At 41.6% G+C, this 60,948-nt stretch overlaps 5 protein-coding genes and 10 non-coding genes across 23 annotated transcripts in view; 5 read left to right on the plus strand and 10 right to left on the minus strand.

Moving 5' to 3' along the window:
- LOC115360269 (zinc finger DHHC-type palmitoyltransferase 7) overlaps nt 1–4,670 on the plus strand; it is an 11,083-nt gene extending 6,413 nt beyond the window's left edge. For 6 of the 7 annotated variants that reach the window (XM_030053070.1, XM_030053066.1, XM_030053067.1 and 3 more), the window contains 5 exons: nt 137–261; nt 710–806; nt 2,585–2,666; nt 2,796–2,926; nt 3,369–3,548. In XM_030053070.1, the coding sequence (XP_029908930.1) occupies nt 137–261; nt 710–806; nt 2,585–2,666; nt 2,796–2,926; nt 3,369–3,548 (615 nt within the window). Of the gene's footprint in view, nt 1–136; nt 262–709; nt 807–2,584; nt 2,667–2,795; nt 2,927–3,368 lie in introns of all 7 variants that reach the window. The other variant, XM_030053071.1, reaches the window with a different exon arrangement.
- Nucleotides 4,671–7,715: 3,045 nt separating this feature from the next.
- Nucleotides 7,716–9,882, plus strand: LOC115360962 (transmembrane emp24 domain-containing protein 6-like). Its single transcript, XM_030054174.1, has 4 exons — nt 7,716–7,928; nt 8,211–8,337; nt 8,805–8,980; nt 9,643–9,882. Exons 1-4 carry the CDS (start codon nt 7,716–7,718, stop codon nt 9,880–9,882), a joined length of 756 nt encoding a protein of 251 aa, XP_029910034.1.
- A 1,877-nt stretch (nt 9,883–11,759) lies between these two features.
- On the plus strand, nt 11,760–14,634 carry LOC115361020 (transmembrane emp24 domain-containing protein 6-like). Its single transcript, XM_030054257.1, has 4 exons — nt 11,760–11,960; nt 13,228–13,354; nt 13,862–14,016; nt 14,413–14,634. The coding sequence occupies exons 1-4, from the start codon at nt 11,760–11,762 to the stop codon at nt 14,632–14,634; spliced, it is 705 nt and encodes a 234-aa protein (XP_029910117.1).
- A 1,989-nt stretch (nt 14,635–16,623) lies between these two features.
- On the plus strand, nt 16,624–30,124 carry LOC115360126 (mixed lineage kinase domain-like protein). Its single transcript, XM_030052779.1, has 11 exons — nt 16,624–16,670; nt 17,301–17,754; nt 19,042–19,086; nt 21,192–21,369; nt 24,400–24,500; nt 25,377–25,512; nt 26,307–26,391; nt 27,316–27,461; nt 28,536–28,585; nt 29,411–29,548; nt 29,872–30,124. The coding sequence occupies exons 2-11, from the start codon at nt 17,307–17,309 to the stop codon at nt 29,919–29,921; spliced, it is 1,377 nt and encodes a 458-aa protein (XP_029908639.1). The 5' UTR covers nt 16,624–16,670; nt 17,301–17,306; the 3' UTR covers nt 29,922–30,124.
- A 2,825-nt stretch (nt 30,125–32,949) lies between these two features.
- trnad-guc (transfer RNA aspartic acid (anticodon GUC)) lies at nt 32,950–33,021 on the minus strand. Its single transcript has one exon. It is a non-coding gene; the product is annotated as a tRNA-Asp (tRNA).
- Nucleotides 33,022–33,590: 569 nt separating this feature from the next.
- Nucleotides 33,591–33,662, minus strand: trnad-guc (transfer RNA aspartic acid (anticodon GUC)). Its single transcript has one exon. It is a non-coding gene; the product is annotated as a tRNA-Asp (tRNA).
- Nucleotides 33,663–35,684: 2,022 nt separating this feature from the next.
- On the minus strand, nt 35,685–35,756 carry trnad-guc (transfer RNA aspartic acid (anticodon GUC)). The gene has a single exon. It is a non-coding gene; the product is annotated as a tRNA-Asp (tRNA).
- Nucleotides 35,757–36,505: 749 nt separating this feature from the next.
- On the minus strand, nt 36,506–36,577 carry trnad-guc (transfer RNA aspartic acid (anticodon GUC)). The gene has a single exon. It is a non-coding gene; the product is annotated as a tRNA-Asp (tRNA).
- A 619-nt stretch (nt 36,578–37,196) lies between these two features.
- Nucleotides 37,197–37,269, minus strand: trnav-aac (transfer RNA valine (anticodon AAC)). Its single transcript has one exon. It is a non-coding gene; the product is annotated as a tRNA-Val (tRNA).
- Nucleotides 37,270–37,712: 443 nt separating this feature from the next.
- Nucleotides 37,713–37,784, minus strand: trnad-guc (transfer RNA aspartic acid (anticodon GUC)). Its single transcript has one exon. It is a non-coding gene; the product is annotated as a tRNA-Asp (tRNA).
- A 691-nt stretch (nt 37,785–38,475) lies between these two features.
- On the minus strand, nt 38,476–38,547 carry trnad-guc (transfer RNA aspartic acid (anticodon GUC)). The gene has a single exon. It is a non-coding gene; the product is annotated as a tRNA-Asp (tRNA).
- Nucleotides 38,548–39,054: 507 nt separating this feature from the next.
- Nucleotides 39,055–39,127, minus strand: trnav-aac (transfer RNA valine (anticodon AAC)). The gene has a single exon. It is a non-coding gene; the product is annotated as a tRNA-Val (tRNA).
- Nucleotides 39,128–39,480: 353 nt separating this feature from the next.
- trnav-cac (transfer RNA valine (anticodon CAC)) lies at nt 39,481–39,553 on the minus strand. Its single transcript has one exon. It is a non-coding gene; the product is annotated as a tRNA-Val (tRNA).
- A 365-nt stretch (nt 39,554–39,918) lies between these two features.
- On the minus strand, nt 39,919–39,991 carry trnav-cac (transfer RNA valine (anticodon CAC)). Its single transcript has one exon. It is a non-coding gene; the product is annotated as a tRNA-Val (tRNA).
- A 3,189-nt stretch (nt 39,992–43,180) lies between these two features.
- On the plus strand, nt 43,181–60,466 carry rfwd3 (ring finger and WD repeat domain 3). 3 transcript variants are annotated; one of them, XM_030053177.1, is made up of 15 exons: nt 43,181–43,417; nt 45,583–45,758; nt 45,873–45,906; nt 47,282–47,580; nt 48,387–48,649; nt 49,628–49,683; nt 51,509–51,706; nt 52,331–52,422; nt 53,087–53,201; nt 54,017–54,251; nt 54,592–54,742; nt 55,623–55,799; nt 56,446–56,660; nt 57,580–57,794; nt 58,965–60,466. In XM_030053177.1, exons 4-15 carry the CDS (start codon nt 47,282–47,284, stop codon nt 59,106–59,108), a joined length of 2,160 nt encoding a protein of 719 aa, XP_029909037.1. In that variant the 5' UTR covers nt 43,181–43,417; nt 45,583–45,758; nt 45,873–45,906; the 3' UTR covers nt 59,109–60,466. The 3 variants fall into 3 exon arrangements, with proteins under 3 accessions (XP_029909037.1, XP_029909036.1, XP_029909038.1); XM_030053176.1 differs by lacking the exons at nt 45,583–45,758; nt 45,873–45,906; XM_030053178.1 differs by lacking the exons at nt 45,583–45,758; nt 45,873–45,906 and having other exon boundaries at nt 43,183–43,288.
- The last annotated feature ends 482 nt before the right edge of the window (nt 60,467–60,948 follow it).

Consider the following 60,948-nt stretch of genomic DNA (forward strand, 5'->3'; position numbering starts at 1 on the left):
TTCATCACTTTCCAACATCAAAGCTGTAAAACTACCACAGATATTTTAATTTTCAAAATTGAAGCGTCAGTGTGCAGCTGTCAGATGTTTTCTGTCGCTCTGTGCTCACCCTCTGTGTTCCTCGTCTTCTCCTCAGGGTGCTGTGCCCAAAGGAAACGCCACTAAGAAATACATGGAGAGCCTGCAGCTGAAGCCGGGCGAGGTCGTCTACAAATGTCCCAAATGCTGCAGCATCAAACCTGAGCGGGCTCATCACTGCAGGTCAGAGCCTTCACACCCCCCTCCCGGTCTGAAAAAACAGCAACAGCAAAAACAAAAACTGGACACGTGTTGTTTCTTCTCTGAGGTGAAATCAAAGCAAAGACACTGCCAATGGAAACTTTAAAACATTACACAAAAATACAGTACATTTTTTCCGTTAAACCTGGGTTCTTTTGGGAGTTTTTTCTTTCTGAGAATTAAGTCGGGGGGTGTTGTCCTGTCTGTTTTTGATAAACCTGTGGGCATGTGAAGCCCTTTGACACTGTAGGCAGTAAAGAAACATGAACTTGAATCAAAGTGACCCACCTTGTAGCTTCAGTATGAGCAGAGTTCACACTGCGGCTGTGATCTCAAATCACTTTCATCCTTCAGCTGTACAGGGAAGCTGTCAGGTTCTGCACATTTTAGGAGGTAACATCACTGTGTCCCTTCTGTTCCTCGTCTGCAGCATCTGCAAGCGCTGCATCCGCAAGATGGACCACCACTGTCCCTGGGTCAACAACTGTGTGGGGGAGAAGAACCAGCGCTTCTTCGTGCTCTTCACCGTGAGTCCACTCAACAAACTTCACCTCCCAGGTCAGGGCTTCTCAGACGTCCAGGTCCACTTTGATTAAGCCCCGGATCCCCGTCTGAAGTGACTGTGTGCTATAGACCCTGATCTGAAAACACATTTTGGTTTGTGTTGAGTATTAAATTGTTCCGATGTTGTACTTTAACACTGACAAAGTAGATACAGAGTGGTGAGATTAAAGTATAATATTAAAATAATAAATTACAATGAAATTAACTTTTTTGAAGCAAATTCACTTGGGGAAATGTGATTAGTCAATTAACAAAAAAATAAAATGAACAGTGGAAAATTTACAAAAAATAGTTTGAAAAAAATTCTAAAAAAAAAAAATTCGCAAAAATGATGTGAAAAATTATTTGGAAATCTGAATGTCTCGAATTGTATGGAAAATTAAAAGGCATCAAAACTTGTTCAGATGCCTTTCACCAGCATTTAAGCTGCTCCTCAGTTAGCACGAGACCCTCTGGAAGTCCTTCAAGGACCCCTGGGGGCCCCTGCACCACAGTTTGAGAACCACTGAGCTAGATCACACACATCACAGTCAACCAATCACACTGCTTTCCTCATCATGACATCAGGACCAGTCTGTTTGTTCATTCGTCCTCAGATGCCACTGGCCGGGTTTTGACAAATTGCAGACGATGGTTAGTTGGCCTCAAGGGGGCGCTACAAGCAGTGTTCAATTTAGGGAGGCAGGAGGATTTGATTTGTTGGTTGTGTTTCAAGACTGGTGATGAAATGGTTAACATGATATTTTTCTGTATTCTCTGACCTGCTGATCCAAACATCAACCAGTACCTGCCGGCTGTTTCATGAAGACACATCGGTGACAAATGTGTGTGTGTGTGTGTGTGTGTGTGTGTGTGTGTGTGTGTGTGTGTGTGTGCGTGTGTGTATTGATAGTCTAGCATTTTAGTCATTAAAAAGTAGAGATGTATGTAGAAACTAGAGCTGACAGGTCGCAGCACGCACCTCTCTGTTAGTGACGGGTGGTTTTTACTTTCCTAAACATCAACATGAATCCTCTCAAGCAGCAAGTGGCTGTTTGGAGGCCTTGATGATTCATGATGATTCATGTGTGATTCTGTTTGAGCTTCCTTTCATTCAGCTGATCTGTGATCTGAAGATGATATCAGACAGCGAGGCTCAGGCCTGCATGGCTGTGCTTAAAACTGATCACTGTCAGCAGGAATACATTTATCTCACCACACGCCAACACCGTGACCATTTACAGATGCAGAAAACCTTCCTGGTACAGTTTGAATGAAATTTTCTCCATATGACTGAATTCAACATTTTACTGAAGAATCTAAAAGTGCACAATATGATGGCAGTGGATGAAGTGTGTAGTCCAGAAAGTAGGTTCAGGTCCACTGCTGCTTTTTAATTCATTTCACATTTCTGTAAAAACCACATTTGTCAGCCAACCTTTTATGTAGTGTAAACTAGCATACAGGCAGCGCTCCTCTAGTAGAAACAACTTAAGTTTTTCTGTTTGGATATAAGATAAGATATGAACGCATCAGGATATACATGTGTCAACAAAACTATCAACAACAGAAAAGTCTGACGAGGAAGTAGAGGTATTACTCATGGATTTTTCCTGTTTGGAAGCTGGAAGTTCTAGTTTCCTGGTCTGCAGTGTTCTTGAATGCAGCATGGCCTGGTTGGGTTTAGTGTGGCTGAGGGCTGAAGCTGTAAATGTGTCGGTCCAGGCAGACGTTTGGTTCATGCCCCCTCCTGTCTCTGCAGATGTACATCGCGTTAACGTCGAGCTACGCTCTCGCTCTGTGTGGGTTCCAGTTCATCACCTGCGTCAGAGTCCAGTGGAGCGGTGAGTCCTGCAAAATATTTAAAATCATTTCTCTGTGTTTCATGTTTTATTATCACAGCCATACCTGAGTCTACATTTTTTGTCACTGTTTCTGACCATCATCATCGCTGTGTGTTTTTCCCTGAGCAGAGTGCAGCGACTTCTCTCCTCCAGTCACTGTCATGCTAATGATCTTCCTCTGTCTGGAGGGCCTCCTCTTCCTCACCTTCACAGCCGTCATGTTCGGCACGCAGCTGCACTCCATCTGCAACGACGAGACGGTCAGCACACTCTGATGTTTGTTGAATTGTCAGCACAGATAAATACTGCATTCAGACCACATGGGAAAACTGTCAATACAAGCCTCCTACCAGAAGGTTACTATGGATGGGGAAAAAAATCTTTCAATTACTGATTTGATTTAAAGTAAAGATCTTGGTGTCATATGAAACTAAATGACCTGAGGAATCCATGGTACCAGTCATGCCATGCTAGGTTGTTGGCAAGGTGGCTAAATATCACTCCAAAATTTGTGACATGGCTCAGTGGGGTCCCTTGACCTCTGACCTCCAGATCTCTGAATAAAAATGGTTTCTCTGGGCAGCCACGGCTCTCCCCTTTGCACACATGCCCACCTTCTAATCCCGTGCAGGTTGGGCCAGTCCACAGTAACTTCTACTGAGGTTTGGTGATGGGCTGTGATTTCTTTCCTCTGTCCATTAGGAGATTGAGCGTCTGAAGAACGAGAAGCCGACGTGGGAGCGTCAGACTCGCTGGGCGGGCATGAGGTCGGTGTTTGGAGGTCAGCCGTCGCTGCTCTGGTTCAACCCGTTCGCTGGACTCAGACTGCCAACCTTCATCCCCAAACGCAGCTGGAGGGGTGGGGTTGAGTTCTCCGTCTGACGAACTGTCACTCAACCCCCGGCGAGATCTCTCCGTCCAACTGAGCTGAACTGAACCAGGGAGGAGGTGATCACTCTGTGGGGGTGACAGTGTGAACCTGGTGGCTGGTGGAGAATTCTCCTCCTCCAAGGAGGAGAACAAGCAGTTTCAAGATGTGAGATTTTCCTCCATCTTCAGCGTAATCTTCTACCTGGAATCCTCCTGTGGCAGCAGGAGAGAGCGGCCTTCAGCCAGAGGATCAGGGATCAGAGTCCTGGAGCTGACACTGGAGATGGTTTGACTGATACAAAGCAGCTACAGTGGAGCAGCTTTAAAATAATTGATTTGTTATTAATGAGCGAGTCAGCTGTGGTCTGACAGCAGAGTGAAACTTTACTGGAACTCTGTCGATTTGACTCTCATGTCTGTTTCATCCTGGACAGACACAAGCTGCTATTAGAGGGATGTTTTAGTGCTTTCCTCTGTTTGTGCAGGAGGAAACTCACATCACAGTATCAGTTCATTTTACACAGTTCAGTCTGTCCACTGCAGTGCATGAAAGGAAGATTTCAGTGTTTTGGGCAAAATACTCCTTTTTCCTCCTTACCTAGACTGAGGCAAGATCTTCAATAACGTTTTCACCTCTGTACATTTGGTGGTTTGGTGCCTATGAGTAGCATTAGGTTTATTTTTCCACTTTGACGGAGCTAGGCTAATGACTACCACAGACTTCAAGTCTTTGTGCTAAGCTATCAGGAAATGCTACCCACAGGAACTGAACCACTGGATGTACAGAGGAGAAAATGCTGTCCAACATCTGGTCTCAGTCTAGATAAGTCATAAAAATATTGACGTATTTCTTTAAAGTTCCCATATTACACAGAATTGTTTATCTCATCACTTCATATCTCAGAATTTTAACTTTGTATATAAAAGCAGAGAGAATGTGAAATATGAAATTTAAAAGTTTTCGTGACATCACTCAGGACTGACAGGTAAAAAGCCCCTCCCACTCACTGGCAGGAAGCCCATCGCCATGTCTTTTCCTTTTGAATTAAACATTTGTCAAAGAGAAGAGAAAACTGTTGAATTGCAAAGAAGAACATTAAAGCGCCTCTCCACTCGCTCCTCTTCAACCTGAAATCATCGCCTTCGTCTTCACTCCTGCAGCTGTTTGTCAGGTTAACTGACTGAACGAAGGTGAATTAGCTGTTTACCTCCTGCAGCGTCAGTGATACAAACTTGTGCTGAAACATGTAATCAATTAATAGATTATTGATTTTCTGGTGATCAATCAAATTAAAGTTTTTTTTTTTTTTTTTTTTTTAAATTTTAGTACTTTATCAAGTAAAAAATCCCAAACAACTGACTCCCAGCTTCACCTGATTTTGGATACGTAAGACATTTGAAGACGTCACACTTTATTTTTCACATTTTATGAACAAAATAATTCACAGATCAATCTCAAAAATCATTAGATTAACTGACAATAAAACAAACAAACATGAGTTGCAGGATTACTCTAGAATCATGCAGATCCCCCAAACCCCACCTGAGCACCTTTACAGCACCGGCACACCTGTTGGGACGCAGCAGGAAAATCTGCATCAGAAATACTTTGTTGATTGGATCAGCTGCTGTTGCGCAAATTCTCAAGAGAAATATATATATATATATATATATATATATATATATATATATATATATAAGCATAAGTGAAAACGGGAAAAATAAGAAATTTGTAATATATACAGGGTGACCCAAAAAAACGGGAACTTTTTAACAATCCAATAAAACCAAGAGTGATGGAAGAAAAATATTTTATTCATAGTAACTGAAACCTGAAAACATGCCATTTAAGAAACAATGATGGAATTTTCATTTTTTTAAAAATTGTGCTGCCACTTGCTCATGTCTGCCAATGCGCACTTGTCACCCTGTATATATAGTTTCTTAGAATCACCAGTAGAGCTACAACTAATGATATAATTTTTTTTAATGATAAGCAAATCTCAGCATCACAGTGGCCTTTCCTGAAGCTGGAGTCACCAAATGTTTTGTATTTTTACTTGATAAATGATTCAAAAATTAAATTTAAATCAGTTTTCTCATTCGTGAGCTGTCAACTGACTCATCCATGAATCCAAGGACAATGATTAATCCCAAATTTAAAAAAAAAAAAAAAAAAATGTATAGCTCTCATATAAAAGGCTGCTGTTTAATGTTGCCAGCGACTGAAAGCAGGGATGAGTAATAAGAGATGAGTGGACTGTGTAGGAGTGACATTTGACCTGTGTTTAATTACATAGCCAACCTCAGTTACCTCTTTTTTTCACATTCCTGCTCTGAGTGGTGTGTGTGTGTGTGTGTGTGTGTGTGTGTGTGTGTGAGAGAGAGAGAGAGAGAGAGTGAGAGAGAGAGAGAGAGAGAGAGAGTTTGCTGTTTACCTGAGCACAGTCGCTCTGCATGTGTTTCTGTCTCTGGTGTTTGATGCTGCTCTCCCTCACTGGTTGAACACTGTGTGATGACAGAAGGATCCCCCTCGTGCTTTTCTCTCCAGGTGAAATCAGGGCGTCTGCAGGTCCAGGAAAAGGCTCTGAAAGCTCTCCGGTCCATTTTTAACTTCCCAGGCTCTCAGGAAGCTGTAATATTCTAGTTTCTTGAAAATGGCTTTGGAGCAATAGGCTGAAATCTGAAATATTGAAGAATGTATCTCATGTGGGGTGACTGTATCAATCACAGAGCCTGTTCTGTTTTCTTTGTATTAAATTATTTTCCACTTTTCTCAAACAGTCATTAAACCAAGTTCATCTTTACCTCTCAAAGTCTGTTTCAAGTTGTTATTTACTGTGTCTTTCACTCTGAGAGCTGGAAACATTTATTTACACCAGAACTGCTTCAGAACTGCTTCAAAAAAATAAAAACCCTGCATAAATCCACTTTCAGGATTCTGAAATACCACAGTCAAGTGTTTCAGAAGCTTGACTTTGTCCTCAAAAAAGAAACTATTTTGTCAACAACTGTCTAAGATGACTCTTTAATCAAAATCCAGAATGTGATTTACTTTTGTGTTAATTCCATCAATAATTTTGTCACATCAAAAAGGATGCCTTTCCTCCTCTGTTTTGGAGATGGTGCCAGGTCAGGATCAGAGTCCAGTTCTGAGTCTGTAATAAATCTCTATACTGCCCCCTATAGGACGTGATAGAACAAGAAGCTGTCAAATCAATCCCCAAGACGAGGGAACGGTGGAAAGTGTAAAAGAAATTTAATTTATTTAAGTAAATGTCCATAAGAGCAGCTGATCTCCTGGTTAATGCGAGACTTTATGTGGAAGGTTGTTTATTTAGTAAAAATATAAACATCATGTCTGTTTTAATCCAAGGTCAAGATGTAGAAGCTGTTTTTTTTTTTCTTTCTGACATCTTCACCACAATTTCTTTGTCACATGCAACACCTTTCCTGTCTTGAAATTAATTCTCAATCTGAACGCCAACTAGTCAGTTACTTGATTTTAAGCATCAAAAGTTCTCACCCTGTCTTATAATAATAAAAAAAAATTCAGTTAATAAAAAAAAGGTTTTCATCACATAATCCTGTCTACGGCAATGTTTTAGGGCTGTCGTCAGGAGAAAAAAACAGAGGGAGCAGGTGTAATATTCCCAGAGAAAAACTTCTGAGATTTCTGAATTTCTGAGATTTAAAAAAAAAAAAAAAAATCACCAATTCATCAGAAAAAAACCCTCAAAATCTGAGATCATAAAGTAACATTTTTCCTCACTGCAGTCGCCCTAATACACCACTGTTCCTGTCTGAATGACCAGTGTTTTGAAAAACCTAATATTCAGGTTTAATCTAACGATCTGATTGATTAATTCCTGGCTCTGGTCACTAGCAGTCACTTGCTGGTTCTTCTCTAAACCAGTTTAGCTGTTCGACTGGATTTCATCAGGAGGAGTCGACAGGATTTGGAACATTTTGGTCAACGCTGCCAGATATGAACTGGAGTTATTTCTCTCTATCAGTTTTGCCTCATGGCTCCAGCTGTGACATCAGCCCAGTTTTCCCACCACATTTCAGAGCTGGTTAATCATTTCTGTCCTAGAAACTGCCACACACACACACAAACACACACACACACACTCCCAGCTCGTTTCAGTCAGTCTAATAAAAGCTCCTGTTCCAGTCATGTTGTGCAGGACCTGCTCTGTTGCTGTTGTGTTGCTGTGTTTGGGCTTGGTGGGCGGCGGGCCCCAGACCAACCTGCACCCCGACATGGCCGACCAGGACCTGTTCTGGGGAGCCGACCAGTACGACTTCTCCATCGTGCTTCCTGCTGCGGGGATGGAGTGTTTCTGGCACTTCGCTCACCGAGGAGAGAGATTCTACCTCACCTTCATGGTAAGACAACAAGACAATGCTTTTATTACCTAACACAAGGAGGCTGAGATGATGCAGTGCCAGAAAAAGGTGCAGTGCTGTGTATCCACATGTTGTACGCATGTTTTCTGTCTGGCCTTCACACTAAGCAAAGCCAGAGTGTCAAAACGTGTTTACAACTTTTTAAGTTCAACTATTTTGTATATTTTACCAAAAAATATGGAGTTAAAATACTTTTGGCCTGTAAAATGTGATCTCCTTTGTAAATTAGTATTATTCACATTTGCTCATCTGTGTCTGCAGGTGCAGTGGGTGACGGGAGTCGGCCATGACAGACACTTGTCCGTCACCGTCAACGCTCCCAGCGGCCTGTTGGTGTCGACTGTTGATGATGCAACGGGCCAGATCAACTTTGAAGCAGAGGAAACAGGTTGCTTTCATTTTTGCTTCACCGCTGTTGTGACAAGGGCAAAATACTCTTTTTTTCCCCAGATGTTCCCCACCAGCATGTCCAGCGGTTCAGTTCCTATGGGTAGCATTTCCTGTTAGCTTAGCATAAAGACTTGAAGTCTATGGGAGTCATTAGCCTGGCTCCATCAAATTGAAATAAATTAATGTATAAATAAACCTTACAGCCACTCCGAAGCTGTCTTATTTGCACAATATTTCATGTGAATTTGAAATACAAAGCAGACAGAGAGCTGTCACCTCCTGCTTGAATTTAGTTCCTATAGTTATGTTCACAGAGCTATTATACTCTCAGTTTTATAAAATAGTCAGTTTTTATTATCGGTCAGTGGGTCTGCGTATTACTTGCTCTATCATTCTACCTTTACTTACATCAGTAAAGTTTTGTCTAAGCAGTTTTCTGCACTCTTCCTGTTCTGTATGGTCCAGGTTTCTACCAGATGTGCTTCAACAACTTCCACAACCGCTTTGGCACCATGCAGGTCTTCCTCAGCTTCGGCGTTTATTACGACGGCTCCCAGGACACCACCCAGAGCAAGGAGGAAGAGAAGAAGAAGAAAGAGGAAGTCAGGAAGGACCTGAACAACACGCTGACCACCATCGAGGTAGACTGACACCACTTCCTGTCAACACCAAGCAGTAAAGAAAACAGTGTGAAACAGCAAAAACCTCATTTCACCCTCTCTCTCTCTCTCTCTCTCTCTCTCTCACACACACACACACACACTTTTTCACACCTTTTCACACAGTTTCAAGTTACACCTCACCTGCCTTATCACACTGCCTTGTTTTCTGTTGATTTTTAATATACTTTCTTGAAACTCTGTTAAATCCTGCACTTGATGGCATTCTCGGATGAAAACCATGAATGTCCAGAAGGGAAAGTTAGTACTAACTAAAAAACACCACCTTGTTTTTGGCCTGGCGACTTGTTATTTCAGTTTGGTTGAGAAACAGTTTCATAATCCAAAGGTTGCAGAATTTTCTGACCCATAAAGCATCATGTAATCCTTCAACCGAGTTACAAGATTTTCCTTCACCTTCACTTAAATTCATTTGAATACAGCACAGTAATAGTAACAGTAGTATTCGTCTGTTTAAACCTAACTACTGGTAATGGTGGCAGCTGTTGTAGTAATTGCAGTAGTATTAACAGTAGTAGAAGAGGTTTTAGTAGTAGTTTCAGTGATGGTAGTAGCAGTAGTAGAGGTACTACTAATAGTGGCACTGATAGTGCTAAAGTCAGTATCACATCTTCAAACTGCAGGAAACGTCCTTCCGCGTGGAGAACCACATCTTCCACATGTTCCGCCACTACACCTTCAGCCGCATGCGGAAGAGCGCCGACTACTTCCTGCTGCAGTCCAACGCGCGGTACGTCACCTGGTGGTCGACGGCGCAAAGCCTCGTCATCGTCACCGCTGGATACCTGCAGCTCCTCTTCCTCAAGAGACTCTTCATCACCAAGAGCGGCAGCGGTGGTGAGGCTGAGAGGCCGCGCTGCTGAGAGTCCCTCGCTGTGAGGGTTAGGCTTTCAGTCCAGCAGAAACAGGCCACCTCAGCTTTGTACACAAACATCAGAATGTATACAGGTGGACACAGTGTGCACAGTCCCATACTCCAAAACCAACTGTGGCCATTTTTCTCCTCTGCCACTGTGGTTATGTTTGAAAATTGCAATCTCACTGTATTTCATTAGACAGCATCATTAAATTTGCCATTACATGATCACTTGAAAAGTTTAAGAAGTTTTCCTTAGGTCTGTCGTATTTCTTGGCCCCCAAAAGTAAAAGGTGTGTTTTTATATCTGACTATGGTTAATTCAGCACATGGACAAAAAACAAACAAACAAACAAACAAACAAAAATTCCTTGTAATTAGAAAAAAACATTTTTGCAACAGAACTGGATATGTTAATACCTATTTGGTGTTTTAATGCAAATTTGAATGATTGATGTACATTTTGCCTGGACTAATCACTGGGAAACTTTCCAGGCGTTCTGTTGAAGCTGAATAAAGATAATCTGTAGATTAACCAGTATATTGTTTTAATGGTGTATATTTTTAAAGAGCTCATGAAATGGATCAAGTTGATTTGATGTAATTCCTGTTGAAACAGGACATTTGGGCAGGACACCGTGCAGGGAAGGATCATTTACAAGTGCAAACCAACAGGACATCAGTTTGGGAGAGAAAGGAGAGAGGATGTTTAAAGATTTGATGCATGAATTATGAAAGCCTGAGTCAAGATTTTTTTCTTATTTGTTTTTAGTCTTCTTAGGGCATGAACACTTTTGTGAGTCTCCATACTTCTTTCAGGATGCAGGACTGGTATTACCATGTCATGATACTAGTATTAATATAATAATATGTTTTCAGCAACAGGAACTGACAGTCTCTGCATAAACCTCAATTTAGGGAGCAGCAGAGAGCACTCTAACAGCTGATATGCAATTCCACCATAGAAACCATTGCATTTAGGAGAAATGACTTTAAAACAGCTGTCCACTGTAGTGACCGCTATGCGCCAAAGGGTTAAAGATTTGTGAAGGTTTTATTGGTTGCAATTTTAATATACAGCCACTAGTGCAGGATGATGTCACTATTTAAAATTACAGAGAGTAGAAGTCACGTGAGGTCATTTCAAAGGGAATTTAAGTTAGTTAGTTAGTTAGTTAGTTAGTTAGTTAGATACTTTATTCATCCCGAAGGAAATTCACAGACATTGTGTAGTTAATTTTGTGAAACTTCCTAAAACAAAACTGAACTTTGGTAGTGTTAGGTTGCACGATTCCTGGGTCATGGACTCAAGTCTCAGTGAGCAAACATCTCCTAAAATAACACTTTGAGCACATACACAAGTGCAAACCAAGTGGATTATGACTATATAAATAACTGTACCCATTTTTTGAGATTAAACAGCTTCTCTCTTGCTTTTGACATTGGAGTTGGAAAGTAGATCCGGCAGGTCACGTCAGCAGGAAATTTCCACATAGTAGCCTATGTGGAAATAGCCTATTTAGCAGCCCAGGGGAGCACAGAGCAACTAATGAGATTTAACCACCATGTGGACTCATATCACACCCAGGAACTAGACAACACAACACTCTATCAAAGTTGAGTTTTACTCTCAAAACTCATGTGGTATTTCAATAAGAAAACATGCTTTGTGTTCGTCACTTGTAAAAATCTGACTGTGCAGATAAAAGGTTTTGGTGTAACCACAGCGATATGTTATCAAGCATCCTGCGTCTCAGCTCAGATTGTTGATGTGGTTAATTATTCTCCTCGGCTTGATATGTAAGAATCAACAGAGGAAAGCAGCGGCGGCAGGTCCTTCTCCTCCTGCATGGTGAAAGCAGACCAGCCGTGCAGCCTGCAGCCATGCTGGCCTTCATCCCACTCACACTCCTTGGCTGTCAGTGTGTCTGGGCCAGGAAGTCGGAGCCGTCCCTGAGCGAGGCCGGCCCGGGCTTGTTCAGAGGATCAGACAGATACGACTTTGCCATTGAGGTTCCTCCCTCAGGCTCTGAGTGTTTCTGGCACTTTGCCCACCAGAGTGGAAGCTTCTACCTGACCTACCTGGTAAGAAAGCCTGAATGTTGCCACCCTGCACGCAAGGGTAGAAATATCTAAAGACAAATAATCAAATCAAAGTAAATGGCTAATAGTAGACTAGTTTTTTGTGCACTTTCAGTCAGTAATTTCAGTTTTACTTAAGCGCTTTTGAAGTCCTGTTTTTAGCTAAAGTAACTTTACATTTTACAGTGACATTTTAGCTCACATCCATTATAGAGAATGTCTTTTGTGGGCTGCTCATAAATAATGCAGAATAGGTCATTCTAACCTTGTTGAGTGCACTTTGCAATCAATAATCGGTGCAAAGAAGGCCCTTATTTTCCAAATTTGACAATTAAAGGAATCCAGTTTGTCCTTAGTGCTTTCCTATATTTAAAAAATGCAAGGATAACATGTAACATTGTTTTCTTCTCCAATAAGTAACTCAGTGACTGTTACTCTGAGTATATATACAGTATTAAAGAAGCTTTTTTTGTTTTTACTTAAACAGATTTTTACACCAGTATTTCTACCCAAGTATCAGCAAAGTAGCAGTACTTCTACTTGTTGTGGACATTCAACTACTTTTCCACTGGTTGTCATCTTTTCTGCATTGATAAAACACATTTTAAAGCTGCTGGGCTCTTAACGAGCATAAGATACTACACTCAAGGTGCTGAGGTCTAGACCTTTAATAAACACCGTGCCTCTCTGGATTATCAGACTGACTTTTCAAGGTGAACCAGTTCGACTCTCAAACATGTTTGAGTCGTGTTATCCATGTCTAATTTAGCATCAATCAGTGTACGCACAACATGTTCTTACTGCGCTTTACATATGCTTCATGTGTTTCATACAATGTGCCAACAAAGTCCAACTTAATTTCAAAAACAGCATCATGACAAAAATAAAGTTACAGGCAAAACAACATGTTTGTTTGTCTGTATGTGCATAATAATGAGCAGCATTGCTAAACTGAACTTCTCTGTGTATAACAATCCTGTGAATAAACTGTGTTTGAGTATTTTAATACATGCCTCCTACATTTTTGTCTTGCTTAAAAGCACTTCCAAAATTCAGTTCTACTCAACTTTACATTTCCACTGAACACAAGAGCAGAGGGGGAAACACACTCACAAGAAAAAAACTCAGTCCAAATAGGAGTAAAACAAGACAAAGACTTTTTGACTGTGGGGACGCAAAGAAGAACTAATGCACCTGTGTGTGTGTGTGTGTGTGTGTGCGTGTGTGTGTGTGTGTGTGTGTGTGCGTGTGTGTGTGTGTGCGCACACAGGTGCAGTGGGTAACAGGGATGGCCAATGACCACCGGCTCTTTGTGACCATTACTTCACCGGATGGCTCTCTCATGGCTTCAAAACACGACGCCATTGGTCAAATTAACTTCCAGACCGAGGTCACAGGTAAATGACGAACAAGTAGAACAGAGTCTTGACTAACATTTACTCCAGTATCAAAATGGCACTGGGAATCCTTACAGTGACCAAGCTGATCACATCTTTGTATTATCACTGATTTTCATATGTCTCTTTATCTACCTGCATTCTGCCTGCACTGTCTTTGGGTCTTTTTTTGTCTGACACAGTAAGGCCAGAGGAGGGAACAAAACTACACTAGCGATGTTTTTAGCCTTGATGGCAACATCTCCAGTTGCAAAAACATGTTAATCCACAAATAAGACGTTTTGACATGTGGCCATGACATTCTTAACTGTGATGATGCCAATTCTACCAGCAACGATGACATTTCTACTCCATAATGCACTCTGTGAACTTTCTTGCTCATGAAACATTTTACATTGGTGCAAATACACAGTGGTTGTAGTGAGCTGAACCATCCGTTTGTACTACTGCAACATTGAAAATGTTTCCTTATCTGCTCTGATGCTAACTGCAGCTTTCTCCTGGCAGGTTTTTACCAGATGTGTCTCGGGAACCACAACAAGAAGTTCGGAGGCGTCAGGGTTTTTCTGAACTTTGGCGTCCTGTACGAAGGTTTCGAGGAAGTGAACAGAGAGCTGGAAGAGGAAGAGAAAGTCTTGAACACCACTCTGGCCAGTATCAAGGTGTTCCTTCAAGTTTAATTCACTTAATTTATGTATTCTTATTTATATTGTGAATCACTTTAATCACCCAAGCCCAGCACAAGAAAATCCAGGCAGAGGGCAGAGTCTCTGCAGATACACACCAACACACACTTCCAGTAGCTCAGAAGTGATTATTGAGAGGGATTATTTTGTCTGAGTCCTTACATTTTTTTTTTTTAGGAGAATCCTCATTCTGCCTTTAAATAGGATTTTTGATTATTTCAGCATCTAAAACTAATTATAATCATAATAATGAAGAATAAATGTTTAAGTACACAGAAAAGGTACTCAGTTACAGCGAGGAGAGTGACTGTAAATTGTTGGTTTTGCCTTTAACAACAGTGCGCTGTGTTACACGCTGTGTGTTTGGTGTAGGAGAGCACCGGGAGGCTGCAGGTTCAGATCTTCCACATGTGGCGCCACTACAACTTCGCCCGCATGAGGAAAGGGAAGGACCACTACCTGCTGCTGTCCAACCTCAACTACGTCTCCTGGTGGTCGGCGGCCCAGAGCGTCGCCATCCTGCTGTCGGGATACTTTCAGGTCTTCTTCCTCAAGAGACTCTTCTTCACGGACTCCACCAGGCCGCGATGCTGAGTGCAGAACACCACTGCCATGTCAGGAGATTTTTTAGGGAAGCACGATATTGTATTTTTTGTCGATATCTGATTTTTTCCAATTCTTTTGGCCAATTACGATACAAATATATGCACATATTTTTTCCACCAAAATTGCAGAGAACATCAAGTCTCCCCTGTAGTGAAATTAACATTTCATTTTGCCTCCTCTTATTGTGAAGGCTCACTGGAAGATGCAGATATAAAAATACAACACTTTTCAAAATGTACACATTCTCAGCAAAATATGAAAACTACTTCAACTTAGGTTATGTAAATCATGCCATACTTATTTTTATATAGCATTTTCTTTAAACAAAACTGTCACAATACTGTTTGACATATCAACATGTCATATCAGCAGGAATATTCATTTCTGGCCAATATGATATTTCATTTTAAAGCTGATATTGACTGATACAGATGATGTGCTGATTATTGAGCATCCCCAGACATTTTTATACTTTTACTTTTTAAGGATAATACCAGAGTGTTACACAAAGCAAGATAATCCATCACTTTCTGTAATAAACTTCCTGTTTCCTCCTCATTTCATGGTGAATTCTGTGTTGAGTGTTTTCATCTGCTTGTCGCTGCTTCCTGTTAATCAGCTGACAGCCACAGGAAGAAATGGGAGTCTCCTCCAGGAAATAATCCCTTATCAATATTGTTTTTAAATCCTGAAACTTTCTTTGCAGATGTTCGGGTTGAAAACAGTTAACATTAACCCCAAATAACGATTTCAGTTTTGCCACATCTGGTTGATTTATGGATTAATCAAAAAATGTTTGGCATTTCCAAGGAGCAAAGGCTATCATAATAGTTGTCTGCTGCACAAATTCATTTTTTTCTGGTTTCATAAATTATATTGTACGTCATATGCCCCATAAACTGTAATTTGTAAACTGTGTTGGAACTGCAATCCAGGCACTCAAACAACTGTCAGGGAACAAGGACCATAATCCAAGGGCATGGTTTACAAATCCGTCTGAATGGATTCATAATTTGAGAGCACAAATTATAAACCGCGCACACAGATTTATATACTACTACATATTTACACATGGGTCTTTTTTGACCCATGAGAGCCTCTGTAGCAGGCTGAATAAGTGATGTGACTAATGATTTGTTGTGAGACTGAGACATCAGGTGATGGTGCAGTCAGCTACTTCCACACACAGCACTTAGAAGGGTGCGTTTGATTTACTGTTCCCGTCCTTGCCAAATCTGTGGACTGTTTGACTATTCAACATGTCATTTGCATTGGGCAAAGACTGACCTTAATACTAATGTATGTATACACTAATGTATACTGTATACGTAATCTATAGCAACAAAATATATAAATATTAATAAAAATAATGAGAATATGAAAAAGGAAAAAGGAAACTATGGCACAACAGCTGGATTGCATTGGATTAGATTGTGCCGGTTGAGCTGATGAAGTGGCCACAGAGTGTATATTAATGTTTTACAACATTAAGTAGGGGGACAGAAGGATAGGTTTTCATACTAATTCACTAAAAAGTGTTGTTTTATTTGATGGTCTTGCTGTCTTGATATTTGGCTTTTGTGTCCTTAAAAAAACTGGCAACATTAAAAGCCAGGTGGCCTTGCCCCTGAAATGATTAAACTTCAAGCCTGGATAAGGGTATAGGTTAGGCTGATAAGTTGTTGCAAAGCTGAACCTAAGTTAATTATCAACATTAGGACTGCTAATTAACATTGTGACTAAACTGATATTGTATTTTCACGCTGTGTTAATGAGGTCAAATAATAGGAGTCTTCCTCTGTGTCTCTGCTTCATGGCCTGCAGCAAAGTGTGTGTGTGTGTGTGTTTGTGTGTGTGTGCTGTGTCAGTGTGGAGTGAAAATCCTTTAGAGGGGAAGCAGAGGAATAGGGAAGTGCTGAGCTGCTGTGGGAGGGACTGAAGGGCAGAAAGTCCGAACCTTAGTTTCATTTTGTCAGCCACAGCCCTGGGTCGACACCGGCAGCTCGTATTGACATCCTCTGCAGGTAAAAACTCTCTAAAATCTCTAAAAGCTCTCAGTGAAACTCTGATAGCAGTTTCTCATGTTTCCTCTTCCTGTTGAAATCTGGGTTAGGCTGCTGAGGCTGCAGTTTGAATGGAAACTGTGTGATAAAAAGGAGTCAGTTGTGATCCAGCACACAGACAGCTGGACGTCTTCTCTGAGCTGTAGCGCAATGCGCCATTCATGAGAAACATTTATGTGGTGTAACCCTGCATGGCGCCCCACCCTGAGGTGTGATCCGTCTGTAGGTGCAAACACAAAGACAAGTCAGAGCTCGCCCTCTTCTGAGCACAACAGTCGAAGTTACTATTGTGAGCACACGAGCGAACACAGTTTTGGAATTTTGTTCAAGACTTGACGTTTCCAGATCATTTTTTGATGTAACAACAAACCAGGTGCAGTTTTTGGTTCTGGTACAAAATCATTACAGCCCTAGCTTGGTTATAACCAGCTCGAGGTGTAATTCAGTGTGAATCAAGTTGATCTCAATTCAGCTCAGCTCCTCAAATCTGTTATATCAAGTTCTGCTCAGTTCACATCACTTCACTGCCACTCACTTCAACCAGAATCATTTCTCACTGAGCTTTGGTTTATTGTGCTCTGTCCCCTCCAGTTCGTCATGGATGTTATCGATCCCATCCTGTCCATCGCCTCATCCATCTACAGCCTCTGTGAGCAGGTGAAGGCCAACAAGAAATCCTGCCACAGCATCGCCCAGCGGGTCCACGCCCTGCAGGATGTGGTGGAGGCCATCAGGCGGAGTGAGTCGGCCCAGGCCTGCCCCGTTGTGGGCAAATCTCTGCGTGAGCTGCACATCACACTGATCTCAGCGCAGGATCTGATCAAGAAATACACCTCAGACAAGTTCTTGATGCGCATGCTGAAGACCTTCCGCCACAGAGATGACTTTGCCGAGGTGAACTGCCGCCTCACCGACAATTTCCAGGTTTTATGCGGCGCTCTGCAGGTTGACCAGCGCAACAAGCTGGGCCAAGTGTTTGATGAGGTGTCCCGAAAGGCGCAGGATGAGGTGGACAGGAAGCAGGATGACGAAGAGCTGAAGAAATGTAAGGGGAAACTTTTATTTTCCTCTGTGTGCAGAATGTGCAGTGAGGTCACATGGTTCATCTCAGTATGTTGGGTTATGGTGCTCTCTGTACCTCAGCCAATTTTCTTTACACTAAAGCCAATTTTTACTTCTGCATTTAAGTATCACTATCACTGTGTCACTTGGAGAGTCTGTGTGCAGATCACTGAAAACACAAAACAGCAGTGTCAAAATTTTGTTAATTATGCGCAGATGAAGCACAAATAAAAACACGAGCATTAAACATTTATTATACATTATTTTTTAAAAAGCCAATTCTTTGTGTTTTGGAGATTTCTCCCCATCACTTCAGTGACATCTGGAAGTCTTTATTATTTGGTTGTGATATGGTATTAAATGACCATCAGAATATATTTGCAAACTTCCACACCTTGTCCACTAGGGCTGGGACTATATGCTTATCTCACAATTTGACACTATTACAATACTTGGGTGCTGATTTGATACGTATTGAAATCCTTAAGTATTGTGATCTGATAATATGATTTATTGCGATTTCTGCTATTTGAATTATCCTCTGTTCTGGAAATTGCTCAGAAACTCCCTCTTATTGTCAATAAACCTGGAAAACCAGATATCCTTTGAATGCCCTCGATCTCTAGTTTGTGGTTGTAAAGTATGAAGCTGTGATTATGCTGGATGTCACTAGAGGTCATTTTATACAGTGATGTCAAGCTTCGAAACATGGTCTCGCTACAATGAAATGTAATGATACCCATAGAACCCATTTTCATTCAGGTATCTGGAGGTGAGAGGTCAAGGGACCCATTTGAACGCAGTCATGCCAGCTTTTTCCTGACCAAATTTAGTCCAACTTTGGAGTGATATTTTGAAAGAAACCAGCATATTTACTCTACATCGATGCAAGAATTTAAAGCATTTATTAATAAAATGTTAAAAAGTAATCAGGTTACTTTTTCCTACTCTGTCATATCTTAGAATTAAACTGTATATGTTAGAGTTATGATTTTTTCCCTCTCAAACATGCAACTATTACTCAAAAACTTATAATTTAGACATTTTTATGTGTCAGGAACAAGCTTCCCTGGACCCAAGCAACAAGTTTCCTGTTAACTGATAGCTGGGTGACTTACAACTGATAATTTATGGCACTGACCAAATGTTATTATTGCATTTCTGAAGTTGTGTGGTGAAGCATGAATAAGAAACTAGTATGACTGGGTTTGGTGTTTGGCTTGCTTGAGTATCATCAGATTAACATCTGGCGTGTTTGTCTGTTTCTCAGTGTTACTGGGCTGCATAGACCAAATGGAGAAGATCGTGGAAAACAGTGAGTAAAACATCGGTCAAGTCAATTTATTTATAAAAGACATTATAATACATACATACATTCAATGCGTTTTCTTTATTTTCATGACTATTTACATTGTAGATTCTAACTGAAGGAATCAAAACTATGAATGAACACATGTGGAGTTATGTACTTAACAAAAAAAGGTGAAATAACTGAAAACATGTTTTATATTCTAGTTTCTTCAAAATAGCCACCCTTTGCTCTGATTACTGCTTTGCACACTCTTGGCATTCTCTCCATGAGCTTCAAGAGGTAGTCACCTGAAATGGTTTTCACTTCACAGGTGTGCCTTATCAGGGTTAATTAGTGGAATTTCTTGCTTTATCAATGGGGTTGGGACCATCAGTTATGTTGTGCAGAAGTCAGGTTACTACACAGCCAACAGCCCTATTGGACAACTGTTAAAATTCATATTATGGCAAGAACCAATCAGCTAACTAAAGAAAAACGAGTGGCCATCATTACTTTAAGAAATGAAGGTCAGTCAGTCCGGAAAATGAAAACGAAACTGGCACACATGAGGACCGACCCAGGAAAGGAAGACCAAGAGTCACCTCTGCTTCTGAGGACAAGTTCATCCGAGTCACCAGCCTCAGAAATCCCAAGTTAACAGCAGTTCAGATCAGAGAGCAGATAAATGCCACACAGAGTTCTAGCAGCAGACCCATCTCTAGAACAACTGTTAAGAGGAGACTGCGCCAATCAGGCCTTCATGGTCAAATAGCTGCTAGGAAACCACTGCTAAGGAGAGGCAACAAGCAGAAGAGATTTGTTTGGGCCAAGAAACACAAGGAATGGACATTAGACCAGTGGAAATCTGTGCTTTGGTCTGATGAGTCCAAATTTGAGATCTTTGGTTCCAACCGCCGTGTCTTTGTGAGACGCAGAAAAGGTGAACGGATGGATTCCACATGCCTGGTTCCCACTGTGAAGCATGGAGGAGGAGGTGTGATGGTGTGGGGGTGTTTTGCTGGTGACACTGTTGGGGATTTATTCAAAATTGAAGGCACACTGAACCAGCATGGCTACCACAGCATCCTGCAGCGACATGCCATCCCATCCAGTTTGCGTTTAGTTGGACCATCATTTATTTTTCAACAGGACAATGAGCCCAAACACACCTCCAGGCTGTGTAAGGGCTATTTGACCAAGAAGGAGAGTGATGGAGTGCTGCGGCAGATGACCTGGCCTCCACAGTCACCGGACCTGAACCCAATCCAGATGGTTTGGGGTGAGCTGGACCGCAGAGTGAAGGCAAAGGGGCCAACAAGTGCTAAACACCTCTGGGAACTCCTTCAAGACTGTTGGAAAACCATTTCAGGTGACTACCTCTTGAAGCTCATGGAGAGAATGCCAAGAGTGTGCAAAGCAGTAATCAGAGCAAAGGGTGGCTATTTTGAAGAAACGAGAATATAAAACATGTTTTCAGTTATTTCACCATTTTTTGTTAAGTACATAACTCCACATGTGTTCATTCATAGTTTTGATGCCTTCAGTGAGAATCTACAATGTAAATAGTCATGAAAATAAAGAAAACGCACTGAATGAGAAGGTGTGTCCAAACTTTTGGCCTGTACTGTACATAAATAAATAAATAAAAATAGATGTTCACCAAAGTGCTGTGCAGAGTTTAAAAAAACATTAAAGATAAAAGGATATAAATGAAAACATATAAAGTTAGAATAAATTAAATAATGAATTAATGTAAATAAATGTAATGAATGTAATAAATGTAACATTAATAAATGTATTGTTGTTGTTAATGCAGCTTTAAAGTAATTTCTTATCAGCTCCCTCTCTTCCTTTTATTAACTCTGTTACTTACACATCAATGATGATGCAATTTATTTATTTTAATAATAATTTACAAGCTTCTGTCAAAAATAGTCCAGCCAACACTTTGGCCATAGAAACACCTGTACCTGCTGGATAATCAATTAGAATGAATAATCTTCTTTAAGCTACTCAGTATCTTTGTACGAACATAGATCTCAAGCTTTGTGTAAGAAAATGTTATCTGTCAACTTGTCTCTGTGGACACCTTCTGGATTCTTTTCAGAGTGTTGTGCATGTCTTTGCAGTAAACAAGCCCAGTATCACTAGTTGCGGCATCCGAGAGATAAAACTGGATGAGCTGGAATTCAGCTTCCCCAAGAAGCCCTTCTTCACAACGTCCACCTCAGAGGTCTACAAGGGAAAGTACTGCGGCTTCACTGTGGCCATCAAAAAATACACTGAGCCACTGAGCCACACACCAAGGTCTGTGGCTCTCCTCATCCCACAGGGGAATGTTTCATGTCAGTGAACAGTTTTGGCTCACATTTCTGTCCAGTGCAGAAACCCAGACCACTAAAACAGTCTGTTTAAAGCTAGGCAGCCAAAGTAGTTAACTGGTCAAATCAGCCACCGTGATGGCCTATTTACTACAATTTACACATATTTTACATCGTAACAAATCATTTTGCAAATCACAAGGGTGTACTGAGCACTTCACGACATACACTGTACTAAAAATTTTCAAATAGGAATTTTTGGTTGAAACAGGCGCCTTCTAATATTCTGCATCTGCAGCTAACAAAGTCCTAAACATTCATAAACCACACAACTGATAATCAGCTGTGTAAAGGAAAATGTTCCTCCAGGACTACTTTAATTGGCAGAGGGAGCATTTCTCTCAGCCCCCAATTTCAAGTCATCAAAACACAACAGTGCTGCTGCTTTTAGGAAAACTAATGTGGAGGACTTTATTTCAGTGATAGAAAACTGTGAAGAAAGTCTTAAGTCTCTGAAAGTTCCTTTTCATATTGTAGTGAAATGAATGGAAACCAGTGGCTAGAGAAAAGGGAGGAAAATGATATCACAGTTCTAAAAATACCACTGCTTGCTTCGGGAAGAGATTAGCAGAAAAGTTACATTTATACATCTTGTAGACATTAAAAATGGAACATCACTGGCATGGCTGTAGTGAACAGACCTCCCCATGCACAGCCAGTATTTTCAAGCAAGTGCTGATCAGTAGCAAGGAAATCTCAGTGAAAACAAAATAAACAGCCACACACTGAAATAACTGTACTGTAACAACGCGTTTCACCCGTTGCTTCCTCAGGTACAACCAACCATTATCATTGGTATGGTCCTTTAAACCAGAAAAAGGAAAATATTCCCCCTACAACAATACCTGGAGGCACCTCCAGGGGGCAACTTTTAGCACTAAAACTGGGCTAGACAGTAAAATGAATAGAGATCAGTAGGATGTGGAGGAATAAAAATACAGGAGGTTATTCAGGTTAAAGATCTTTTATTCAAAGACTTAAATGTTGTCTGCTGCAGAGAAGACCAAAAATTCGAAGTAGGCTATGTCATTGGATTATATAGACAGAAATTACACAAACTGCTCTGGCACCAGCAAATCTCTTCCTTTAGTTAATATGATATCTTAATTAAGCATTATGCGATTATACAACTATTACCAACAAAATAAAATGTATAATCAAAATGTATTCATACTGTGGGTATTTCGCTGCCAAAATGTGAAAGTTTTTTTTTGCTAGTAGGCCTATTCTCTCCGTTTCAGTGGAGATCTGAGAGATCTGACGTTAACTAGTCCGTGTCAGCCAGCCAACTTGGACTTACCATGTTTTCTAGACATCGTGATTTCCCAAAACTGAATAAATACCACAGATAGATAGCAAAAAACTGCTCTGATAGCTCAATCATGTTGTTACTAGAATATCCGCTGGGAAAAAATATTTTTTTCATGGACTGATAGTTATACTTCTGCCGACTTCTCAGTCATTTTTAATCTAACAGGTGCCGTGACAGCGACTCAGCAGCATAGCTGATCTTTAGTCTATCTACAACCATGTTATATGAACAGTTAGGCTATATTTAAATATAGGCTACTGCTTTCCAGTGTCGGCACCACAACAAACAATCTTTTCATAAACTCACCGGCAGATGTTTTATTTCAGCTGGCGGTGTGTCACTCCAGTTTAACGTCAGCTCCGATTAATGTGGCTAAGCAGCAAAAGTAACAGTAGGCCTAAACAGTAACATTAAGACTGAACAGAGTTATATAATTTCAACCCCACCTTTCAGGGGCTTTTGCTAATCACCTTTTCAGGCTGTTATCAATTTACCTCTGAAATAAAGACCACAGTTTTCACAGATGTGTTGCTTTATTAAATGTTCACTTCAGTGTACAGATGCAAACAAATTGACAAATTAATTCAATCAGTGGCCTAGGCAACTCATAAAGACTAAACAAATTAATAACGATTAATAGGCTAATTAATAACTGATAACATTAACACATTAATAACAAGAAAAAAGCTATAGCCGCACATCTCCGTGGAAAATCTTACAGGTACTGTCCGTGGTGCTGACTCCGCATTTCATTCTCTATTGTAGAAATTAAAGCTCCATAAAATTCACGGAGGATCTTGTTTAGCTCTTCTTTCCTGACAGGTGAGAAATCAGCTGTCTGCCCGGTGTTTTTCAGGTAGTCTTGTAGACATTTGACGGCCCAAGACGTTGACCGGGCCGTACCGGCTTCATTTCCTGACCTCTCCAGCTGATCCAGCTCTTCACTCGTCACTCTCGCGTATCTCTCCTTTTTCTCTTCTGTCTTGTCTTCCTCGTTCAGCCGTTTATCCAAACTTAGGTCGCCAAATAAATCAAAATTGACAACAAAACGGTCCAATATGTAGACTAACAAAGTTGACAGCGGCTTTTGATGCGGGTTTCCAGTGAAACGTTTCTTGTTGCCATGGAAACCACACAGACTCGGGCAATAACATTGCCGGGCGGAGTAATATTTTCAGTGAAGAGGTTTTTTTCATTTGAGCACGGCTAGCCGTGCTCAATTGCTCATTTGAGCACATTCTAAACATCTGATTGACCAATCAGATTGCTCGGTCGGATCTACGTGTTGTATAATGGCTCTTAAGCCATGGCCCAATGACTGTGATCAGCCCCCCCCTTCCTCATACCAGACTTCCCAGAAACCAAAGACATACTCTGCCAAAAAACCCTGCTCTGCTCTTCTGCGAAGTTGATGACAGCACCCTGACATCAATCACTTTATAACACTAACTCTAATGACTTTGTTTGCCTAAGATCACGCTGGTCTCATGGGTGTTTTGTGTCAAACTGAGTGTTTTTCTCTACCAAGCTGAAACAATCCGCTTGGCTCATTCTGTTTAAGGCATAATGACTCTAAGTTACCATGAATGGACACGAACATCTGAACAAAAAACAGTAAAAATGAAACTACTTTCTCCCCTATAGTGAGGTGCGGAGTGTTTTCTGGAGTGAAGTTGAAACAATGAGACGCTTTGAGTCGCCCAATATCCTGCGAATGTTCGGCATCTGCGTGCGGGAGGATAAAGGTGAGTGAATTCAGGATCAGTCCAGTTTTAATGCTGTGTTAAAGGTGCACTACACAGTGTTTTAAATCACATATTGATCTTGGTAATCAAATTAATCTTGGTATAATCTCTGATCGTAAATGAGATCATGGTGCAGACGACTGTCAGCCTCTCTCTCCCAGCAGTGATACATTACCCCATTTCCTATCAGCCCTATTAACCCCCCCTAAACTGACCTATAGGTACCACTGTGTTAAATTTTAATGTGTGCCGTAAAATTTTCCAAGTGTGTAGCACAAAAAATTTTAATGTTTACACGTGGGACTTCAAGCTGTAGCCAATCACTTGAGTGAGTCAATAATAACTATAATGCCAATTCAATAAGGAAGTGACATATGATGGCAAGTTGCCATTTAGGTCTTTTTAAATAAATAGAAGCAATGCATGTCACATCTTACTGTTAGAGACAGCCACCCAACCTTTCCATACAAGAAACAATGAATCGATCCTCCCCCCAATTCATACAATCACTTGATCCAGGATAACATTACTCGTGCCCATCCCTAGTTGGAAGCGATTTTTCCACTGGCCTGTCATTCCTTCCACCATCTGCCAGTACCAGAACCAGAAGCTTAAGCTGAATTTGCTCTAAAAGTAAAGTGCCCTCTACTCTTCCTGTTTTGTGCTGTAAAGGAACACAGCAGATTTCCTGATTGATCCCACCTGCTGACAAACTGGAGAATAAAGAGTAGAGGCTGACAGAAGCTGACAAGCTGCTCACTGATGGTGTTAACAATGCTAATGTGTATGTATCAAAATTAATGTGATTAAGACTTATTGATGTTACATACGTGGCACTCCTAAGTTCTATGTGATGCCCTCTCCCACTGCCTGAAGGACCAAACCCACAGTTCCTCCTCATCATGGAGTACTGTGAGAAGGGAAGCCTCAGACAGGTTCTGGACTCGGGATGCCAGCTGTCCTGGAGCACGAAAGCTTGTATGTGTCTGGATGCTGCGCAAGGACTCTACAGGTCAGTCTGCAACTACATCGTTTTTATTGATTTTATGTGATATGTGTTGTTATGTGTTAAGCCCTGATGAAATAAAATAACACTAATTTAACATAAAATAAAAAAGGAACTTAGTACAAGTACAATAAAATGAAATGAAATTAAAACAAACTGTCAACCTCTGAGAGAGATTGATATTATAGGTTTTACATCTGTGCTCTCATAACTCAGTGAGACAGAGAACAGAACAAAGTGCCACTAAAAACATATATGAAAATATAAAGACACAAAAAAATGTGTTAAAATCTAAGACATATCACCTGGTTCAGAGCAAGGTTATTATAGTTATGCATTTTTCATTAGTTTTTATTTTTATTTAGTTTTGCCTTTTTTTCAATTTCAGTTTAGTTTTAATTTGTTTTTAAATCAGGTTTGTCATTTGGTCTTTATTTTTAAAAAACTGGTTAGTTCTAGTTTTGTTTTTATTAGTTTGAGTATTAGTTTTAGTCTTTTTTGTAATACAGGATATTTGTCAAAGGTGAGAATCAAAAAGTAAAAAAAAGTATTGTATAATAAGAACTCAACAAAATATAACATCTTTTTCCTCTGTAATTTCAGTTTGTTTTAGTTAGTTTTATAAACACACAATACAATTTCAGCTAGTTATAATTTTTTTGGGGTAAAGCCTTATCTCTATTTTTACTTCAGTTAACAAAAATGTTTTTCACACTAGTGTCTGTGTGTTGTCTCTGTGCTTTAGCGTATTAGTTATCCTCAGTGATGATGTACTGATGAGCATCACCTTCTTCTCTTAGACTGCACCATACAGAGGAAAAATCTAAGGTTCATGGATGCATCAACAGCAGCAAGTTCCTGGTGGCTGAAGGCTACAGAGTGAAGGTACTCAACAGGGGTGTAACAATCAGTCTGGATCAATATATCGATGTAATGATCAACAATCCAATATAATCAATACTAACTGAAAATATCGATCCATTTCGTCATCTCAGAGATACACCTTTAGTTTGAAATTCCCATGGCACAACTGTGTAACCATGTTGGTTCAAGCACACCACCTTCCTAAATGTTGAAATAGCGCCCGCACCAGGCACGTAACAGCATCTAGCAGCCAAGAAAAAGACAATAAGGATCTACTCGGCTCTCTGGAATATATCAACAGTGTCTGTACAAGATAAAATACTCAGTAAACATGGCAAACCTGGCCAAGCACCAAAAACAGAAATACAACATTGTAATGTAACTGACTGTGTTAAATGGGCATGATGATATTATCTCATATCGATTGTATGTCCCTGAATCAAATCAAATCAAAATCGTATCAGGGCAGACTGTGATATAGACAAATATCCTGTCATGGTCCAAAGAATTTATATAATATCGTATTGTGTTAAAATTTGTGATTTATACCCCTGGTGCTGAAGCATCTCAACCTTAAGTGCTATCTGTCCAGCCAGATAGTTTCTGTGCAATTTGGCAAGGTTCCTAATTCCTTCTTTTATATTTCGAGTGTACTGCACCTTTAAATGCTATTCCTTTACTAATTCATTTATCATGTGGTGGATTTTTCACTTTCGAGTTTAGAATGGAAAATTTTAAAGTTTTAAATTTACCGTAAGTATAAAAGTTATCTTAGTGTCTGTCCATCAGAACTGGCAATCTGTTCAGGTTGTCTTACACCCAATGTGTGCTGGGACTGACACCAGTCTTTCACCACCCAAGAAAGGAATTATGAATAATCATAAATAATCCTGGATGTTTTTTTTTGTTTGTTTGTTTGTTTTGCTGTTGTTGTTTTTGGTACAGCTGGGTGGTTTAGAACTGGCCAAAACAGAGACATCGCTGAAGAAGAAGAAGCCAGTGAAAAACAAGATCAGCTCACTGTGCTACATCTCTCCTCAGCAACTTAATGACATCAACTACAGCTATGACAAGCAGTGTGAGATGTACAGGTCAGACACGACAAATACAGTAGTGGCACTTACATGGATGATATTTTCTTCAACCTGACAGAAATCATTCAGATTAGAGATTCCAGCTTAACTGTTTGCATAGATGCTAAATACAGTGATATGATAAAATGTGTGATTACATGTCCCAAAGCATTTAATCAGAATAGAACTTTTTTGACTTGTGCAAAGTGGCTCCGCCTGCTGGAAGCCATCTAATCTGCTGGAAATATAAATATAATATAATATAATATAATCCAGGGTAAATCATGTTCCCCAATGGACACGCTCCCATCAGGTCTGTAAAAATAAACCTGGCTGGGTGGTTTTGACATTTAGCCTTCTAACAGGCAGCCTTCAATCTTTTCCAGCAGCTGATGTTCCCCCGACATAGGGCAAACACGCAGAAAGAATAGATTTATTTCAGGTAGAAAGAAACAATCAGATGAAGCCATTACATGGTTATTAGGCACTAATATTTTCCTATTGAACAGATTATCAAAGGTTAACACCAGTCCTTTCAACCTGATTGAAAATTCCTTCTGATCGGGCCAGACTGGTCTGGTCTATTCTGATTGAGGCGGTTACATGAGGCATTTTTATTCCGACTGGGCTGATAATCTGATTATTAGTGAAATATTAGGGCCCAGGTAAACGCTGCTATTTTCAAAACTATTTTAACCCTCATCTGTCCAGGAAAGGTGGGCTGTTGGCTGGTTGGTTTGTTGACATTGCTGTTTCTCAACTCTATCGTGCCTCATTCCGTTCAACTCATTCATACTGGGAGCTGTCCAGTTCACCCACAGATGGTACAGCCTTTCTCAAGGGCACCTCAACCCCTGAGGGTCAATCTACTTAGGGAAGGCAGCTTGTTCATTATTCACTTTTCCCAGATATTCTCAGCCTTTCTGTAGATTCATTTTGGAGAATTTTCTGTCTCAGATCTGCTTTCCTAAGTTCCAGGCTGCCTCCAACTGAGTGTATGAATAAGTGAATGAGTTAGTGAATGAATGAATGACATGATGAATTAATAGATCAATCAGTCAATCCTCACTTTTCTGAATGCTTGTCTTTCAGTTTTGGAATCGTCCTGTGGGAAATTGCAACGTGTAAGAAACCTTTTGAAGGTGTGTATCTGCATATCAGCACCCACAACACAGACATAAGTAACTAGAGGCTGCTTAAAGGGAAATGCCACCTATTTTTAACAATGAATATGTCTATATCCACTGACATGTGCCATATGTCAGTGGATACTGTGTCATGACTATTTATTTAGGGCTAATTTAGCGTAATTTTATTGTTATATAAATAAGCTTTATTGTTAGGCTAGTATTAGGTTAGCTATGCAACCATTTTAGTTGCAGTCTGGACACAGTCTAGTGGCTCAGGCTTGGTTAATGTTCTAGAAAACCAATCAAATCAGGTCTGGCTTCAGATGAGAGAGAGAGAGAAAGAGAGAGACAGAGAGCACGAGAGAGAGAGAGACAGAGAGCGAGAGAGAGAGAGAGGGAGAGAGACATAGAGAGTGACTGAAGAGACTGCATCGACTCCACACAGGCCTCCGCCCCCAGAGTGTTACTTTTTTTCAGAAAGACAAACAGGAAAAGGCAAATATGTCTCTTGAAGATTCAGCAATATTCTAGGTTTTTTTTTTTTAAGTATTTCACTCCTAAACCACGCTAAACACCTGTTCACATTGCATTGTGCTGAAAATGGCATGTGCCAAAGTAACATCCAAGCTATATAGGATGGTCATGTGACCCAACCCAACCCAGCTGGACCCGGCATATCCAGGTCTTGAATGAATCACACTTTTCGCCTGTGATTTCAAAACTTCCTGAGGAATAGAGGAAGTTAGATTTCATCACCCAATATTATAGACAACTTTGTCTTTTAAGTAAACCACTATCCTCAACCACTATCCCTGCTTCTTTTCACTTTTTCCCCAGGTTGTTCACCTTTACAGATCTACCAGAAAGTATATGAACAGCGACTTCAAGAGGAGATTCCTGGCTGTCCTGCAGACCTGGAAGAACTGATCAACGCCTGCCGTGCCTTCGAAAGCTTTGAAAGGCCATCTGCTGGAGGTAAAACCACAATCTTACATCAGTCCCCTAATAAGTTTTTACTTTTACATTTAGGTGTACTGACTAACAGTGAGTGTGCATGTAGTTTTCCTCAAGCATACTGTGACACAAAACCTTTTAAGATATTTGATGTTTGTGGAGATAAAAATGTGGTCTTTACACAAGTGACTTACACGAGTCTCTTAAAAGCAAAATTCCACACTAAATCACTTCAGTACTATTAAAAAACAGGTAACAATAATAATATTAACAGCTTATTAGCATTATTATTAGCTAACAGCTAGGAATAATACCAATTATGTGTTAATGTTTCTTTTCCACAGTGCTGGTGGATAAACTGCGCAGCGTGGTGGAGAAGTTAGTCGAGAAATAAAACACTTCTTCCAGCTTATGTGTCAGCGGTACATCATGCTTCTGGTTGGCGGTTTTAATGAAAACTACTGTTGTGACCTGTTTGTTGAAAAAAAAAAATTTGAATTCAAAAATGTTTACAACATTAAAAGCCATGATCAAAAGCTATAGACTCAGATTTGTGCCAAAAACATCAAACATAACTTCCTCACTATCAAGCAAAAACATGAATTTAAGAGAGAAAAAAAACACAGAAGAAAAAAAGAGTCATCTCAAAATTAAAACTTATCACTTGCAAGCAAATTGTTTGTGTAACTTATTGCAATTCTGACTCAAACATCTTGCATGGGCAGGTTTTTTCAGGGGGTGCATTCCCCATTGGCCACTGAGTTTCTGAGTGACAGCTCAGTGTCCCAGACATTTTTCTTTTGGCGGATTGGACAACCTAAATGGTGGTACTGGGCATTCACTACTGATCTTCATTGGGTTCCTAAGAGATTAATAAAGTGACCTGATCTGGAGGTTGTGTTCTGTTGTTGTGTAAAGTTACAAGTAAAGCTAAGCCACTGATACTGAGGAAGTTTTGTTTGATCTTTTTGACACAAATCTGCTTCCATAAAAAGCTATCAAGATAACAACACACAGGCTAGCTAATCCTTCAGTTGACACTGATTTAGAAAAATCTGCCTTTGGACACTGTTCTCCAAATAGGCCTATTGAAGCTTTGTTCTCTGCTTGTCTTTGGTCACTTCAGGGATCTGACAAAAATTTTAAAAATAAATAAATGAATCTACCTGTGAGTGTTAATGTTGATCAGTACTCATAAGATTACATAATGTGTCAAGAATCTGATTTCTTGTGTGCACATAAACATGCTGAGGGGTACAGTGTGCCAACAACACTAGCTGATCACTGGGTCTTTGCAGCTTTTACCCTGCTGTGTGTGAATTTCCACCCATCATGCTCCTGACCATATTGACAAACCACACCCTGCCTTCACATGACTGTAAGAAATATCTGTGTGCATGAATGTGTGTGTTTGTGTGTGTGCAAAATGTGCATGATTTTTTTGTATGAATCCTTTCAATTTAGGGTATGAGCCATGAATGAATGAATCATTTTGTTAAAAAAAAAATGTGTGATTGGTTATATTTTGGTGTTGTTATTCATTAGTGATCATGGTGATTGTGGAGAGAGTTGGATTACACAGATATGGGCAGTGACAGTTGATATTAAGCACCTCTTCACCTGTGTGTGGTTGGTGGGAGAGAGGGTGAGTGGGTCACCGCATTTTTTGTTGACCACAACTAAGCTTACTTTTGATTGTTACGATTATTTTGATAAGAATTCTGTGCACATTATAATAAGCTGATGGGTCATTCCATGTCATTTCACCAAATTTCAGGACATCCCACGCATTTGGGTCTCAAAAAATTCTGAAAAATTCACCAGTTGTTCCTTATTTATCCAATAGGCACACTGTAAAATTTTAGTTTGCTCGGATGGATACTTTTTGAGATACGGCCAATTTAGTGAGAGGGTTATGTGTCGATTTTGGCACGATTTTTGTGCGTCCTTATTTTTCCTCCATTTTTAGGTGTCAGTATCTCAAGAACTACACAACACAGGAAACTGGAATTTGGTACGATGATACACCTCCACCTACTCTCTCGGAATATACAAAAACATCTGTTATACATCATAACTGTTAGGCATGCCAGCCCATGTTTGGGCCTTCAGAAAACAACTTTGTATATGCCCCAGCTTGCTGATTTTTTTCAGAGCTTTGAGATACATACATGGACTGTTCAAAGCATTAATGCTTAGATATATGCACTGGTTTCTGGATGGCAGCCTCTCCAAATCCAAAAAAAAAAAAAAGTTTTCATGTCAGATTTTCATTGGCCCATAACTGTGTGTGGGAATGTCTTAAAAAATCTGATCTCTGTTTTAATTTAAAGTTCAAAGCTTACTCTTTCTTGGGATGTAAAACAATTTTTCTTTATGCAAGTTCTTCATTTTTTTTTTTTCTAAATTGTCCATATCTCAGAAAGTATTCATCCGAGCAAACTAAAATTTTACCATGTGCCTATTGGATAAATAAGGAACTGGTAAATTTTTGAGAATTTGTTGAGACCCAAGTGCGTGGGCCATTTGTTAAAATGACAAGGAATAACCCCGATTCTTTCCAGGAATAATGGTCATTAAACCTATGGTGGATCTCAGTGAAACTTTATTGGTAATGCATCAGACAAACCAAACACCAGGCCCGATCTCAGCCTCTCAACAGCTTTTAGTTATTTTGTGATGTCACTACATTTCGTGTATCTTTCATCTTTTTCTATTTCATTAACTGCAAGAAGGCTAAGAAACCACACAAGCAAACATGAAGCTATAATCGCTATATTGCAAACAATATAATACTGGCTTGTATCATACAAGAATCTCACTGAATGTGTCAGAGCGCGAGGCTTTTTTTTTTTATGGCAGTCACATCCTAGAGCACAAAAAAACACGTCAAGGAGTTCATAATATTCTTCCATATTACCCCATATACTTTTTGGTAGGTCCTTTTTAGAGTCTCTGTACTGCTTCAGATTTTTTTTAACTTGTTGATAACTTGGTCCTGAGTTCTAACAAGCCCAGCCTTTGCAAATTATTCAGTAATTTTGAGACACAATTTACTTTCAATAGTATTCCCTTCCATCTTTTACAGAAATTCAGGAGACATCCAAATTCAAAGCAATAATTTTGTGTCTTCAGCAGACAAATACACTCTGATTTTGTCATCATCACTGTCTTTCCCTGTAGACTGATATAATCCTACTGTTCTTCTGGTCACGGTTCCCACTTCAGGCCAAATATTTTTTGGCTCCAGCTGGGAACCATCTTCTTGGGTTTTGAACCAATTTATTTTAGGTGGAAATGCCAAAAATGATTCAAAATTAGGTCCACAAAGTAGAAAAACAGTAGTACCCTGTTAACCGAAGAAGGACTATGAGTGTTCTCAGTTCAAATCGTCTCCCTGTAGTATGAAATAAAGAGCTCTTCTCCCCGTCGGGGAATTGAACCCCGGTCTCCCGCGTGACAGGCGGGGATACTAACCACTATACTAACGAGGAGACACAAAGGTGTGCTGGACTATGTCAGATCTCAGACGTCATTCATATTCCGATCCTTTTCTATTCATTGTTACAGTAAAGTTCCCAAATACTATGGATGCAATACACTTTTTGGCCACAATGTAAGAGTCTATGGGCTCCCAGCGCTGTTCTGATTTTTACCATGCTAGGAATAGAACAGAGCAAAAATCAAAATACCAACAGAGCAGGAAAGCGAATACATCGCACTGGTATTTACATGTTTTGAAACCACACAACTTAAATGGATGAGGCTGAAGGAGAAAGCAGTAGCAGCATCTGGCTAACACTTTGGCTAAGCCCCACACACAGGATATATTGCTTATCTGCTGAACAAGATGATATATTAACAAACAATGAAGTAGTAATTCAATTCCTGGCTGGTTTTGAACAGATGATTCACATTCACTGAACACAGGCTATTCTTGATGACTGATAAAAATCCCAATCATTTCTTCAGGAACTTGGTTTGATTAAACTTGTTCACAGAGTATTTTCAGTTCAGTTTCACACTTGGTCCAGTGTGAAAAAAAGAAAATAGGTGAGCTTTTCTCCCCGTCGGGGAATTGAACCCCGGTCTCCCGCGTGACAGGCGGGGATACTAACCACTATACTAACGAGGAGACACAAAGGTGTGCTGGACTATGTCAGATCTCAGACGTCATTCATATTCCGATCCTTTTCTATTCATTGTTACAGTAATGTTCCCAAATACTATGGATGCAATACACTTTTTGGCCACAATGTAAGAGTCTATGGGCTCCCAGGGCTGTTCTGATTTTTACCATGCTAGGAATAGAACAGAGCAAAAATCAAAATACCAACAGAGCAGGAAAGCGAATACATCACACTGGTATTTACATGTTTTGAAACCACACAACTTAAATGGATGAGAAAGCAGTAGCAGCATCTGGCTAACACTTTGGCTAAGCCACACACACAGGATATATTGCTTATCTGCTGAACAAGATGATATATTAACAAACGATGAAGTAGTAATTCAATTCCTGGCTGGTTCTGAACAGACGATTCACATTCACTGAACAGAGGCTATTCTTGATGACTGATAAAAATCCCAAATCATTTCTTCGGGAACTTGGATTGATTAAACTTGTTCATCACAGTTTACAGAGTATTTTCAGTTCAGTTTCTCACTTGGTCCAGTGTGAAAAAAAGAAAATAGATGAGCTTTTCTCCCCGTCGGGGAAATGAACCCCGGTCTCCCGCGTGACAGGTGGGGATACTTATCTGAAGAACAAAAGTCAAAGCATGTAAAAGTCAATCATTAGTTTAATGGATTTGCAGTGTTTCCCACACGTTACACTTGGATGGCCTGCCCAGGAATATTAACGGGCGCCCATGTAAAATTTAACCAATTCAGGGTTTCCCATTGGCATCACAGTTCCACATCACCCCTACCTACTTCCTTTAGTGGTACTATCAACAAGTAACCAGCACTTACGTTTGCTGACACAATAGTCGAGCTATTTGGTACCTTTATGACACCTTAACTGCCTCGCTACTACAAAGTATTGGACACAAAGACACAAGTTGTATTTTTGAGACAAGCAAAACTGATGAGACCAGCAGAACCAGCATAATTAGAGACAAGGAACAGCCATGGTGGTGACCAACACCCACTAGGAACAAGCTTGACTTGCCAAGAATGCAGACATAGCTCTCACTGCAGTTATACAAGGGCTAAATGCCCTGCAGAAGCGAACCTTGTACCCACACTCCCGCTCATCCCCCACAGAACCCCTTGGGAGACATGGTTGTAAGCCTTCTCCAAATCCACAAAACATATGAAGACTGGATTGTCAAAGTCCCATGATCCCTCCAGTATCTGTGCAAGGGTGAAGAGCTGGTCCACTGTTCCATGGCAAAGAGGGAATCTGCATTGTTCCTCCTCAATCCGAGGTTCAACAGTCGGCCGGAGTCTCCTTTCCAGCACCCTGGAGTAAGCTTTCCTAGGGAGGCTGAGCGGTGTGATACCCCGATAAATGGAGCAGACTCTTCAGTCCCCCTTTTTAGAAATGGGGACCACCACCACTATCTGCCACTCCATGGGCACTGTCCCTGACCTCCATGCATCACTGAAGAGACATGTCAGCCAAGACAGACAGCCATGACTGAGAATTGCCTGGATGAGGCCCTGCCTGCCCCTCCTGAGTCTCCTGACCTTTTGCCAGAGCCTCTTTGAGGCCAACCAAAAGTCCTTCTCCATGGCCTCCCCAAACTCCTCCCATACCCGAGTTTTTGTTTCCATGACTACCTTTCGGCCTGCCAATATCTCTCAACCAATTCCAGAGTCCCCTGTGCTAACAAAACCTGGAAAGGCTCTTTCTTCAGCCTGACAGCCTCCTTCACCAACGGTGTCCACCACCAGGTCCTTGGGTTGCCACTACTACAAGCACTGATGACTGTCTGACCACAGCTCAAAGCTGCAACTTCAACAATGGAGCTTTTGAACAGGGTCCATTCCAACTCCATGTCCTCAGCCTTCCATCATGCAGGAGGATCACAGAACCTTCCTAAGATTTATGTGGTGTCAGTGACAGAATAATATTCATTCAACATAGCTGCTAAGTGTTTTATGTTAAGTTCCTCAGGTGAGAGAAAAAAAAAAAAAAAAAAAAACAGTTCTCCCCGTCGGGGAATTGAACCCCGGTCTCCCGCGTGACAGGCGGGGATACTAACCACTATACTAACGAGGAGACATGAAACCAAAAAAAAGGGGACCAGGTCAGGTCTCACAGGTCATGCATACAAGACATCGGAGTCTTCAATATTTCTGCTTTTGCATGAAAGGCAGAAACGCTACGTCATTCAGGCTGAAAACCATGAAGCTTTTTCTTGGTTGCTAGGAATTGTCATCATTCCAATTTTGTTTCTAAAGGTCGATTTATGTTTCTGCAGACACTCGACGGCGGGTTCACGCAGTTGCTATGCAAATGGTGTGTGCCTCTCATGCTTCTGTGTACTGTAGGTCTATTCCCCGGCAACTAAATTAAACAACGGCAACTTAATTCCCCGCCGATATATTATTATCATATTGTTACCTACACTGACAAGCCTTTTCAAAAACCTTATTTGTGGCATTGTAAATAAACAGTCTTGTTTTTACAAAACTTACTTGTTTTATTTTCTCAAACAAATAGTGCGAAACAAGGTGCAAAATAAGTGAAATTCGCAAGTTAAGTACAAATGGTCCAAAAGAATTGAAATGCGCAAATCAATACAAACAAAAGGTGCAAAATAGTGAGGTGAAAACTACTGGAATGTGGTACTACAGCAGGCAGTGAAGCTGGAGCGGCGAAATGCCAGACATGATGAAGTTCGGCGGACCAATCATAGCTCTTGTGGTCTGCATAGTTACAATTGTGCTCGCAGTATGCAGTCAGCAGTTGTTCTGCTGTATTTTCAGACCAATCTTGACTTCCTGCAGGTAGAAAACACATACTAACTCCCCGTCGGGGAATTGAACCCCGGTCTCCCGCGTGACAGGCGGGGATACTAACCACTATACTAACGAGGAGATGTTAAATTTAAAAAAATAAGAAGACAGGAAAAAAAGACGCTGTCCCCTCATGGTATTGAGCGAACACGTCTTTAAAATATGTATTGACAATATGCACATTTTTTTTCTTCCACATAAAATTCAATTTCGTGACCTGGCAGAAGAAATTTTCTGTTGTAATACTACAGTAATATTATAGGTGGCACCATGCATATGTGCATGTTGCAGTTACTACAGAAATACCACTGAAGTGCTGAAAAACTGCAAATTTCCTGCGGGATGAATTGCTGAAAAACTGCAAATTTCCTGCAGGATGAATAAAGTATCTATCTATCTATCTATCTATTACAGTTCGATTTATCCACCTAAGCAAGAACCCTCTCAGACCTGCTGGAATAATTTAATAATCTGAGGCTAAATATGATCGGGTTGGGCCTGCAGCAGATGTGAAATACGTCTTCGGTAACTGACAGTATATTAAATCCTTTTTTCTTTCTTGTAGATAAGTTCTACAACACTATGGATGCAACACACTTTTTTGTCACAAGTCAATGTTTGATGCCGGTGTTCTGACTTTCACCAGTAAGCAACAGAACCAGAGAAGAAACTCCACATCTACCTTGTGTTGCAAGAAAGTTGTTTCCGCCCGGTTTCGAACCGGGGACCTTTCGCGTGTTAGGCGAACGTGATAACCACTACACTACGGAAACTTGTGGCATAACAGACATCTGCCTGTTGACAAAATAGTGTATACCTTCCTACAGCACTGTCTTGCTCAGTCAGCAATAGTCTGGCTTACTAAATAAGTCATATGAGAATTTTTCCCAAATAAAACAAAACCAAGCAGCCAGGGTTGACTATTTCAGAGCAATCAGAGTAATCTCCACATAATCTGCCCCTCTGGACCAACAGAGTGATATGTCTGCAGGCTTCTCAGTAGGGCAACAACAACCTTTGACATGGTTGCTAAAACTGACACATTGCAATCGTAAAAGGATTTTCTTTCGTTTATGTCAGTCATTCCTAATTAACAAGAAAAACCAACTCAGTCAGCCTGTTCATAGTTTCTGTATCTCTGCCACCCGCAGGCTGCAGTCAGCAGTTCTTTTTTCAGCTCAGCTGTGTCTTCCTGCAGGAAGAAAACAAGCACTCACTCCCCGTCGGGGAATTGAACCCCGGTCTCCCGCGTGACAGGCGGGGATACTAACCACTATACTAACGAGGAGAGATGGAAGAAAGGAAAAAAAGGTTCCAACTTATTTCTCACAGATCATCCATAAAGGACATTGAAACGTTTCTTTCTATCCTTCTAGATAAGTTCTAAAACACTGTATTGTCTTCACATTCAAGACAAGTCAGTGAATCCCCTAACTGCAGCAAAACACCACATGGATTTCATTGTAAAATTTAAAGAAATTAAAAAACAAGCACATTATTTCTAAGGCAAATGGTGCTGGAGGGAAGGTCATAGAATCACCCAAATGGACAGATTTGGCCATAATAAGGCCAACACAAATACTGTCAGAAAATCTCAATTGTTGCTAAAGGTGCTAAAGGAAAGACCATGGCATCACCAAAGTAGCCAGTTTTCATCCTCTAGCCAAAATGAATGTTACCACCAAATTTCATGCTTACCATTTGGAAATATGCCCCTCACGACCGACACAGTGTCATGTCTGCCCCCACTTCCCAGTAGGCAAACAAAGACCTTTGACAATGGCTGCTAAAAAAGACCCAGTGCAATCTTATTTTCACGTGTTTAAAGGTGGTGTCAGTCATTTCACATTAACATCAAAGCAGTTCAATCAGCGTGTTCATGGTTTCTATGGCTCTTCCACCCGCAGGATGCAGTCAGTGGTTGTTCTGCTGTGTTTCAGCTCAAATGTGTCTTCCTACAGGAAAAAAACATGCATTTACTCCCCGTCGGGGAATTGAACCCCGGTCTCCCGCGTGACAGGCGGGGATACTAACCACTATACTAACGAGGAGGCACACTACACAACAGGAATTTGTGGAATGTAAGTGTTGTCACAGTTCAGAAAATGTACTTCCATCTTGAACAAACGTTGTAAAACACTGTGAATATTGTATTTTGGCCACAGTGTGGGAGATATGGAAAGGTGGGGCTGTTGTACCTTTCAGTTCAATGTCTCAGTTCTTCCAGCTAATTGAACCCAGTAAACCATGTAATAGGAGGGATACTATCCACTGTGCTAGCAAGGAAACACAGTTAAAGAGAAACCAGGTCAGGTCTCACAGGTCACTCAAATCCATTTCTTTTCTTACTTGTTCTAAAACACTATGAATGAAATACACTTTTTACCACACCATGGGAGTCTATGGTTTGATGGTGCTGTTCTGACTTTCACCTGCCAGCAACAGAACCAAAGCAGAAACTCTACATTGTTATTCAGAATCAACTGCATGAAAGCTTTTTACAGTTGCTAGACTGCGTCATCTGAGTAAATAATTTCAAGTTTGTGTGGCAATAAAATTGTTTCCGCCCGGTTTCGAACCGGGGACCTTTCGCGTGTTAGGCGAACGTGATAACCACTACACTACGGAAACTCGTGGCATTAATGCCATCTGTCTGTGGAGAAAATGGTATAAACATTCCTACAGATGTGGACTAATAAAAATAATTGAAATAGCAATAACAACAATGATAATGATTTAAAAAAAAACAAAACATCAAGAAGAACAGATAGGAATATATAGACTGCTGATGAACATTTCTGTTAAAAGACAATGTTCAATGGGAATATCTTTGTTGTTTCTTCTTTATTTTTTGGGCCTCTTCTGCACAAACTCCATGTATGCTATTATTCAAAGTGAACAACATAGAGGATTGCGTTTGGTTAATAAGCATTTAAGTTCTGTGACTGTCATTCAAGGTCTATTTGAAAAGTTGAAAATAAAACTGTTTCCGCCCGGTTTCGAACCGGGGACCTTTCGCGTGTGAGGCGAACGTGATAACCACTACACTACGGAAACTGGTGACACAGAAGGCATGTGTCTCTAAAGAAATGGGCGTAGACTACTACGTGGGGACTATATGTATGGAGGAATGTCAGTCTTTAGGATGCATGCACTCAGATGTTCCTATTTGTTTCCAAATAGGAACATCCTCAACTAATATTGAAAAACAGTACCCCCTTTAAAACTTGAAGTGTCTCAGTTCTAAGTTGAATGAGTGAGATTTTAGGATTAATTTGTTATGGCCACAACAAGAAACAACTGCAGCAACATATAAAACAAGAATACAGTGTAGCGGCGTTTAAGTAAGACATTACAGCTATAGTAATAGTAAAACTAACAAGACTGCAGACCTGAACAAACTTTTAAGTTAACAATAAGGTTGTTTCCGCCCGGTTTCGAACCGGGGACCTTTCGCGTGTGAGGCGAACGTGATAACCACTACACTACGGAAACTGACGTGACGGGGGTTCGGCGTCTGTGGAGAAGAGAGCATATACCTTCCAACAATATGGCCCAAAGTTTATAAACAGCACGTCTGGACAAGGCAAAATAAAGTTTCTTCACACCAGAGCTAACTGGCAACTCTGTTTTATGTATGCTGCATTTAAAGTAAATCAGACATTTTGTAAAATGACTAAGGCTAACCTCAGCTGTTTTAGAAAGATAACAAATTGCTTGACATTAGACTGTGCCTTGCTGTTTCTAAATTCAGTGGTTTTCTAGCATCTGCCTCATCTACCTGGTCCCATGCAAAGCTGTGTCTGTACAGTATACGTCTACAGTGCATCTACAGTCTTTACAATCTAGCTTTGAAAATCTTGGGCTAAAACCAACAAAGAAACCATCACATTTTAAGCCAATATAAATTTTATGTCTCGCATAAAAACTGACAACTGCATCTGTTAACTGTCTCCAGGTATCTATATATACTCTGCCCGTTCCTATCAAATAAAACAGAAATAAACATAAATGGCATAACAAATAATAATGAATAAGCGATAAAGAAGTGTGTAAAGTAAGAAACTTATTTCGTTCATTTAGGTTTTCCTACGCTACAGTAAAACTGAAATGCTGTGTCATCGCTAGCTAACTTGACACAGGGCTAGCTAGCTAACTTTACTTACTTGCCACGTCGTCGCTGGCGCTGAAACTTGTTTTTGAGTGGCTCTGCTGGAAAAATCCACCACTTTAAAGCATTTTTCTTCGAGAGTTTTCTATTGTTTCCTCCGTCGCCTTTTCGTTTTTTGACCGGACTCCTTGTTGAAAACCGCCGAGCCACGAACTTCCAGCTGGTTCTGCTAATTGACAGGAGGTCACGAGCCGCCAACGCGCTAATCTTGAACGTGAAGAAAAATCAACCAATCACGTCTCGAGTTATCTCACCAAAAACATCGATTGCGTATTTCGACCAATCGCCACCTTCTGTGCGAGTGCGCCAATAAGTGATTTCAAGCTAAACCGACAACAAGCAGCGCCAGTACGAAGTTGTTTTTTGTTTTTTTGTTTGTTTGTTTGTTTGCCCACGGGCCTGGAGGTGGTCGTTAGGGAGCTGTGAGGCGTTCAAGTCAAGAAACAGTAATATGAGCTCCAAAATATAGTAAGGAGGTAGCAAGGTAGTGCTCTTTATGAAACGGTGGTGTGATCCTGCAATATGTAGAAATAGCATTATTACCATCAGTTATTTGCACGATTTATGCACTGCTGTCTAAATAATAGCTATATGTTAATGTTAGAGCAAAACAACAATTTTTTTTATCTCTTCCTTCAATCTGTGGTGTTTTTTCTTTTCTTTTTTATTTCGTGCCAGTCAAGAAATTAGGATTAAGAATATTGACAGAAACCCCAATTCATGGTTCAGTTGCAAGATTTGACAGTAAACATCGAGCTATTATCTTCACCCACATGCTGACTAGTTTTCTCCCTTGGTCTGCAGTCACACTTGTTGTAGAAGCAGAATAAGCAAGACTATCAGCAGGTCCACCATTCTGTTTATTGACAAGAGTTATATACACCCACACCTTTTCATTTGTGTATTTATTTTGTTTCATTTATTTAATTTTTTTTTTATTTCACATTATCATCACTTACTTTTTTAATTAATTGATATCTTGTTTTAATATGTCTGTAAGGTTATTATTCAGACAGTAAACTCTTCTGTGTAGTGTGATTATAAAACATGTATTGTCTGTTATATGTTTGGTGATGATGTTTCCTCTAGTGCCACCAGCATGCAGAAAGTTTTATTTTGACCATAAATGTCCAAAAAACAACTTTAGCGTTGCGATGAAGTTTGGGAACACAATTCACATTGGCAAGATGTGTTACCTATCAGCTTTGGTGACCGTAGAGACCCCCTTTCTCTAGCGCCCTCAGCAGGCTGAGCCAAGCATAATATGCTTGTTAGGTCTGTATGTGTGGGCGTGGTTGTCACTTACATGGCTGCACTCTTCATACAACATGCAGCAAAATGCTTTTTCTGGTACAGACTATCATTCAGTTACTAGATTTGAAAATAACCATCAAATTATTGCATAAATAAAAGGACTGAAACAAGCCAGTGTCTGACCTAGCTGCTTCTCTGGAAACACTGTAATATACTGCATGACTTTCACTGTAAAAAGAAATTAACATTCAAAGACTGTCTAAATCCTGATTATTAAAGGCTGGAAGTGACTGACATGTCTCAGTCTTGGTTTCTGACGAAGTTAGTGTGCTATTCAATGCAGTTTGAGTCACAAACTATATAGGTTTTTGTATACAGTACACATGTGTTCTTGTGGCCTGTTGTAAAATGGTGTGTTTGTGCAGACTGGGGCCTAAACAGTCTTGGAGTTGCATCAATTGGCTTTGACTGGAAAGCTGAGACTCTTGTGGACTCAATGAGCCACATTTGATTCATGTGTGATGATGTTCGCCCCCATAGCAGCCATTTTGTTGAGGTGAGGGCTTTTTTTTTTTCTTTTTTTTTACTTGACCTCACTGTATAAAATGACCTATAGTGACCTCTAGGATAATCATAGCCTCATGAAGCTTTACAACCACAAACTAGAGACCAAGGGCATTCAGAGGATGTCTGGTTTTCCACATCTGTTGACAATAAGGGCGGGTTTCTGAGACATTTCCAGAATAGAATTCTCACCATAACAATTGCTGAAAAATGCAACTAGGAAAAACATGTTTTTTTTTTTTTGTTTGTTTTTCTATACCAAAGCATGAATTCTTCTGTGGTGTGCCTCCAGGTCTTGGTGTCCTAATGTGGTATTTTGGAGGGATTTTTGACCATATTCATTAATTTTTTAGTGGTCAAAATTTGCTCCAATTTGGTGTAACAAATGGAATCAACATGAAAATTGCTGCAACATGACACATAATTGAATGGCCTTCATACACTTCCACCATAATGTTCTACCCCTTATACACACTAAAATTTAGAGTGTATAAGGGGTATTATTTAGAGTCTAAATAATCATTTTAAAATGCGCCTAACCAAAACACAATATTTATCCCCCCCTGTCCATCTTCTAAAATGGACCTAAGAAAGGCAGGCAATACCAACCAGTGTCAGGCCTCTCAAACTGAGCAGGAAAGGCGGTTTCTTCATGGAGCGATGTTCTTACTCCGGAGTGAACCATCTTATCAAGACACGATCTTTGTGCGTGACGTCGCAGCTGGCCGAGCGGGAGGAGACGAGTGGCGCCGGGAGATTCGAGCCCAGGAGAACCTGAGCAACCTGCACACTACCGAGCTAAGATAAGTGTAATTAACGAAAAAACCCGTTCACTTTGAAACTCTTCAGCCCTCGGATTTCCACATCGTCATGTTGGTGTTCCGCACGCCCTGTAGGAGAGGAGTCGGCAGCAGATAAACCATCACTTCCAGGTCCGTGTTTGTTTTCCCAGCTTTATCACTAACGTTATGCTAGCTGCCTAGCATGCGGAGCTAGCCGCATTAATGAGCTAATCATCCTAACGCCTGTCCGTTATAAGTAATCTTTCTCGGAGAAATAACCTCCGAGGCGTCAACATTGTTCACTTTTCATGTCGTGACAATCGCAATGCAAGATAGGTATCATGTGTTGTTAAATAGCATGGTAACCACCTTAGCCTGCTTGCACGGTGTGTAGCTAATGTGTGTTTGGTAACGGGAGCGGAGCTGTATGTGGAACAGGTAGATTTTTCTTTCTTGGTGCTTTGGCTGTACTCTTCTTTACTGTCACGTCGTTTAAATGCATTAAACTGGACGAGAGAGTGCACTGAAATGGGGGAGCTGATGTTATTGCATCACGAGGCCTTAATATGGACCTGGGTTCAAAGTGTCGCTGTGAGGCGCAGAGCGCAGCAGCTGTCCCGGTCACGTTAGCGCATCACAGCCGCAGGTCGAGTCATCAGGCTGCAAACATTTAATTCACGAAAATCAAATACAGAAAGAGCTGTTTACCGGTGGTTAATCAATGCTAACTCATCGATAGCTGGCGGGCACAGCGTGCAGGTTGTGTAAGCAGTCAGTAGTGAGTTTGCAGTGCGCCAGCTGCACTTTGGAGGTCTGACTGTTAAAATGAGCTGCCAGCTGTTTCTCCTCTCACATTAAATCATGTCTTTACTGTTCAACTCAGTTGTAATTGTGCATTTGCACCTCATTTTATTTGTTTTTGCTTTTGTTCGAATTTTAAGTTTGGTTGTTTTTGTCAGTGAGAGTTATAATGAAATTCTATGTGGGGTTGATTTGATTGAGTTACACTTTTTTGTCAGCCAGGGCTGAATTTTTTGTGTGTATCAGCAGCAGCTCCATTTGTAACAGCACATAACAAAAAAAGAAATTAGGATACATAGATATATGTACTTTATTGATCCCAAACTGGGAAATTCTTACGTAACAGCAGCAGTGGAAACATAAAATAAAATTAAACAGATTAAATGCAAAAATTTATACAATATATACTATATACACTAGAGGTGGGAGAAAAAAAAATCGATTTTTAGATGCATCGCGATGCGGACGTGGGGCGAGCCGGCATCGATGCATTAATGACAATAATCGATGCTTATAAAATGATTAAAAAAACGCGGAACTGAAGTAGCCTACATGAGCAGCGTCTAGCCGGGCAGTTACAGGACGCACACAACAGAAAACAATCACGTGAAGATGGCGGAACAAGCTAACATCAAAGCGACACCCTCTGCATTAAAAGTCAGTGTCTGGAAACATTTCGGATTTTCTGAAGAGGAAGGGACAAAAGAGCTGGATAAGAGCCAAACAGTGTGGAAGTTATGTCACACAACACAAATATTTTGGCAACACGAAATTACAGTAAATAACAGTAGATTAAATTTAGTGTTCTTTTTAATCATAGTTCACTACAAATACACCTTGTTTTAGTTGTCACACAGTAAAAAAAACAATTGTCTGAAAAATGATTTTTAAAAAATGACTCAATGAAAATCGCAAAAATATGCATCAAGATGCATCGATAATCGCTTTATAATCGCATGGTTGGCCTCATAATTGTAATCGAATTGTTAGGTGGCCAGATTCCCAGCTCTAATATACAGTAAAAAATATAAACATCTAACAATATGGAATATACAGATGGTAAATATGAAATACACAGGTGGTTGCAATATTTAAAAACAGAATGAGTGTATATTAACTAAGATATAAATAATATAAATAATAAATAAACAGTTAAGCTGCTGAGTAGTGGACGACCAGTGTTAAAACTAAACAGCCGAGAGTTGTGAGTCTCTGTCAGACCAATGTGAGTTGTTGTACAGTGTGATGGCTTGTGGCAGGAATGATTTCCTGTATCTGTCCCTTGGACAGCAGAGCTGTATCAGTCTGTTGGAGAAGGAGCTCTGCTGTCTGTCACCAGTGTGTGGTGGAGAGGGTGATCAGGGTTATCCATGATGGATGACAGTTTGTTCAGTGTCCTCCTCTCCACCACAGCCTCCAAAGTGTCCAGTTTGCAGCCGATCACGGAGCCAGCCCTCCTGATCAGTTTGTTGAGTCTGTTGGTGTCGCTGGCTCTGATGCTGCTTCCCCAACAGACCACAGCGAAGAAGAGTACGCTGGCCACAACAGACTGGGAGAACATCTCCAACATCTTGCTGCACACATTGAAGGATCTCAGCTTCCTCAGGAAGTAGAGTCTGCTCATCCCCTTCTTGTACACAGCTTCGGTGTTGGATTTCCAGTCCAGTCTGTTGTTGATGTTGACACCCAGGTACTTGTAGTCCTCCACCTCCTCCACATCCTCTCCCATAATACACAGTGGCTGTGAAACCGTCCTCTTCTTCCTGAAGTTGATCACCATCTCTTTTGTCTTGTTGACATTCAGTCTCAGGTGATTGCGTCGAGCCCACTCCACAAAGTTATCCACCACTGCTCTGTACTCCCCTTCCCTTCCCTCACTTATACAACCAACAACAGCTGAGTCATCAGAACATTTTTGCAGGTGGCATGAGTTAGGGTTGTACTGAAAGTCTGTGGTGTATAAGGTGAAGAGGAAAGAGGACAGTACAGTCCCCTGTGGAGCTCCTGTATCACTGACCACCGCGTCAGACAGAACACTGCCCAGACGGACAAACTGTGGCCTGCCTGTCAGGTAGTCAGTAATCCAGGAGACAATGGAGGTGTTGACACCCATCACCCGCAGCTTCTCACCCAGCAACATTGGCTGGATGGTGTTAAAAGCACTGGAGAAATCAAAGAATGTGATTCTCACAGCCACCACCATCCAGATGCATATGAGCTCGTTGCAGCAGGTAGATAACGGCATCATCAACTCCCAAATGGGGCTGGTAAGCAAACTGTAGAGGGTCTAGCACACAGGTGTCAAACTGGTGCCATGGAGGGCCAAGAGGCTGCAGGTTTTCATTCCAACCAAAAACTCCACCAGGTGATTTCACTGATTAGTCCCACCTCTCTGTTTGGAGGTAGGGTGATCAGTGAAATCACCTGGTGGAGTTTTTGGTTGGAATGAAAACCTGCAGCCTCTTGGCCCTCCATGGCACGAGTTTGACACCCCTGGTCTAGCAGCTCCTTCACCTGCGGCCTCAGGTGGGCCAAGACCAGCCTCTCCAGCACCTTCATCAGATGAGATGTGAGGGCAACTGGTCAGTAGTCACTGAGGTCCGATGGAGTCAAGTTCTTCGGGACCGGAGGTGTTGCACAGGAGTGCTCACCACAGGGGGGGAGGGGTGAGGGGTGGATGCAGTGGGGGTGTGTGGGGGTCTAGATGTGTGAGGGAGACAGAAGGCTGTGAGCTGAACCTGTTGAAGAAACCGTTCAGCTCGTCGGCTCTCTCCAGGCTGCCTGATGGTTGCCTGTCTCTCCCTTCACATCCGGTGATCTGCTTCATCCCAGTCCACACATCCCTCACATTGTTCTGCTGGAGTTTGGCCTCCAGCTTCCTCCTGTAGCTGTCTTTGCACTTGTATTGCTCTTTAGTGCACTGATTTATTATGCCTCTGTCTCGCTGAAATAAAGTTCTGCTTTGCTACATTAAAAGTCATGTTGAGACAAAAAAGTATGTGAAATATATTCACCAGGAAAATATGAGGTCCTGAGGTCTCTGGCCCAGATAGACAGACAGACTCATTCATACCCAGTTACAGTTGTTTCTCCAGTCCAACTGAGTAATGCAGGATCCAGGAGAACATGCAGACTCAACACATAGCGTGCCTGTGACGTTCTAGCTGTGAAGCGTAGTAAAAGAGTAAATGAACTCACCTGTGTTGGTTTCAGATGGAGCTGATGGAGGTGGAAAGCCTGCTGGACGTCCTGCAGGGAGCAGTAAGAGAGCCAGAGGCCAGCGCTGCTGCGGGCCGGCAGGACAACACCCCCACTCCCCACGTCATTCTGGACTCGGGCAGCAGCACCGAGGTGGAGGAGGATGATGACGATGAAGAGAGAGCGGGGCAGAGAGAGGCAGTGGGACGAGACCCCCCTCGACTCCCCACCACCTGGGCCTTCAGTCAGAGAGCGGTGGGCGGTGGAGCGGCCACCAGCTCCACATCTCAGGGGGCGATCAGACGCAGAGTCAGGTAGCAGCAGAAGGATGTAAATAATTTTTGTATTGAACAATACGCAGGTGTACGATACAATACGCAGTTAAAATGTTGTCTGTCAATTGAGGCACACGGCAGCTTTGCTGACCTAACCTGACAGCACATTGTTGTTAAATCATCACAACAGTAATCCAGTTTCACTCTCACTGAATCCCACACTCCTTTTAAATGCATAGCTCTGCTCTCGCTGCGATGCAAGAAGTGGCAAGCCGGCATGTTCAAATGGAACACAGTTAGAGCTGTGATCCTGAGTGAGTTTCATCAGAGCTCGTATAGGTGCTTTGCATCTAAAAATAGTCCCAGCTAGGGCTGGGTGATACGGACAAAAACAATATCACAATATATTTTGACTGAATACATATTGATATTGTGGTGATATTAAAAAGATAACTGTTGGTGAGTTTACAAAATATTTACACCATGAGAATTTGATGAACAAAAATTGCTGAATTTATTCTTATTTTTTTGCAGTGTTGTACTTTCTGTGAATAATTATGACTGTATAACTAATAATATTGAATATGTCTGCGAGACACTAATCAGGATAGGGAAATGGTCAACTCACGTTCTGATGGAAGATAATTTATTGTCCTCCAAAGATGAAAGACAGTAATAAGGCACCTCACAATACAATAATTCTGCACAGAAACACTTGAAGGAGGCTATAACATTACAAAACCAAAAATCAGAGGTCCAGATGTGTCTCCTCCTAACAGCTGTTGCTGTAGCAGAAAGGTTCATGTCCTCTGAAGCATCCTCTCTCTCTCTCTCTCTGAGTGAAGGCAGGGCCTCAGGGTGCACTACCCCAGTCAGAACGCAGCGCCCTCCAGAGGCTTTCTGGACTTCCTGCTGCGGGTGCCGGCTGCCGGCGCTGCCCAGCCCGAGTCCGGCAGCACCACCGAGGTCAGCGAGTCTGAAGACGACGAGGTCGGTGGCGAAGACAGCACCGCTGCAGCAGAGCCTGCCCAGCCCACTGCACCCCCTGCAGCTGCTGACCCTGCCCCCCCAGTCCAGAACGACCCGCCGCAGGAAGCTGCTCCAGCCAGTGAGCCACAACATCACTTTCACTTACACGCTGCTCTGTCATTGTGTTTACATGAGGGGTGGGAAAAAACATTGATTCACTTAAGTAAAGCTTTTCTTTTTTGTATGATTTTTTTTAAATTCCTGAGTCGGGTTCCCTCTGACCTCTGACCTCCAGCTGTGTGAATGAAAATGGGTTCTCTCCCCTTTGCAGACACGCCCACCTTCTGCTAATCCCATGCACTTTGGGCCCCAAAGCCTGCAGTCCACATGTGTTCTTGTGGCCTGTTGTAAAATGGTGTGTGTGTGCAGACTGGGGCCTAAACAGTCTTGGAGCTGCATCAGTTGGCTTTGACTGGAAAGCTGAGACTCTTGTGGATTCAATGAGCCACATTTGATTCCTGTGTGATGATGTTGGCCCCCATAGCAGCCATTTCACTGGAGTGAGACCATTTTTGAAACCTGTTGACACTGTATAAAATGACCTATAGTGACCTCTAGGAGAATCACAGCTTCATCAAACTTTACAACCACAAACTAGAGGGGAATTCAAAAAACAAAAATTGCAATTACCAAGTTGCAAAAACTTGTAGAGTTGCAATACATGTTGAATCAGTACTTGTAAGGTATCGGCCCAGCCCTAGTTTACATGCATTTCAGTAATCAGGTGTTTTGCCATGCACAGCTTTTATTGGTTCTATGACATAATGAAGGACATTTCACACATGCATCAGCTCTTATTTTGGTCCTTTTTTTTAAAAAAAAAAACAAGTACTTGAGTACTTTTTAAAAAATCTAATAGAGTAATCAACTAAATTACCTAAAATTTCTATCCCTAATGTAAAACCTTACTCTGAACAGCCTTTTACGTGTGAACATGTACAGGAAAAGTGGAAAAGGAAACAGAGTCACGACACACTGCACAATACCATTTTGTTCTACATCCATGTTGTGTTTTGTATAGCTTTTGTTGAGTCCAGTGTGATGTGTCTCTGTTCAGACTCCAGCTCAGCTGCAGACGCTGGCAGGACGGAAGCTGCAGATCACAGCGTCCAGGTAACCAGAAGATCTTTTCCCTTACCTTTCCATCTATAAACATTCATATATGTGCTGAGTGTTTTTTCATCATGTGTAGAGGAGGAGCTTGTCTTCTGCTGCAGCTGCATGATAAGGGGACCCACAATCTTGTCAGTGGCTGTTAATGTCTCAGTAGGCCTCTGGACAGATAAGGAATGATTTAATATGACAGTTGGAAAACACACAGCAAAATTTCAAGTTTGGGTAAATATTCGGAGGTTATATTAAATGGGTTGTATTCAGTGGTGTGCTCACAGCAGCTGACTGCAGGTTGAAAGATCCTCTTACTACAGCGGGGTGATTAAAGGGCCATAAGTCATTACAATACAGTGTTCAGTGCATGCAAATGAGTTAATAAATCAGACATGAGCCTACCTAGGGTTACACACACACGCACTAATTTGCTAATGGCGGTCATTTCCTGTTGGAGATGGGAAACATTTTTGTCTTGCTCACGTCTTTATGAAGGTACAGTAGATTTTGTACCTTCTAGTGATGTGCGGCTTGCAGTTCTATTCATGGGCACCATTTATAATCCGTGGGTCAGGTGGTTCGGGTCATAAAAACTAATATTCTGACTAATAGTGGATGAGATGTGAGTGGGTGAAAAAAACAACTCTTTTCTGAGTTTATTAAATACTTGCAGCGATTCACCTGCAGCAAAAATGATAACTGTGTCCCCCACCAAGAGAGAGGCTGTGTGTATTTATGCTCGAGGCACAGAGGTGTAACTTCAGTCACTATTTAAATCTCCAGGTCAGGATGTAATGTTCATTAATGTTCTGTGTTCTTCTATACATCCAAAAGGTCAAACACACTGCAGGGTCATACAGAAATTGTTTGGAATGAAGCAGCTGTTCTCCTGATAAATCCAGCTTTCCATCAGCTGTCTTAAAAAATATTTCAGCTGATAAAAGTTTAATTCTGTTAAATTCTCCCTTGAAAATTTCCTACTACAGTTTTTAGTTTTGCTTAAATGTCACAGTATTTGCTGCAGTTTGTCTCTCTGTTTTGGCCCTTTTGTCTGCTCTACTCTGGTGTTAACAGCTTTAAGTATGGAGGAGTGGATGAGGAAAAGTTTTGCTTTTTGAAAAGGCTGATGTAGGATGGTTGAGGTCATATTCTAGTATTAAGCATGTGCAGACTGTGTACATAAGCAGGCGCACACTCAAGAGAGGACTTAAAGATTTTTTTCACTGCAGATGTTGAGTTTTTGGGAAAACGTTGGTCTGAAAAAGGCCAGTGCAGTGAGGTGTGGCTGGAACATCAGAGCAGCCTTTTCAAATTTACCCGGTTTAGTGTGGACATAGTCTAAATTGATCAATTAGAATTTAATCGAATTGCTTTAGACATTTATCAAGTACAAATGCCAAGCATTTACCAATTCCAGCTCCATTAAGATCACTGAGCTGCTGAGATTGTCTCATCTTCCTCCAGCAATATCTCATAAAATTAATAGCCATGATATTTTTTTGCCTGCAGATCAAACAAAGGAAGACATTTGTAGACTGATTTTACGCTCCGATAACTTCCCACCAGACTTTGGCTTTAGTTTTTCACACGTTATCCAGATTGATATATCTACAGTGTGATTTTAATCTGCTCCAGTGTGTGTGTCTGTGTGTCTGTGTGTCAGAGAGAGAGAATTGACTCCATTGAATTGATTTAAAATACAGAACAAACTCTTAACCTTCCAGTTTCAGAATGATCCAGTATTTTCAGGATGGTTGGCAGCCCTGGTCTAATCCGTGGTGTAATGTTTCTATTTTTGAGTCTCAGTGTTCACTCTCACCATCTTTTCCAGTCGGTCCCGGTGGCCCCGGCCTCCCAGGATGCATCGCGGGCTGAGGAGTGCGAAGGTGACACTTGCAGCATTTGCTTCGAGCCGTGGACGACGGCGGGCGAACACCGCCTGGCCGCGCTGCGCTGCGGGCATCTGTTCGGCCACATGTGCATCAACCGCTGGCTCAGGGGCCAGGGCCAGGCCGCCAAGTGCCCACAGGTTAGAGCTGCACTGTGAACTGTGATGTGTATTCACAGCGTCTGCAGAAAGAAAGGCTAAAGTCTTTGGGAGGAGAATTAGCAGCCTGATAGAATAGAATTCACAATACTTGTTTTGGATTTGTTTTGTTTTTTGGCACTGCAGGTGTTGAAAGTTCTCACAGTCAGCATGATAAGAGTTTCAGCCCCATCAGGTCTGACCGATTGGTGCAGCTTGTTGAGTCAAAGATAAAGGAATTCAAGCTTGTTCTCCACCATGAGTCACCATGGGAGTCCCTGTGGATAAGAAAAACATAGAAAAATAGCTTTAGTCTAAATTATAAATGATGTCTAGTCTGTGCTGTGGTGATGCTCTTGGTGATCCTGGATTTTTTTAGTTAAAACAGCACATTTTGTACATTAAAATGTACTGCAGTGTGTTTTTACATGGGAGAGGAAAACATCAACAGCAACAAATACATAGAAAACATGAATCTGGATATATATGTTAAAAGAACAAAAATAGAGATGATAGGAAAGGATTAAAAACAAGCGACACTATAATTTAGAGTGGAATAGAAAACAGAGAGACAGAGAAAATAGAGTTATTAGATTCTGACTCTGGGTTTCTGTCATGTCTCTGCAGTGCAACAAGAAGGCGAAGCGTTCGGACATCGTGTTGCTGTACGCGCCGAAGCTCCGAGCGCTGGACAACTCCGAGTTCGAGAGCATGAAGAAGTGAGTCACACGTCTCTTCATCAACCTCAATCTGTATCTGCATCTCCGCTGCAGATCCACTGAGCTGACATGAAACTGATCAGCTGTCGGTTATTTATCATCATATCACAACATCACTTTCATGGCAGCTGATTTTTTTAAAAAAAAGTTAAAATTGCAACTGCATCAATATGGGTGTTTCTGTCCAGCTGTTGAGTAAACTTCAACAAAACATTTTGAAATGTTGCAAACTGTTCAGTTCCAGTTTGGAACGTTTACATCAGCTGGGTTGAATGTGGAGTCTTTCAAAAATTGATCACTCCAAGCAGATTTCCTGGAAGCCTTGAAAATTCTTGTAAAATGTGTGGATTTAAGAGAATTTTTTTTCATAAAAAATGATTTGGAAAATGAGCCTGGCCTGTGTTCTTAGGTTTACACTGTCACAACAGTCTGCTTTTTCATTGTGAGTCTGTAGAGAAAGTTTTCATTAACTTGATTAAGAATTTCATCTGTCAAATGGCCAAAATAACGCCAGTCTGACACAGAGCTGGGTGATAAGGCCAACAAATAAAATAGTAGTAGAGTAACAGTGTAGTAGAGTAACAGTGCTCCTGTTGTGAGGCTGATATGACTTGTTTGAGCTGACATATTCTGTGTGTGTGTGTGTGTGTGTGTGTGTCTGCAGGTCTCTGGAGCAGGAGCAGTCTCTCAGGAGAAAGGCTGAACTGGATTCAGCTCAGTCCAGGTTACAGCTGCAGGTCATGACCAACAAGTGTGGCCAGCTGCAGCAGCAGCTACAGGTACTCCTGACAGTGACGCACTGAAACACCAGAATTTCCCTGGTTGGGATCAATAAAGTATATCTATCTATCTATCTATCTATAAACACCAAAAACAGGTTATCATGTGCATCAAGAAGACAATAAAAGGGGAGATACAATTTTGAAAACTTATTGGTAATAAATGTTTGAAAACTTATGTTCCCATTTAACCGTTTGTTTGTTAGATCTGAAGAGTTTGTCTCAAAAAGACTGCAGAGTGTCTGATAATCCAACATGAAACCAAGCAAAGGCAATTTTAAAGGACAACAGGGAACTTGTGTCTTTTATTGAACAAATTAGAGCTCCTTACAGTCTGGTTCTGCCAGAGGAGGATTAGAGCCACACAAAATAAAAAAGACTTCTCAGATTAATCTGAGAGTTCAGAGAATAAAAAAAGATTCTGCCTTTTTCAGAATTCTGATATTAAAGTCAATTCATTTTTTTTTTTTTTTTATGTGGCCCTTTTCCTCTTTCGTAGGGTCCCTAGATCAAAGGTTCTCAAATGGGAGTAGGCCTGAGTCCTGCAGGGGGTACATGAGAATTTAAAAAAAATCATAATTAAAAAAATCCTCTGCATATAGCCTTTTTTTAAAACCTATTTTCTATTTTTTTCTATATTGTATCCATTTATTTATTTTTTGTGCTGGTCAGTGGCTGAAACGCTGCACTAGATGTTGCAAATACTGACTGATTATTTTCGGGTAATGAGGCTCCCCCTGGGTGGTGATAATGCTTTGGCTTCCAGCTCTGTGTGTGAGTCTGATCTGATCTGGGATCTTCTCCATGTCCTGCAGGAGCTGATGGCTCAGACGGGCCGCAGCGCAGCTCCCTCCTCCTCCTCGGCCTCCCTGGCGTTCTCGCAGCTCTCTGACGTTTCCCAGCGGCCGGACGGCGGCAGGACGGGGCAGTACAGCTTCTCCAAGGCGGTGCTGGTGTCTCAGAGCGGCGGCTGCAGGGTTCTGTCGTACTGCGAGCCGCTCAGCTGCCTGCTGGCCTCGCAGCCCTCCCCACACGCCACCCTGGTTCCTGGTGAGACCAGCACGCTGCCCGCTCTCAGGCTCACTTTATTCATTTAACCGTTTTTTTGCTTGCTTGCTTTTAGGGGTGGGAAAAGCAATACAATGCTGATTTTTATCACACATGTTTTATTAAACAAAAACCAACTCCATTTATCGTAAAACTGAAGATATTTTTTTATGAAAGTAACAGTTCAATAGTGTTGCCTTTTGACATAGATTGAAGAAGTACTCCTCAGTTTCCAAGCTGATGTGAGCTTGCAAGCTTTATTGATGGGATTTGTGTGTGTGTGTGTGTGTGTGTGTGTGTGTGTGTGTGTGTGTGTGTGTGTGTGTGTGTGTGTGTGTGTCAGGCTGCGGTGTGAAGAAGCTGAGCGTGGTGAACGTGAAGGCCTGTCAGTACATTCCCATCCACGGCAAACAGATCCGAGGTCTGGCCTTCAACAGGCAGAACGACAGCCTGCTGCTGTCTGCCTCCCTGGACAACACTGTCAAACTGACCAGGTACACACACACACACACACACACCTGAAACCATCCGTTTTGTTGTGCAATTTTTCTTTTTGACATTGTTTTGTATCAGCGCCTTATAAAATGTTAAAAATCATGTCAACATCAACTAAAACACAGGATCAACTGAGCAGCCAAGCCATTTTTTATTTATTCATTTTTTTATGAGGCTGTAATTGTAGCATAAATATTTGAAAATGTGTGTGGAGGCTGGTGGGTGAACGAGGCGTCACAGAATTGCTGAGAATGTCGAATGTATGAGAGACAATAGAAAAAAATGTATCAATCATGTGTGTGTTTAAAAAGTCAAGGATCTCACAAATCCCCCAGGTAACTATTAGGTCATATTTACTCATAAATTGTAATTTCACTGTCACTGTTGTCTTCTTGTTGTCTTAATGTACTAATTCTCAATTCCCTGACTGAGTGAAGTTCAAACATCCCTGTTAGATTTGAAAGTTTGCAAGGTGCAAACGTTTTGTCCATGTTTACGGCACTTGGCCCCCATCCTACTTACGCACATATATATTCTACAGTTACATGTAGAAGGAGAGATAAGACGGAAAAAAATGAAAATAAGATACTGAGTTGAAGATTCCCCTTTTATGGGATAGAAAAGAATCCTCTTTTCCTCTTTTGTTTCACTTTACTTTATTTTTCTACTATCATCATCATCATTATTATTATTATTATTATTATTATTATTACAACTCATTTCATGACTGTGCCTTCTTCTCTGTAAAATGAAACTGTAATTAATATAGTGGATATAAAATGATGTCTGGCAACATGTTTTTCCTTTTTTAAAAATTTTTTGTCTGATTGTATTGAACTGAAAATGTGTGTGTGCGTGTGTGCGTGTGTGTGTGTGCAGTCTGCTGACCAACACGGTGGTTCAGACCTACAACACAGGGCGTCCTGTGTGGAGCTGCTGCTGGTGTCTGGACAACAGCAACTACGTCTACGCCGGCCTGTACAACGGCTCCGTGCTCGTCTACGACACCAGAGACACCAGCACGCACGTGCAGGAGCTGCAGCCTCTACGCTCCCGGTACACACACACACACACACACACACACCTGCAGCCTTTTGCACCCGCTGTGCTTGTCTTTGTTCAGTTGTGCCATCAGCATTTACGCCACACCTTAACTAAGGCCTTAAAAATCTTTTTTTTACCGCCCCACAACTCAAAATAACAATAACAGATAGATAGACAGATGTATAGATTATATCCTTTGGGGAAATTAGGGTTATAACTGTATTCAGAAACATGGGAATGCACAGCTTATTGCCACAAAAAAAAAAAACATACCATTCTACCATTCTAGTTAAGTAAAACTAAACTAGAAACTGAAACATTTTAGTTAACTAAAATAAAATGAAACTAGACTTTAGTAAGTAATAAATAAATAAAAAATAACTAAAACTAACTGAAACAATATTGTGTAGTTACAAAACTAAAATAAAATAAAAAATGTACAGAAAATGTGTTAAGTGTTGCCGTTTGTCAGGGATGCCGACATGACAGTTAAAATAAGAACTGAAGAAAAATACAGAATTATACTAACTCGGGTACCACCACACGGCGCCACGCTGTGAAGGAACTGCACATAGACAGAAACGGGAGCACACTGCGCACCATGTGAGCGTGACCTCAGCTGTCCTGACAGGAACGTGTTAACTCCACCCCCCTGCAGGTGTCCCGTGGCGTCGCTGTGCTACGTTCCCCGCGCGGCAAACAGCTCGTTCCCCTGCGGCGGGCTGATCGCCGGCTCTCTGGAGGGCGGCTGCTTCTGGGAGCAGGTGGACGGGACGAACTACAGGCCGCACGTCCTGCCGCTGGAAACCGCCGGCTGCACCGACATCCAGGTGGAGACGGAGAGCCGCCACTGCCTGGTCACGTACCGGCCCGGTAAGACCGGAGCGCCAAAAACCTCCATGAACGTCCTGTGAGGTCAGCAGGGCCACACAGGACTTTTTGGTTGAAATGCCCACCTTTTATAAAGCTTAACATTCATAAACTGATAATTGGCTGTGGAAAGCAAAACGTTTCCCCAGGGACTATTTTCCCTGGCGGATGGAGCGTTTCACTCCGTCCAACAATTTGAAAAAAGTCCTGAAAAGCCAACAGTGCTGCTGCTTTTAGGAAAACTCATGTGGAGGACTTTATTGGGCTGATGGAAAACTGGAGTGAAGAAAGTGTGAAGGCTCTGAAAGTTCATGTTCATATCGTAGTGGAATGAATGGAAACCAGCGGCTGGAGGAAAGGGAGGAGGAGTGATGTGGCAGCTCTGAAATACCAATACTGCTTGCCTTTGATGAATTGATATCATGTTGTAATGACTTTCGGGCTCCAGTAGGTGTCGCTGTTAGCCAGCTTGATTAACAGGGTGGTGAACAGACTGGGCATTCTGCACTGAGTGATGACATGAAATACATTTGAAGTGACTGGGCATAATAACGGTCAGCTATTGATGGTGTTCAGTCTGCAGTTATAAGACCATAGAATGCTACGACTGCAATCAGTTTTGCAAGAGCTGTGCAACAAAAGGTTTTTACAAAATTGCCCAAAAAATGCACTCTATACAGAAAACATTTAAATGTGGTGGGAGAAGGTCTGCAGTTGCCTTTTGAAGCAGAAAATAGCACAGCGACTGCCTTTTGAAAACAAGCAGTGGACTGAGGTTGTAAATAAACACAAACTTGAATGACAGTGACGTCCTTCAGGATTCACACACTGACGCAGTGAACCTCACACACCGTCACACGGAGGCTCTGTCCTTCCCGCCTCACTGCACCGCTAACCCTGTGCCCCCTCCCCCCGACCGCAGGGCGCTCCCACCCGTCCCTGCGCTGCGTGCTGATGGCGCTGAGCCGCTCTCCTCAGCAGGACTCGGGCCAGCAGCCCAGCTGCTCCTGCTCGCCGGTGCAGACCTTCAGCGCCGGCTCCTCCTCCAAACTGCTCACCAAGAACGCCGTGTTCAGGAGCCCGGCCGGGACGGGCACGCTGGTCTGCGCCGGGGACGAGGCCTCCAACTCAACCATGGTCAGCTGTGTGTGTGTGTGTGTGTGTGATTGATTATATCTACAGTGTCTTATTATCTGCTCCAGCATGTGTGTGTGTGTTTAAGTTCACTTTTTTGTTATGGAGAGGCACAGTGTCGCAGCTTGAGGAACATACAAAATAATACAGAAAAACATTAAAGCTACTCGGGGTGGGGGAAATATTGATTGAATTATTTTTATTACTTTTTTTTTAACTGATTTTGATATTAAATTATATATTATATTTTGATATTATCCATTTGATATTATCCATTCCATGTAAAGATATTGGTATCATATGAAACTAGATGAGCAAAGGTGCCAAGCATGTCATGCTAAGTTGGCATTTCCAGCAGGGTCCCTTGACCTCTGACCTCCAGATGTGTGAATGGAAATGGGTTCTCTGGGCAGCCACGGCTCTCCCCTTTGCAGACACGCCCACCTTCTGCTAATCCCATGCAGTTTGGGCCACAAAGCCTGCAGTCCACATGATTCCTGTGTGATGATGTTGGCCCCCATAGCAGCCATTTCACTGCAGGCAGAGCATTTTGTCAAACTGGACGTCACTGTAGGAAATGACCTCTAGTGACCTCTAGGAGAATCACAGCCTCATCAGACTTTACTGACACAAACTAAAGGAAAATTCAAAAAACAAAAATCACAAATTGTAATATAGAATCACAGTACTTATGAATCGCAAAACATATTGAATCGGAACCCAAGTATCATTACTGTACCAAAACGGGAGATAAACATGTCATCCCAGCCCTGAACGCTGGGTAACTTTTTGGAGTATGCGTAAATTTGAATTTGAATAGCGGCCACCTGAGATTCAGTCTCTCCCTCCCTGCACACTCAATCGTACGTGTTAGCATGTTAAGGTAAGCTAAGCTAAAGTGGCAGAGCTACTAAGTTTGTTTAGGGAGGTGAGGCGGGTGTGCATGATGCATGTTCATGACACATGATTGACACTGATGTTGCCACGCCTCCTTGTCAGTGTGTTTAGTCTGGGTCAGATTGTCTGTTTGTAATGAAACACAGATTTTAAATGCACGAGGAATGAGGCTGAACACATTTTGGGTGTTAGAGGTTCTGCTCACAGGCAAATCAGGCAAGAATCATTTTAGCTAATGAACCTATCGCTCTTCCTCCTCCTCCTCCTCCTCATCAGGTGTGGGACGCAGGCAGCGGCAGTCTGCTCCAGAAGCTTCCGGCCGACCTCCCGGTGCTGGACATCAGCCCCTTCCAGGTGAACGGAGATCACTTCCTGGCCTCGCTCACAGAGAAGATGCTGAAGCTCTACAAGTGGGAGTGAGCGAGGAAGACTCTCTCCACGCCGCCGTCCCATCAGCCGAGTGCCTTTTCCTCTGAGCCGCTGTTTACACCCACAACCTGTCAGAGCTGTTGTCATGGTTACTCCTGCACAGCCGGGAGCGTGAGGATGGAGCGATTGTGTTTGGATTGTGGGAAAGGGCCATCAACTGCTGCTAAACTTCCTGTATGAGCACATTTACCTGCACACTTCTGCTGCTGCTCAAGGAAATCTTTCCATTGCATCATTTACATGGTGTGAAGTAACACGATTTCTCTAAAAAAAAAAAAAAAAAAACCTTCTAGGGATGGAAGATGGAAAGATGTTTTTCCCAGGCCAATAGCGCCATCTGATATCTACCAAAACACTAGATACCAATGTGCATTTTTATAAGAATGGTAACACAAATGCAGGTTCATAACAGCAGAATCTTCTCAGAACGGCCTGTCTTAAGAGAAGTGTTTTAAAACAAAGACCATGTTAGTTAATTTTCACAGTCGTATTAATGACACACTCCTTGGGGGGGAAAAAAAAGGTCACAAAATGCCAAAATCAATCAATGAGCCAAATATTGAAAGTAAAAATAACATAGGACCAATACCAACACTGCTTTTTCATGCCAATATCGTGTGATACCGATGGTAGCTACTGCTTCATTTAATCCATGTCGGTCTGCTGCACCGTGCCGTTCATGCAGGTTCATCTGCGTCTGGTGACCTTTGACCTGCACGTTCTCAAAAATACAAGAAGTCTGCCCGAGGCGCTAACATGCCCCAGCAAAGCAAACAGGAATAGAATAAAGGGCTAAATGGAAAGTGAGAGCTGGACTGGGTTCTGTTACTGTGATTCTCCGCCTGCTGACATTAATGGAATCAGATGAGGAGGAGTTTACATGACGTTATTAGTGTGTGTGTGGTGTGCATGTTGAACGTGCTCGGAGTCTGTCTGCTGTCTAGGTAACCGGCTCTGGTCTAAACATCCAGCTGCTGGAAGAGGCTGAATTTAGGAATCAGGAGAACACAAAGTGAGTTTTCTGTCTGAGCTGGTGTGTCTGTGTGTGTGTGTCTGTGTGTGTGTGTGTGTGTTTCCAGCGTTGACTGTTTGACTGGTGTGTGTGTGTTTAAAGAACAGACGATGAATTGAGTCTCATCTGGTCAGATCAGCGGTCGTCAGGCTGTCACCTGAGTTTGAAGTGTGAGGGCCTTGATCAGACAACAGCAGCAGTTTGGGGTTGCAGTCCAGGTGGGAAACTCACCGATCACAGACAAAAATCACCAATTGCAGTAAAACAAGCAAAAAAAAAAAAAAAAAAGAAGCGGTAGTCAGTGATTTCCACCCCCTCTCCCCAATCACACACACACTCTTGACAATTTACCCAAATTACAGTCACTGATTGCACCCCAAATCAGTGTCAGCTGCTTCCTACTTCCTTGGCTGTTGCTTTGATTTTGGCTGCAATCAGAGATTTGTCTCCACCTGCTTTATTAGCCCAAACGGTGGAGATTCTCTCACCGCTGTATCTGGTTGACAGATCGGTTCGCTGTCAGTCCACCAGACACCGAGCCGTGTTCAGGTCCGTCAAAGGGACTGTTTTAACACGTCGAGAATTCAAAGTGAGCACAGCTGAGTCCAACAACAAAATTTCACTTCTTCACAAGGAAATGCATTATGTTCGACAGTATGCATCAAACATTATGTTCGGAGAATAGCAGATTTTGTTGCCCTTCATTCCTTTGTCCTTTCCCCTGCTGAGGACTCACGGTCAGCTCTCAGCCGGTTGTGTAGAAATGTTGGAGGTTGAACCGTAATAATCCACCTGGGAGCAAACACACAGCTTGTCCGT

The sequence above is a fragment of the Myripristis murdjan genome, chromosome 6 (assembly GCF_902150065.1).
Source record: "Myripristis murdjan chromosome 6, fMyrMur1.1, whole genome shotgun sequence".
NCBI lineage: Eukaryota > Metazoa > Chordata > Actinopteri > Holocentriformes > Holocentridae > Myripristis > Myripristis murdjan.

What these genes read in the sequence shown, in the direction of transcription:
- rfwd3 (XM_030053177.1), top strand. Translation starts at nt 47,282, where the DNA reads ATGGAGCTGATGGAGGTGGAAAGCCTGCTGGACGTCCTGCAGGGAGCA. An exon ending in GCGATCAGACGCAGAGTCAG is followed by an intron (nt 47,581 to 48,386) that starts GTAGCAGCAGAA and finishes CTCTGAGTGAAG; the next exon opens with GCAGGGCCTCAGGGTGCACT. An exon ending in ACACGCCACCCTGGTTCCTG is followed by an intron (nt 54,252 to 54,591) that starts GTGAGACCAGCA and finishes TGTGTGTGTCAG; the next exon opens with GCTGCGGTGTGAAGAAGCTG.
- LOC115360962 (XM_030054174.1), top strand. Translation starts at nt 7,716, where the DNA reads ATGTTGTGCAGGACCTGCTCTGTTGCTGTTGTGTTGCTGTGTTTGGGC. An exon ending in CTTTGAAGCAGAGGAAACAG is followed by an intron (nt 8,338 to 8,804) that starts GTTGCTTTCATT and finishes TGTATGGTCCAG; the next exon opens with GTTTCTACCAGATGTGCTTC. An exon ending in ACACGCTGACCACCATCGAG is followed by an intron (nt 8,981 to 9,642) that starts GTAGACTGACAC and finishes TTCAAACTGCAG; the next exon opens with GAAACGTCCTTCCGCGTGGA.
- LOC115361020 (XM_030054257.1), top strand. Translation starts at nt 11,760, where the DNA reads ATGCTGGCCTTCATCCCACTCACACTCCTTGGCTGTCAGTGTGTCTGG. An exon ending in GCTTCTACCTGACCTACCTG is followed by an intron (nt 11,961 to 13,227) that starts GTAAGAAAGCCT and finishes GTGCGCACACAG; the next exon opens with GTGCAGTGGGTAACAGGGAT. An exon ending in CCACTCTGGCCAGTATCAAG is followed by an intron (nt 14,017 to 14,412) that starts GTGTTCCTTCAA and finishes TGTTTGGTGTAG; the next exon opens with GAGAGCACCGGGAGGCTGCA.
- LOC115360126 (XM_030052779.1), top strand. Translation starts at nt 17,307, where the DNA reads ATGGATGTTATCGATCCCATCCTGTCCATCGCCTCATCCATCTACAGC. An exon ending in TGACGAAGAGCTGAAGAAAT is followed by an intron (nt 17,755 to 19,041) that starts GTAAGGGGAAAC and finishes TCTGTTTCTCAG; the next exon opens with TGTTACTGGGCTGCATAGAC. An exon ending in CTGAAGGCTACAGAGTGAAG is followed by an intron (nt 26,392 to 27,315) that starts GTACTCAACAGG and finishes TTTTTGGTACAG; the next exon opens with CTGGGTGGTTTAGAACTGGC.